Here is a 72,089-nt window from a genome sequence, read left to right as displayed (position 1 = left end):
ACCCGAACTACATATTATTTTTAATCTTTGTTGCATGACATAACCTTTATAAAATGAATGGAAGGACTTCACTAATTTACTGGGACTTTCATCCATTTAGAAGACTGATTAAAGAAAAAAGATATATTACACTGGCACTGGATAAACAGATTAAAGGAATACTAGGGCATTACATGTTATTCTTGCTTTCTTAACAAAAAAGCCCCATTATTTTCCTATATACCTATCTATATCTATATCCAATTTTCATATTTCTCCTCCTGAACAAATAAACCAAAAAAACCCATACTGCTATAAAACTCAACTGATTTGGTAGACCTCAAAATCCAGAATCCTTTCATACCTCAGCTATGCACAGTTTTGCCTGCACATTATAGTCACATATGTCTTTCTTCTCTGATATGATAATTTGCCACAAAATGAATGTCTGGAACAAGGATTTGAGGAGCCAACTTGAAATATCAGTAAGAAAAAAATCTTACTCTGTGATGTTAGGTGTGGCCACTTCCTGCTTTTCTTTCTCTCACACCTATTTGCTGTTCCTTTGTTAACTAATTCTCTGGACAAGACTAAAAAATAAGGAAAAAGTCAAAACAAAGTTACAGATTGCTTTCTGTGCCTGACACCATGGTCATGTGTCTTCTACCAAGTATTTCCATGTTCTTCAATTCCCTTATTTGCTGCAAAAATTAATGTAGGAAAATATTCTCCTGGAGAAATCCTGGCCTGTTTGGGAATTTTTCTGCGGAACATCCAGGGGCTCTAGAGAACCTCTTTGCCATCCTGAGATTCCTTTCACTCCAATGATGTGTATGCCCATGGATATCTAAAAAAAAGCAAACAAAAAAAGTGCAGGATGAACAGTAAATTCAGGAAGAGTCCCAGACATCTTCCAATTCTTGAGTTTTATTTTTTTTTCAGGTGTTTTAGCTTTCTCAGGTAAAAGTTTTGTGTTCTGGGAAAATACATTTCTCCCAGCACCACAGCCCCTTCTAGTGATTCTCCTAAACCCCAAATTGTCACTCAGCATGCAGCCGTGTCAAATTTGACAGTGCTGCAGCTGCTTTGATGGGAAGATCAAGAAGTTAATTCACAAGAGACAGAGGTAAGTTAACCTTTTCTAAACTGCCTAACAAGACTGAGGAAAAAGCACCTTTTTTCCCCAATCTCTATTTAGATTTCAAAAATGAATTTGTCTATTAACACCCACACAAAAGTAAATGCCATTTTGGTGACACCAGCATATCTGGGAAAACTCAGCTGGACAAAAACCCACAAAACCTGTAATTACAAATCAGTTGCTTTCATGCTAGAAATCTGTCATTTAGAGGGTTTCAAGATAATATTTTATGATGCTTTATTTGGCATTTTATTTTCCATTATTTTATTGAGCCTTGTTAAAAGCAGAAGAGCTCCTTTCCATTTTCAGAATCCCTAAAGATATCATCATCAAGTTCAGAGTTTTTACTGAAACACGTTTTACTTGCTTCTTAAGCCAAAAGACTTTGTGTTTGATAATAAAACAGCTGGACATATGGATATTGTATTTGCATAATGCATATTATGATTACTATATGTGAATAAAGCAAAAGTAAAAATTGCCGAAAAATTAATATAATATAATACAATAGAAGAATTTATGTTCATAATTTGCAATAAATTTTACAATACCTTCAATATCCTTTTTATCACAATGAAATTACAAGGAAGTATTTTGGTATAATCCAAAGCAACATTTTACTAAAAATATATTTTTCTACTCAGTTGCATAGGTAGTAGCCATTAAATAAGCTTAGCTATTAGTCCCAAAATTAGAAGACAGAAGCATCTACTTCTCCTTTTTATTTCTCTGGAAACATGATATTCAATTTATACTAATTCTTGTAAATTGACATTATTCATTTTTACTTCTTGCAAAATTGTATAAAATGATAAAATACATAAAAATCAAAAATATTGTAGCCAAAAAATGAAGGAGCTATTTCAACTTCATATAAGTTTTTTCCGAAATTATAAAATCTAGAATTTCGGGGCTTGTGAGACATACAGAAACACAGATTTTTAAATTGTTGTTGTTGTTGTTGTTGTTGCTGCTGTTAATTTTTTTCCCCTTCGGAAAATCTTTCAACTTGTTTGGAGTACAATGACAGCTCAAAATTCCATTCTGAGAATCCAAAATGCTGGAAAATTTTGCACTGCTGGAAGATTAAAGCTCTGAGTTTCATTTGATGGCACTTTGGACTCCACCCCACTGAGCTGCAGAGACCTCAGTGCTGTTTGCTCTGTGTCTCAAGTTACAGAGGTGTGATGAGACATTTATTTTTTGGTGCATTTCAGCTTAATGTACAAGTGTTCATGTATTAATGTGATCCTCTTTCCTTTTCCATGGCTGCAGAGAAACGTTTTATCTTTTTAAGGAGTGGACTGAATGCTTCTTTCACCCTGCTTTTTGATCTGGCCGCCTGTGATTCCATCTCAGTCTCTTGGTCTCACACCAAACCTTCCAGCACAACCCATCCCAGCAGCCAGCATGTTCTCCTGGCTGGACTGGCAGCTGCAGGACACAAAGCACTTCAAACTGGTTTTGAGTCAATGCCACCTTGTGACACATCCACAGCAAGAGGCATGAACTTTGAACTCCTCTGGAGTTACACTGTGGGCAATGCTTGAAAGGACATTCTGAGCTCCTTTTGACACGCAGCTCTCACCATTTCAGTGAGCCCGTGCTCCACACAAGCCCTGCTCAGGATTTTCCATGTAAAATACCTTATCCATGCAAAATGCATTGTTGGAGTCCTCCACCAACAAAGTCACAACAGCTGAATTGCTGTGGGTTTTACTCATACTCATCTCCTCCATGGTAAATCCGCGGTGTCCACATCCTTCCCATGGTGCTGACAAGAGGGCTGGGCTGTCCAGCAGCAGCAGCAATGGTCTGGGCTGCAGTCAGTCACCAACTACAAAGCTCCTTCTTGCACCTGGAGTTAAACTGGGAATAAAGCCACACCCAGGACTGTGTATATTTTCCCACCTGTTTTATCTCCAGTGCAGTTGTATCAATAAGCTTCTGTTTCCAATTTGAAATCAGTTTCCAAACACACAATTCCTATCCTATAGATCTCCTGGCTTATATCCTATCTTATGGATCTCACCATATGCTTAGGATTCTCCTAAACTCAGTAAGCTTTTGATGAGGTCAATTAGGCACGAGTCAGAAGTTCTTCATGCTCACCACAAAGCTGATTTCTACTGATTTCTGCTCTGCATTTTCCCAGAATATAAAAACAATTTTTGTAGACTCACAGGACATCTCCCAAAATCGAGCATTTGGAGGGTGTGGAGACAGCAGCATCCCAGTTCACCTGTCAACAAAACAGTGGAAAGAGAGACAGGAAAATGGCACCTGCTGGGAAAACAGAAATGCTACAATCTCACTTTGCTCGTTCTGGAAACACGGCAACACTTTTCCATCCTTGAAACACAAAAAGACAAATCAAAAACATTATTGTTTTTTCTGACAATTACAGTAACCATTAAAGCTGAAATTTGACCTGCTAAGGATTTCTGGCCTCACAGTTTCTTTTAAATTCCTATGCAATAAATGATTTCTGCGTGTGCATTTGGAGCAACTGGAAATATTCTACTGTGCAGCTGCAGCTAAACCCAATTTCCAACAAGTTGGTTCCAACATCTGGCTCCTGTTCTAACCTGATTTAAGGGAGTCAGTCTATTGGCTGGTGGCCTCTGTGCAGATCACAGGTTTTGCTTGCTTTGACAGTTCATCATGTGCAATATCCAGTTAAATTCCTTGGCAGGTTCAGAACCTTTGGAGAAGTCAGCCAGGAAAATCATCTTTGTGCCAGCAAGGCACTGCCTGCCCTGCACTGCAGTTAATGGCCTTTTGTTACGTTCAGCAGCTGTCTCAAGAGTTCAGAAGAGAAATAGGAGGCTGTGATTTAATGAAGCAATTTCATTACATAGAAATCAATCCCCTGCTAGGATTTGATAACTGCAACAAAAATGCCTACCAAATCTGACACAACTCCTACTTAAATCATTCTATAACTTTGTGCTTAAGCACTTTGTTAAACGAAGACTTAAGCAGAGGAAGACAGTGCCTTTGTACTCTCTTTGGGATAGCAATCTGAAATGTTTTAAATTGGGTTTGCAGCCTCTTACATCTTTTATATCGTTTCCTAAATCAGAAGAATCATCTGCAGAAGAAGAGGAATGATGGAAATTTCTGAAGCTGAAAAGTGTTTCAAAATTGGATTTTTCTTGAGCATTATCCTAAAGTTGTATATTACAACTAAATTAGGTTTAGATGTTTTAGGCTGTAAGGAATCAAACTTACCAGTGTCTCCAAATTCTTTGTTGCTTTTTAACCATATATATATTTTGGGAAAACCCTAGCATATTTTAAGTTCCACGTCTTCTTTAAGATGTCAAAGTTTTTGGTGGGGAAAAAGGATATTTTAAGAATGGGAGATAATATAAAAGCATAATTTCCTTTAATCAGACTTGTTTCTCTCAATGTCATGTTCCTAGCTCTGCATCTAAACCTTTGTATCTTGGAATAAATGTTTACAAGACACAATACTTGGATTTTTCTTGTGGATGTGCAGAGTCAGGCCGAGAGCTGAGATTTAATGATGCACATAGATTTAATGCAGAGATGGATGCATTTCACCAGAAATAAAAGGCAGGAGCAAACCTGGTTATCTGCGTATTCCTTTGTAGACCAATGGCTTGTCTCAGATGGAAGCACACATTTAGATTAACACCTGCAATATAGCATTGGATAGAAAACTTGTAGAATACCTTGAGAGTGTAACATTTTCTTCATGTCTTTTTTCATTCAAGCTAAAAAAGCCCTGTTCTATAATGTACTGCTGGGGGAAAGGTGTGTTTTGGGTGAGACGTGTTTCTGAGCAAGCTGCCACATTTTCTAGTGGTCTAAGCACAAAAGATTAATTTCCTTGTTGAGTCACAGGTTATCACACTTGGGCCCAGCTCCCTGAGGTGCAGTTCAGGTGCTTCCCCTCAGTCTTGCCAGGAAGAAGAGGCTTTGCCTGCAGACTGAGGCACCCTGAGAGGCTGAAGCACAGCAGCTCATCCTCACTGCAGAGCAGCTTGCAGCAGTGCAGCTGGAGAGCTGATCACACCTTCTTTTAAACATGGCAAGTAATAACGTTGTTTTCATGAAATGATGAACTATTAGATCTGTATGACATATAGATGAGAGAAGTGTTCACAGGCCCACTGTAATTTACCAACATGTGGTGCACAGATGTTACATGCGATTTTTATTCCCTTTGCTTGTCAAAATTTTGGATTACATTTTCTCTCCTTCTCTCTAGTGTTCAAACTCTGTGTTTGATGCTTTATTAGCTATCTCAGCAGGGTAATGGATGATTAATAATTGTTGATGACAGATATTTGGTTTCTATAAGCTGTGGAGTGAAAGATAAATATGATGGGAACAGTTTTACCTATGTATGACAACTAAGCCTTTTTAAGACTTTGTTAGGGTTACCCATGATTTATGGGGATATAATCACTGACCCTAGATTGGGAAAACCTCTTAAATATCTCTTATTGTAATCATCACTTTTTCTTCAGATATCAGGCAGGAATTATCCTCCAAGAAAAAAAACCAAAAAAACAAACCAAAGGAAAAATAAAAAGAAAATAGCAGACAAACAAAGAAAGAAAAACCTAATTTTTTCAGTGTTGGAAGATATTTTAAAGAACACCCGGTTCTTGATAGTACAATTAAAACTTTCTTCAGAGCAATATATGTTCTGTGTTGCCATCTCTCAATTAAGTCTTGAGAACAAGACCATGGTGTGTGTGTGCTGGCATCCAGGGCTGCACTAAACACTTACCTCCAAGTCTAGTCCCCACTTCACTGTTAAGAAGGAAAATCAAAAGGACAGCTCTGAATCCCTCCTGTGCCAAGATAAACCACACTGTCCTGATCTGGATCCTGAAGAATCATGTACAGGGGTAAGGTTTTGCTTCAAGACCATTTATTTTGTAATGAGAAGTGTCTGACCACAGCAACTTAAATTCAATTTCCAGTGTTTTAAATTCAAGGAAAAGATTGTAACGGATTAGGTAGGAGGATTGACAGGAGTGACTCAGAGCAGCTGGCAAGCTGAAAGCCTTACCTCATTTCTATGTCTATCATCTACAAAATCCTCATTTATAGAAATACATCACTTCTGTTTCTTTGGGTCGTATTTGTTGCAGAAACAAACAAACAACAACAACAACAAAAACAAAAACCTTAACAATTTTATTGGGAGCTCTTTCTAATTTCTTCAGGTCTTCTGAAAAACACATACATCTTGACAATGAAATAATATTTTGTTTCTAATATCAACTCCTGATAATTGCAGAACTCTGAACAGTACCGGAAATTCTATAGGCAAAAGCTATGCCAGACAGGAACATAGATGAAGAAGAGGAAAGGTTGAAACACAAGCAAGTGAAGGCAGCTTTTTCAGTTGGAAAAAAGGAAATTTGCCTCACAAGTATATACCTATAATAGTACTACATGTGCTAAAATAATGTCAATATATTACTCATTATTATATGATAAAAATAATTGTTGATATATAACCAAATACCTATGATATTTTCCTCATTTAAAACTTTTGCTCCACAATCCCCACCTCAGCCCCAAACCCAACTTCCTGGAAATTTAATTCCTCCTGAAGTTAAATAGTTTAAGGACTGCTACAAATTTATCTGACTCCTAATTACTGCAGAATGATGGAAACTCTACTTTTCTGCACCTTTCATCTCAGCTCCATGAAGTTTTCATGAGATTTGCATAAATTTGCATGTAGAAAGAGAAAGACTCCTTCCCATATCGGTAATTAGTCTGCTATAAGAGATGATCTGATTAAGGACCACACTATTCCTCCTAATTGATCATTATGCATGTTGATAAATGCCTCCTCTGAATTTTGGCCTGATAAAGTTTTTTTAAATGTTTAGGAAGTCTGGTTTCTGTTAGTGGAGAAAATAGAACTCATGTTAAGATTTAGCCCCTCTGCTGTTGCTTTGAGTCCCAAGCCCACCTACACCTGTAAACCTTAGGCAAGACTGGCAGGAAGCAAATTTAATTTGAAGAGACAGGGAAGGACTGTGTGCTGTGAGAGGCTCAAATACTCTGCACAGGCATACTGACCTCCTCCTTCACCAAGACTTCAGAAAAAATAGCAGATTTATATTGTCCTGATCTGAGCTGTTGGCAAAGCACTCCTCCGGAACAATATAAATTAACAAAATCAATAGAAAAGTCCCCTTAATTGTAATTGGGTTTGGAGCAACTTATGTTAAGTGGTGATTTTGATCACTACTTAATTGTGGACAAAAGGAGTTGAAAACCTATAAATAGTCTGACCCACCAGCTACCAGGGCTGGTTTCATTACAAAACCCCACTCTATCATGCTGAAGCAAAACAAAGCTTGCAATTGCTAAAGCAGGCAAAGGAGCCTGAGGTGCAGCTCCGCTCACAAGGCAGCTTCATGGCTGGCAGAAGGCACTGTGGGGACACCCAAAACTGCTGAGTTTCTATAGAAGCTCTGAGAGAAACAAGCAGAAAAATAATTTAGGCCAAAAAAAAATTAGCTAAAAAGCTCTTTTAACCTGTTCTCACTTGTTGCTGAGGACTGGGAGAAGCCCTAATGCCCTGACAGTGTGTTGCCCTTCTGCACAGAGGGTGCCTCCAATTGGCTGCAGCAGCTCCTTCCCAGCCTTTCTTGATGATGGCAGAGTCCTTGATATCAAGGATGTGCCATAGTCATTGTTATTATACCAGTTTTGAACCAATGTCTCCAGAGTTGAGATTGTTGCTTGTTTCAGCTATGCAGGCATTATTTTCAGCTCTGCTGCTAGCAGACTGTGTTTCATCTCTGCCCTCCACTTGGCACAAGGAAGGACTGACAGAGAATTACCCATGGGGATACAATAAGCTCCACTTGGGAAAAAAAAAATTATTTTGTACAGGTGGGAACAAATATGTTTTAATTCAGAAATATTTCCCTCTAGAGAAAAACTCTCACTTGACAGCTTGAAGGAGGATGTACCTCTGTGTGTTTCCAGGCCAAAGCAGAGGAGTGACCCAACCCTAAAGTCCTCCAGCTGTTTCCTAATACTGGATCATGTGTGTCAAGTTGAACAGCAGAGACAAAGAGATGAGACCTTTTGAGTTCCTCCATCTTCCAAAAAATGCTCAGACTGGCATGTTCTCAAGCATACAGAATAATAACCTCCTACTGTCTGAGATTACTGAGCAGACCTTATTTTAGGATTATCAGTAGTTTTCAAACCAGTGAAAAACTGATACAGCTGCCCTTGTATTTTGACGGTTCTTAAATTTTAATGCCACCCACAAGGCATTTATCTGGGCTTCTGTAAAGCCTTTGATACAGACCCCCTTGACATCCTTCTGTCTAAATTGGAGAGAGATGGATTTGATGAGTGAACTGTTAGATGAATAAGTTGTTGGACAGTCACGTCTGGAGGGCAGTGGTCAATGTCTTGGAGCCCCAATGGACTCAAGTGACAAATGATGTCCCTCAGGGTTCAGTATTAGAACAAGTGTTATTAAATATCTTCATTAATGACATAAAGGATTGAGTACACCCTCAGCAAATTTGCAGAAGACACCAAGCTGAGTTGTGTGAGTGACACACCTGGAAGATGGGATCTATCCAGAGGCACCTGGATAAGTTTGAGAAGTGGCCCATGGGAATCTCACAAGGTTTAACAAGACCAGGTGCTGGTGCTGCACCTGGGTTGGGGCAACCTCGGGTGTCAATCTGGGTGAGGGATGAAAGGAAAGAGACCAGCACTGCTGAGAAAGATCTGGAAGTGGGTGAGAGGCTGGACATGACCCAGCACCTGCACTTGCAGCCCAGAAAGCCAAACATAGCCTCTGCTGTTAGGCTGCATCAAAAGCTGTGTGGCCATCAGGGCAAGGGAGGAGATTCTGCTCCTCTACTCTGTCCTCCCACATGGAGAACCCACCTGTAGAGCTGCATCCAGTTCTGGTACATCAACATAAGAAAGATGTGGACCTGTCAAAGCAAGTCCAGAGGAGGCAACCAAATTGAGTAGAGGGATGGAGGAAATGAGGGAAGGCTGAGAGCATTGGGCTTGCTCAGCCTGGAAAAGTGAAGGCTTTGGGGTGACTTGCAGCCTTCCAGTACCTGAAGGGAGCCTACAAGAAGGTTGGAGAGAGAGTTTTTACAGGAGCATGTAGTGACAGACAAGGGGAATGGGTTCAAACTGAAAGCGAGTATGTTTAGATTAGATATGAAGAAAAAAGTTTCCACTGTGATGGTGATGAGGCACTGGAACAGGTTGCTTAGAGAAGCTGTACATGCCCCATCGGTGGAATCATTGAAGACCAGGCTGGATGAAGCTCTGAGAAATCTGGTCTAGTGAAAGATGTCCGTGCCCACAGAAGGGGGTGGAGCTAGAGGGTCTTGAAGATGCCTTCCAACCCAGGTGATTCCATGACTCTGTAAAGGCTGAGATGGATGTTCACATTAATTAGAAGATAGTGGTGTTGAAGTTAATGAATAAGTAGATTGGACAGGTTTGTAGTCTGACCAGGTGTGGTGGCTCCTGTAGTAGTCTGGAAATCACTTACAACCTCTGAACTACGTTATCTTACAGATTAATCATTAGTGTTACTTCATCACCAATAGTCCTATATTCTATCATTTAGACTACTTCTGTAGCACAAGGACAGCTGGAGAAATGTACTGGAAGGAATTAATTTTACTATGGATGCCCAAGTCAGCTATTCAATGTGCAATACAGGTGTGCACAGGAATATATTTCTGCCATTCCACACATCGCTGTAAATCCCATACCCAAGAGCCGACTGACTCTGGAAATGTGCATTTTTGCAACACACAGTAACAATATGCCAGCATTAAAAATATTGACAACTTGCCCCAAACCAAATCTAGTTTTCCAGTTTTCTCTCTTCACTGCTCAGGCAGTGTAGTTCTCTCAAGTGGATCAAGACAATGGATAGTGCATTTTTTTTCCATAGAGGCTGACAGATAGAAGGATGATGATTAGGATAAAGCTATAATAGATAAAAGAGTTCAAATATTCTTGCTTGGTCTGACACATTCCAAATATGCTGCCCTGTGCTAATAAGATGAAAAAGAGGACAAATATTCCCCTTTCCCTAGCTGATCTGATCTGGGAGTAAAAATGAAGCTGTTACAAAGTTTAGCTGGTTCCAGCTGGATCCTATGCAGCCTACAAAGGACTAGTTCCTCTTAGGCCAGTTACGGAGTGTAAATTCTCATGTCATGACAGTGGCAAGTACTCAGAATCTCTACCAGAGGGAAAAGCTGGGAAGGGCACTACAAGAGCATGTAACAGAGAAAAGAGGGATTCTCTTAGGAGGATTTATAGACTTACAAAAGACTATTGTAACTAGACATGCAAAAGAGTACACTTCATCATGGAGGACCATATCCTAGGGTTATTAAAAAGTGGACAGGGTGAAGTAACAGAAAATACACTGTATTGGAAAATTTTTCATTAGAAGCTGGAAGGACATAGTGAACTACTAAGTAATTTTTCTTATCATGCATGTCTTTTACTACTTTTGAAAATAGCCTAGGTTGCCAGCTAGATCCTTGCTGTGGGACAGCAGCCTCGCATTTATAATGGCCTCACATTTTATAATAGTTCAGAGAATATAATTTTCTGTCAATAAAGAAACAGTCCATGGAAATCCTTTAAAAATGCATCATTGACAACAACTTGCAGGTTGAAACGTGTTGCTTTTATTTTATCTTTCATAAGCCAGTATGAATCCAACATGTAACTTTTAATGGCAGGCGTGTTGTGCATACGTGGAGCAGTTTCATGTAAATATGTGAACAGATTTAAATAAACAATCTAAGGCAGGCTTACCACAATGAGTGAAAAAAAATGAAAAGCAATAAAATCCCAAGTTACATTGGTGTGTGCTCATGCAATATACACCTACTGGGACTTAGTTTCAAAGTGTTTTGAAATATTTATTTCTCTGATATTTATTTTAATGGAAACTTTCCCAACTGCTGATGGCAGATATCATATGCTTGTGGTGATAAGAAAAATGGCAAATTTTCTGTTCCCATGGAATGTCTTTTTTGGATGTATGCAAAGAAATACCATATTGTAAAGCTGGACTGGAAGCCTGTCACTGAAATGAAAATATGGAAGAAATTTAATTGTTTCCATAATACCTTATTTGAGTTAAACAAGTCTACTCAGACATGTAACCCCTGAAAACCTGACAAAGCTGCAGATGTTAAGAATTTAAACAGTTTGTGGTTCTCTTGATAGCAAATCTTATTAAATGGGAACTGATACGGTTTATGCAAACATACGAGATACAAAATAGTAGGATCGTTTAATTTAACTCTGATAGCAGCTTCCAAATGTAATCTGTAAATATTTAACCAGGGACAAAAGGTACTGGTTTTTACAGCATTTCATTAAAAACAAACCAAATAACCTAGTACACTCAATTATAGTATAGTGCTGGCAATGACTGCTGCTCCATCCAATACTTTTTCATAATGTCTGTTACTTTCTCCCATTTTGTGATTGCCCTGAATTTCTTCTCTTCTATTATCAAAACCAGGCCTGAATCAGTTTAGTTTATTTCTTTCTTCTGACCAAGGAAGAAAAGGTAGTATAATTCCTACTGAATCTTGGAATACTTTCTTTTGTACTAGCACGTATTTTCTTTTTCTAAAAATATAACATTTATCCAATGTTAAAGCTTGTTGTAAAATAGAAACTGAACTGGCAACACTGACTAAAACCACATATCCAAACCAATTCCTTTGCATCTGCTTTTTTTTCTTGGACTTCTTCAGCTTTCCTCAGATTTCAGCTCCATATACCAAGTAAGCAAGAATTTTGTGGAAGATGAAGCTACCAACCTGCAGGAACAGGCAGAGTTCATCGGGAAAGTTCCTAGCACAGCACCAACATGAAGCCCCTGTGTACAGACAGCTACAGCACACAAAGCACAGTTCACCTCCACAGTTATTGCTTGTCTGGTATTCCTAACTGGGAGCCAGTCTATTCCTAATACTGTCACACAGCGAGAGCAGCATGTTACAGGCTTTGTGTCTGGATGAGCTTTTTGTATGTGCCTGAGGAAAGAGCCATCTCTGACATGAGCTAAAACTGAACCCAGTAAGCTGAAGCCACAAGAAGGAGGTGTACCAGCTCCAGACTAACCATGACTGGCCCTGTGCACACAACTGGCTGAACAGGGGCAGCTCTGCCACTAGCACAGCAGTCCCAGAGCACTGGAACTTTGTTCCCAAGGGAAGATGGGTGATCACAGCAGACACATTCTGCAGACTGGTCTGTGAAGCAGAGAGAAGATTTAGACCTGAGACAGAATTCCTCCTTAAGTCAGCAGTGCATGTACTCATCACGCTCAACATACCACAACATAAATCCTTTAGCCACCTCATAGAATACCAGAAAAAGATCTTTCCAAGCAACTGCATTTCTGATATTAACTTTAGACTCTTGCTTTTCTGCTTTGTTCTCCTCCAGTCAGTTAAACAAAGAAATGTAGAAAAACCAAGGAGAGAAATACGAGCAGCTGAAAAAGAAAAGTGCTGTCATGATTGTACAATAGGTTGCTGGTATTTACAAAATTCTGTGTATTCAGATTCAATATTTTCCATATGAAGATCATCACTTAGTATTAATGCTGAAGCCATAAGGAGGATAGGGCCCCTCTTCCAATAAATAATTTGCAGATACAAGGAAAAGTACAATCCCTGCCCTGAGGACCTTGGAAATAATATCCTGCTTGTATAAGTTGAAATAGAAATGTGTTTATTTTTACTACAGTAAGTGCTTAACACACAATAACTAAACCAAAACTATTATTTCAAAAGGATTTAGAATAATATTTTAATTATCTCAATGTTTATAGAATTGAAAAAGCAGGAACTACTATTAATGACAGTCTCAAATACTTGTCTTTTTTCTTTGGAAAATTCAGAGACTGGTATAATGATATGCACTTGTGAAAAAAGAAAGCAGTTGGACAGATGAACTCTTCCATTACAGGATTTGGCCTAGAGGAGTGCAAACAAACCAGCATTCTCTTCAGGGCAATTTACACCTATTGGTATCCAGAAACATATATTGTTGAGGAAATTTGGGAGTTTTACTATGCCAAGTCAGAAAACACTGCAAGTTATTTATGAGACTAGCAAAGAAACAGTAACCACATAAAATAGTATATAATATTTTGTCCAGGTTATGTAGGAATACAGAATGTAAAAAGTAACACAGAAAAAGAGATCCAGAAAAAAAAGTATTGTGGAAACTCACATTCTCTTTTCAGATAATTTTTATCAATATGAATGCTGAGAAGCATCCATTCTTCATGGTCTGTCAAGAAAAACTATATATGACTTCCGAGAAATGTTATCACATTGTCTGGTTCTGTTATTCAAAGAGTATCTGTGACATTCACAGAATGAGGACCTACAGGTTTGTTCTTAAGTTACTCCCTCCCCCTCCCTGCCACCCCCCTTAACGCAGACCAGCATGAATAAAGCACACTGAGGAAGAGATTCAAGACAAGTGCACATTTGCTGAAAAAAAAAATAAAGATTTGTTATTTCATAGAATCATTTAGGCTGAAAAAGACCTTCTAGACTGTATGTACAGACTGAGGAATGAGACTGAAAAGCAGTTCCATGGAAAGGGTCCTGGGGATCCTGGTCCATGGAAAGCTGGATACAAGTCAGCAGTGCCCTGGCAGCCAGGAGGGCCAGCCCTGTCCTGGGGGCATCAGGCACAGCCAGGCAAGGCAGGGATTGTCCTGCTCTGCTCTGAGCTGGGGTGGACTCATCTTCAGTGCTGGGGGCAGCTTTGGGTGCCACAAGAAAACACAGAGAAAACTATTAGAGAGTGTCCAAGGGAGAGCAACAAAGACGCTGAAGGGCCTTGAGGGGAAGCTCAGTGAGGAGAGGCTGAGGTCACTTGGTCTGTTCAGCCTGGAGGAGACTGAGGGCAGAGCTCATTGCAGTTACAACTTTCTTGTGAGGAGGAGGGGCAGACACTGATCTTTTCTCCATGGTGATCCAAGACAGGACATTAAGGAATGGCCTGAAATTGTGTCAGGGGATGCCTAGGTTGAATATTAGAAAAAGATTCTTCACCTAGAGGATGGTTGGGCACTGGAACAGCTCCCCAGGAAGCAGTCACAGCACAAGCCTGACAGAGTTCAAGGAAAGCTTGGAGAGTACTCTTGGGCACAAGATGTGACTCTTGGGGATGGTGCTGTGCAGGGAGTCGGACTTGATGATCCTTGTGGCTCTCTTCCAACTCAGCTTATTCTGTGATTCTGTGATTCCAACCTTTGACCACTTTGTCAACTAGACCAGTGCCATGACCAGTTGTTTTTTGAACACCTCCAGGGATGGTGACTCCATCACATCCTTGTGCAGCCCGTTCTAATCCTTGACAGCCTTTTCTGTGAAAAAATTCTTCCTGACGTCCAACCAGAATTTTCCCTGGCATTGCTTGAGGTTGTTTCCTCTTGTCTTGTTGCTAGTTGCCTGGGAGAAGAGAAAAATATTTGGAAAATGCTGCAATATGGACAGCACAGAATAGCATTTGTGAGATGAGTATGGAGGCAGGACCATCCCCATGAAGGGAAGTACTGGCCTCTCCAGAAGTGGTCCTTGGGCTCCCTCTTCCTTGCTGTGCTCCTCTACTGCTGCAAGCAGTACAAGTCTTGCATGCATGGAATTTACTCCCATGCCTGTCATCCAAGGCCTTTGCTGGGATCATCCATCCCATGGAGGAGCTCCAGCACAGACACCATAAAACACCTGAAAGAAAAAGAGGAAAAGACCCAGAAGAAAAAGGAGTACAGAAAGGAGAGGAAATCACTGTTTTAATCTACACCACATGTACAACATGGCTGAGCTACAAGCTCTGGGGAGTTATAACTCTGAATGTCCTGACTTATGTGTGTTTAAAATCTGAACTGTTGCATTACAACATGGGGTGGGTTCTTACGCATTTAATTTAATTTTTTTCTTTGGGGAAAAATAAAGTAGGCTTTACCATTCAGTCAAAGAAACACCATGACAGACAGTCAAATAAATATCATCCTCATATTTATTTGTATGATTAAGCCATCAGACAGTCAAGTAAATGGAATGGAGAGCATTTATTTGAATAACTTCCAAGGTATTTTTGGGCACATAAATAAAATAGGGATGGTAAGTCATGGCCCTTAATTTTTTCCATTGTTAAAACAGCGCAACTCTAGAATAGCTCCTCTGAAACAAAGGTAAAATCAATGCAAAAACAAACTAATATACCTCTGAAAACTGCTCTGCTTTTCCCATCCTCTCCCTACTCAAAGAGACTTTTAATTAGGAGGACTTTAGTTAGACCCGAAGGGCAACATGCGACTTTGTGTCTAGACAGGGTTCAGTGCTGTACTGGTTAACTGGATACTAAACACAAGACAGTATATATAGTGCCCATCCATTCTTGCTCTGTAGGAATCAGGAAGCTCTTCTCATAACTCCAAGACATTCTCCTCTTCAAAAGCACATAACAACTGCATTGTGTGCCATGGTTTCCACATCCACAGAAGACCAAGAGGGCAGCATTGGTAGAGCAGAGCACTCAGTGTAAAATACTTGAAATCCACAGTACTCACATTTAAAGAATTTTTTCTTGCTTTTATCTTGGGGGTTGTTTTAGAGACTTCTAGACTAACTCTAGATTGGCCTCATAGAAAAAATGAGTTATTGTGGCTGGAGTCCATTAGATGAGCTCTCAGAGTCTATACTCCAATTTAGTTTCATCCAAAGGCATCTAGCACATATGTGCCAAAACCATCCCACAATGAGAAGCAAACAACAGTGAGTAGGGACAATTGGGACTGTCATTTTCAAATGCAATCCTTATTTGCACTGAAATATCAACATTGGCATGCACTATAAAGGAGAGGAAAGATAACTTAAACTCATAAATTATGCCTTCTGTATTATTCTCAAAGAAAAAGAATGAGCCCTAGAAAAAGCACCCAGTTTTCACAACTCCCACAGCGAGGACAGATTAATGCACCTACAGCTGAGAAAGCTTCAAAACACAGTTTTGGAAATGGTTCCAAGGCAGTGCATATGAATCCAGACATTACATATAGTCCTTTATGACTCAGACCCTGGTATGATGCTTAGTCATGAGTCCTGTGCTTGGAGATGACTGAAAACATTTTGTATCCAGAAGCATCCAAATACCAAATTAATCCAATTTGTACCACCCAAAAGAATAATTTTCATTCAACAATTGTGAGAAACATGAACTGAGTTTTGTTTTAAATCAATAGTGAAGACTCTTCTGTACAATATTATAAATTGCAAAATTGAAAGAAGTGTAAAATGACACAAAATGATGATTATAAAGAAAAGTAATATTATTTAAAAGTTTTATGAAGCAAAGGAAAATGTTCTTTAAGTTTCTTGTGCTGCCCTAAGCCTTATCCTCCTTGCGGGTAGGCTCATGATCAAGGCCATGAAAACAGGAAAGGTCATAATTTCCAAACCTGGTGAAACCTGGTGATTTACATTGGAAGCACTAACAACTCCAGAAAACTGCTGTAGGAGGAGGGAAGGGTATTCTGGTTTGTACCCTGCCATACCCCAGTATGATACCATCCCTTTCAGCAGATGAATTACAGTAATTTCACGATTACAAGCCGCACCATTTTGACCAAAATTTAGCTCACAACCCAGAAGTGCAGCATACACTCCGGAGTGGCTAATATATTAACAAGTTTAGGAAATTTCCAAACCCAGAAGTCAGAGCCTGCAAGCGCGGCCCTGCTGCCCGCCCCCGACAAGCGCAGCGGCGCTGCCCAGCCCCGATAAGCGCAGCAGCGTCGCTCGCCCCCCGCAAGTGCAGCGGTGCTGCCCAGCCCCAACAAGCGCGGTGGCAGTGGCGGCCGGGCACGCTGCTCTCCCGCTTCCTGGCAGCTGTGGCGAGCGGGGCCGGAGCCGCTCCCTGGCGGCCGCCCCGAGCAGGGCCGAACCAGTAAACCCTGCCTCCCGCGGTTCTGTTATTATTTGGCAACTTTGTTGCACGCGGGTCCTCGCTGCGAACGACAGAGCAGCTTATAATTGGGTGCAGCTTGTGTATGAACAAAGAACGAAATGTTTGCCAACACCTGGCGATGTGCCTTATAGTCAGTGCGGCTTGTAATCGTGAAATTACTGTACATCCCATCAGGACCTCAGTGGACATGTCTACATTGTGCTTAGCTCCTTGACAATCTCCCAGGCAGAGGTCATCTGGCTAACTTCCTCTCTAATTTTCCTTTGAAGGAAATTAGCTAGTTCTGTTCACATCAAAGCATGAGGGCAGCTCTTTGGATCACTCACTAGCAACTCTTCCTAAAAGACAGCATGAACCAGCCCACACGCTTTGGGTCCTGCTCATTGTAGTCCTCCAACACCATTGTAATAAACCCACATACCTTTCTGTCATACCCCACAAACTGCAGCACATACCTTAAGTTTCATGTAATAGAAGATTCATACATCTAGAAGACTGAAACACAACCCACACGTCACACTTAAACACATAAAAAACAGCAGCTTGTAAGGCCACCCTCTGAAGCTCAGAAAACTCACAGACTGTGAACGTGACCAGTCTGTTTCAGAGGACAGTAGGTTGTAAAACATAGATGTTACCATCCTGCACCAGACGGTCTGTGGGCCAGGCATCACAGTCTGCAGACACATTTAACAGCATGAATGTACTGGATGAATTTTAGTTTCTTTACAGGAAACTCCTGGATGCCTGAGAAGCTGAGGAGAGCTTGATAGACTATGCCCTTCTTGGAAAAGCATTTGGGGTTATATCACCAAGTGCACCAATGCAATGAACAGACAATGGAGTCACTTCCAAAAATGGTAGCACAGCTTCCCAGAGAAGTGAGAGAAATTGTCAATGGACTACCTCTGCAGCCCCTTGACCTGGAAGTCTATAAAGAGGAATTCCTATGTAGGTCTCCTACAGAGAGGTGATATGTCGAAGTCTCACAAGTCAAGCAAGATGGCAGGACAGTGATCCCGGTGCCAGGTGGCTATAAATTTTCACCTGTGGTACCAGGGTACCAGCCTGTGAATACAAGCTGAGAAATACTGCGTTTCCATGGCACATAAGAAGCTTGCACCCATCAACTTCAAGTGGCACCTTTTGTGTGACCTTTTCAATGTTTCAACTTCAACAGAATAAATGGTCTAGTAAAGAGACTAAATCAAATATTTATGTTCATATTCCCACTGAGGACTAATCTACATTAAAACCATTATAATTAACAATAAAATTTTAATCCTAAGTGAGTGTAACTTCGTTTAAACTTCCTTGAGTAAGGATCTACTCTAAGCTACACTGCCATGCACTTTTATGGATTACAAGTGGCAGATGCCGTGAAAATAAGAGTGATTTTTGGCAAGAAAGGAAATCAAACTATGTTTAAAATATATAAAGCAATACATTTTATCCTAGTAAGAAACCTTAATTACTCTATCATATTACCAGAAGGGATTTCATTAATGTCTCTGAAACAAATCATATCAGTCATCTGAAAAAAGTGTTCATGATCAATCTAAAATGGAAATGAACCAAGCCATAACTTCTCAGGATTCCTCATAACAACTCAAAGAATACGAGCTGTGAGTAACACGTGAACTGTGAGCTTGACATACAGCCTGTTACTTTGAAAGTGTCTGAAATTCAGTAGACATTGATTCAAGTGCACTTTTAAAAAGCTGTTTGCAGCTTCCTGCTGAAGAAGCAAAAATTCAGTTGCCAAGATGAAAAGTCAAGGGAGGGCCAAATGAAAAAAGCACAAGAAAAACTTTTGTTACAAAACCTTTAAAATCAAATATTGCTGTTCACTACAACATTAAGGCTTGATGTAGCCAATATATGTAGACTTGTTTAACTTTACCAGCATGAACTTGCAATCAGTTAAGCAGATTCCCTGTGGCAATCTGTGAGTGAGCTTTACTCGGTGGAGGACTAACTTGAGTCTCTCTCCTTTAGTATCAATTTTAATGAAGTGTGTAAGACCTTAATAGTTTTGGGACCTCTAATCCTCAGTCAAATTTGGTTAAAATTGGCTGGCAGTTCAGAAATTATTAGAGGAGTGTTAGATGAGCACATGAATGGACTAAGGAACAAAAGAGCACTAAAATCAAGTAATTTCTTTCCTTACAGAGTTTAAAAGAAAAAGGGCACATTGAAAATAGGCTGTGAATCAAGGAAAAAGTCCATACTGATGTTCCCCTTCGACTGGCAAGAGTTTTCCAAAGATGATGGTGATGTCATCCTCTGAAACTTTCAATCTTAATTTTTCAAAATTTTTGTGAATAAATAATAAATTACCCTGTAGTAACAGTGTATTTTTACAGTGAATAATTAAGTATTTTCAGTATAATTGATAAATTATATACAAAAATGATTCTTTGTCATACCTCTCTTCAGGTAAGCAAATATATACACATGTAACATACAGAAATTTACAAAGGTATGAAACTGTTTTTACATTTAAATCTTCTTCACTAAGTCTTCTTAAGATATGAAAAAAATATCACTAAATCAGAAAGGAAATCCATAAAGCATTAAAAATGACACTATGTATACTAGACTAAAAATCTGTCACAGTTGGGCTATATATTAAACCATCACTTCAGAGAAGGACAATGAAAATAATTGGATTTACTTGGTATTTGTGTCTGAATTACTCATCCTCAAATTTAGCCTGGGTGTCTGGTTCTATGCCCTTTGTCATTAATCATTCTGAGGAAAAACAATCTTAACTATCTCCTCGAAGTACATGAATAGTTTTATTGAAAAAAAAATGCACCCTGACAATTGTAGCAATCTCTTAACTTGTACAGCTATATTCCTGTATTTGTTGTATCCACATTTACAAAATAAACCTCAGGCAGTTTACTTAGTCTGTCTGTCAGTATTTAATAACCTAATTTTTCTTATGAAAAACCCAGTTCAAATAAGTTTCTCCTTGGCATCCATATTGTTAAACATAAACTCTGCAGAAATACCTCACCTAAGAATAGGAGCTGTATTTTACTTCACAGACCTACAGCAGTCTTCAACTGATCTGAGCCTCACAGCACTCACTGACATATGGTGATGAGATTTGGTAAAGTAAATGCAACATTCATTATAGGGTCACTGGCTGGAAGGTGGTGTTAAGATTCTGGGATCAAAAAAGCTAAAGTATGATCACGTAGTTTATTGCAAAAAGACTCAGAAACATGCACTGGTATGCACACCCATAGAGCTATACATACTGCTTACATTCAGCAAATATTATCTCTCTTTAAAAAGAAAGGCAAAAAAAAGCTCTTGAATGTCATATTCACACCTCAGTTCTGATTTTCATCATTTTATTTTTATATTAAGCTTTTTATTAACAGCAAGAGCAAAAAGAGAAAGCGGGGAATAATACAGTAAAATAAAGGAAATCCCAGCCAACAGCTCACTGGTAAACAAGTGAGAACATCTGCATTTTCAGCAAATTGCTAGATTGCAGCACAAGGAAGTGAGATTTCCATGTGCTCACCTTAGTAGTAGCTACAGGTAGGACAGGTACTATTGCTTTCCTCAAATTAATGGAGTAGCTAAAAGATCAAATTTAAAAGTCTAAAATAGCTTTCAAATTCTTATCAGAAGTTAGCAGATAAAAAAGTTTCTCTTTTGAAATGTGAGCATTCTATTGAGGTCCTACAGAAAGTCAATGGACATCATACGTTTTCAGCATCTTTAAAAAGAATTGGAAATTTAATTATAAGCCAAGCACAGACCCACAATGCAAGTCAAGTCAGTGGCAGCCTCCAGCCTTCAAACCTTCCCATTGATGGCAACGTGGTCAAGGTTTTGGCAGCAGTTTAAAAGAGGCTTCATGTGTTATTGGAGCCATATCTTTCTGGGTTGAGCCAGCTCTGAATTCCAAACAGTTGGTTTGATTTTAAGGCTTTTCAGAAAGCTGTGAGCAAACACAGAAACTGTCACTGAGAAGGTGACAGACAGGCTCCACCCAAGCCCCCTGTGCAGGTGCACTTCTGCCATGTCTGCCTGCCCAGGCCAGGCACCAGGGCCAACGTGCTCTTGTACAGACTGCAAGTGATTTCCTTCTCTCCTGGCAGCCCCTCACAAGAGCTATCAACTGATCAATGGACAGCAGAAGAAATCCTGCTTGTGAACCGTGCCAGACTTCTGATAACAATGTTTAACTAAAGAAAAGTTTAGGGAATATGGGGACTTAGTTACAGTATATTGTAATGAATCTTACAATCCATACTGCCTACAGGACCACTAAAAAGATTTCTTTTTCAGTGCAGATGACGAACATTCACTAGAGTTCACTATACACATTTGGCAGACTGAATTATGGGACTTGAAGTCTAAGACCCCAGAGAACTGCTTGGTTTTGCAACTCTTCCTTTAGGAACAACTCACAGCAGAATCACAGATTTTCCTCCTTCCAATTACAGTCAATAATCAACATCTGCAGTACCAAGCCATAAGGGATACATGGATGATTGCAGAAAAACTGGAATGATTATTGATGCCTCCTTTGAACAATACAATGTAAAATGAAATCTAGATGAAAAAATGGGGGAAATGAGATTATTTTACTTGCAAACAGAATTAAATGCTGCCATTTCAGCCACATATTCCACATGTCTTTAGAAACCCAGATATGATTAAAACAATTTTTACATACATTCTTTGCAGATCAGTGAATTAAATTATTCAACCTACTAATTATTTGGTTACCATTTGTGACATGAATAATTAAAAAACTAAGCTCCTAAGAACTACTTCCTCCAGTTTAAAGGCAAAATTCTGATTGGCATGCAGGAAGATCTGACAGATTAGTCAATGAGGGCAGCTAATCAGTCACTTGACTTTTTGTCCTACTGAAAAAAATCCCAAAGTTACAGCTAAAGTTGCTTTAACATGAATACACCTGTAGCGGATTTTTTCTCCTCCTTTCTCAATGGTGTTATCAGAAAAGGCATGTCTAAAAATCCCTCTCTCTTTTGAGAGAACTTAGACTTATGGTGTCAAACTCAGACAGCTGTGACACATTAAACAGGCTTTCAGAGATGGCACTACCTCCCAAGCTTGGGTCCTGAGGTTTCATTGAAATTCAGTCATTTGGTGTTCTTTTGCTGCTAAAACCCATCATCATGATTGTGCCAACTACCTTATTAATGGTCAAGGTGTTTAGAAAACTTAAAACTCAGAAAGAATGGATGAAACCTGATCCAACTGCCCTTCCATATTTCCACAGGTAAATTGTACCTACATTGTACTTGAAGCACACAAGAGAAATTTTACGATTTGCCCTGAGTTCAAAGTCACATTCCTACAATCACTGAGGAGAGAGTAGGTTTGAATTTGGCTTTAGAAAAGATTATTCCAGGATATATACTGGCCTGAAAAAAGAAATGTGCCACCTTTAAATATGTGTGACAAATGAAGACAAAGGGCTTTTAAAACTAGAGGAAAAAATAAATCTGAAAGATGCTTCTTTCTACTATTATGCTTCAGGATGGTTCTGTAAGATACCTGCTCTAAGCCTGGTGATAAACAGCTGGAATTCTCTAGAAGACAAGATTATAATCTCCCTGATGCTCCTACTATCTAGATCTGCTGCATTGCTCCTGAGCTCTAAAATGTTTTCTGCAATACTGGCAAGTGCTTCCTATACAAAATATTTCTTTTATTCTACAAGGACAACTGTGAATTTCTAAATCAGTAGTTTGGATTGTTATAATCCAATATTGTCTGTATTTGTCACACTGCATTTCTATTTGATATGTTTGCTTTCAGTGGCAAAATCAAATCTAAGGGACATTAAAGAAAAACTTCATCAATCAATCAAATGATGAAAAAAGTATGGTCAAAAAATTACACTTCTAGCATGATCAGAGCAAAAAGGTATTTCCTGTTTTAATTTCCTTTGGCACTCCTTTCTCTCAATTTAAGAGACAATTCCTTTTTTTACATGACTTGAAATACATCGGGATCATTTTAATCCTTAATTAACATATCCTGAAGTCAGCTATTCCTTGTTTGCAACAGATACAAAGATCTGCAGAAACAGGACTTTCCTTTGTATAATTTTCTTTGTCAATGAAAAGTATTACACTTGAGCCCATGGATTTAAATGTGCATTAATCTGTCTTGTTCACACTAGCTCAGTGAGTAGTTCCATTACAAATAATGAGGCAGATAATATATTGATCCTGATCCTACAATTCTCTTTTAATTTCAGCATAACTAATGCAAATAGGATGACATATGAGCTACGAGCAGTGAAATCAAAATACATATACACTGAATTGTATTCCAAGCTACTTTGATGATTAAAACCTGGAAAAGTGAATTTTATTTTAGTTAGTTGAGAAGACTTGTTGTTTATAAGGTAGTCTATTGAATCATCCCTTATTATGAAGGCTGCTTGCAAGTCTTAGAAGTACATTGACCTGTGGAGGGACAGAATAACTATTAACACACATGTAAATATGAAGATACTTTGTAAGACATCCTATGGGTTTTATAGGCTGCCAACTAAGGTGTATTGTAAACTCTGGAATCTCACTATCTGCAAAGTGTTCTGCTTTGGGCAGTTTCACATGAGTTTCTGTTCTCAAGCAGGCAGCCAGTCTATTGGCTTTTCTATGAAAATCAGATATTGCTTCCATTTATGTCAACATTTATGTCAATCAGCTCAAACATTTTCATGAAGAGATATAATTAAATATTGTACCTACATAAACAGTCCAATGTTTCAAAATCTATACTCTTTTATCCTTAGGCAGGACAAAGCAACATTTTGATGAAAAGAAATTTTAATGTCCAGAACAACAATAGCTATAGCCAGAGTTTTTATCCAAGCTCAGAGTTTACAGCCACTGAGTGCATTTTCATTTATTTGCAGTAACAGCTGTGATTTCTACACATATTTTGCCAATCGGAGGACAAGCATTTTCCTCTGAGTAACTAATCATGCCTCCAAGGGCCTGTGTTAGCAACAGACATACTTTTAAGGGAATAGAAAACCTTGACCTAAACCCAAAAGAGCAAGGCCCTTGGGGTCATGATTTCAAGCAGCACTGCCCATACCTTTCCCCTCAGTCATGTATTAGATCATTACTTCACCACTGTGGGAAAAGAAGTATGAACAAGTTCACTTCTACTTTCATATTTCTCATGAGTTCAGCAGTTCCTAAAGTCTGATACATAGAAAGGTCTTGTTGCAGACTGATTATAGGTTGGTTGCCAGAAAGACCAAGTAAGGTATTTTAAGCTTCAACCATATGGATGTGCCTTGTCTCTTCAAATGATGTATTTTTCCCCAAAGATTTTCAACATTTTAAAGTTCTACTATTTAGATTTTTTTAAATAATTTCAGATAAATTTAGGATGACTGAGACTCGGCACAGAAGTTCACAAAACTGACAGTAATTTTCCAACAGTGCTATGTTCTTGGATGTTACATTTCTTTACCTTGTGTGGCTATATATTCACAGAATGGATAAGGCTGGAAGGGAACCCAGCGAGTCATTTGGTACAACCTCCCTGCTCAAGCAGGTCATCTAACAGTGCATGGCACAGGATTATATCCAGATGGTTCTTGAGGGAGAATCCACAATATCTCTGTTGGAGAGACGAAAATCTATTTTAGTATGTAGTCACCTGGACAATAAAGTTCTTTCTCATGTTCAGGTGGAACTTCCTGTACATCATTTTCTACCCATTGCCTCTTGTCCTGTTGCTTGGCTCCACTAGGAAGAACCTGGATCTGTCCTTGGACATCCTCCCTTTAGATACTTGTAGACATCTATGATGTCCCCTCTCAGTCACCTCTTCTCAAAGCTGAATGGGCCCTATATTAAAGCCTTTCCTTGTAAGAGCTCCAGATTCTTAATCATCTTTGTAGCCCTCAGCTGGACCAGCTCCAGGAGTTCCATGTCTCTGCTGTAATAAGAAGCTCAGAACTGGACACAATATTCCAAATGTAGCCTCACTAGGGCTGAGTAGAGGAGCACATTTTCAACTGTAAATATATTAGATAATAATTATTAATAAGTGTTTAAGGTTTGTTGCACTTGATTAGCTGCAATCAAATATTTCTTGAGAAGGAAAAGCTGATTTTGTCTTAGTGTCTCAGCGTTGAACATCAACAGCCCCTCCTGCCCCTTAACACACACATTTTTTGCAATCATGTCTTCAAGTCCTGCCTATCTACTTGTCTTTGTTTTCGCTTAGACAAGAGACTCTTGTATTGCTCTAGATTTTTGCCATTTGTTACATACCTGATGATCTGATGCAGCTCTACTTGGCTACCAGGAAATCCTGCTGAAAATCAAGTCTCTCATTCTCTGGCAGATGAACAAGTAAGTTCACAGAGTGTCTCCAGTTCCTGGAATTACTGCAGAAGATTTTCCCTTCTGGTATCTCTACCCCTTTTAGACTGATTTGACCTGCAGGTTACAAAGGCATGAACAGGAGTCCCTGTGGCATGACAGCAGAAGCCTTGCTTCTTAGTGAGCCAGGTTAAAAACTGACTCACACGTGATCTCAGAAATTGCTGTAGTAATTGTAGTATCATCTAAAGGCTGTTTCATGCATGAAAAGCAGTCCATCTGGGCATTTTCACTACGATCATGCTCATAAGAGGCAAAAGAGGTAGTTCTAACAATCCTATCTTAGTATCTTACTGTTTCCACTTTTTCAAATTCTCTAAAGCTAGCAAAGCCCAACTCAAAAGATTCCACAATGGGCTGCCAGTTTCAAGCTCCATCAAGAAATAATCCTCTTTCAAGTCTCACCTATACATACCTGAAAGAAAAATGTGATTAATTATACAAGACCTTCAGCCCTTGTACAGTGCAACTGAAATTGGAAAATTGGGAATTTCTCCAAAAATAGAAAAATGTCCTGAAAACATTCTAAATTTTAGGTAGAAAAATTGAAATTTAAAATACTGTAATTAAACTTACAGCATAATTAAAAGCGGTCCTTAAAATAAAGTCCTAAATTTCTCTAAAGAAAAATATATATTAAGTGTATGATGGCATTCACCAAATGAATTTCTTCAAAATGTGTGACCTGAGTAAAATGTTAGGAAAAAACTGGAGTTTTTACTATCTCACAGCAACTTCAAGAGCACCCAAACAGCACAGGATCACTGCCACATCTGTACATTCTTTAGCAATGACATTGTTAAGGAGGTGCATGTCCAACTCCATTTCGGTCCCTGAGAAGTCTTCCAAAAGAGCTGAGCACTGTTTCATATGAATTCTATTTATTTCCCTTACAGGCTGATTTGCATTTTATTGCCCAAGTTAAATATCAAAACTCCTAAGAGGCACAAAATTTCCTAGAACCTATGCCCTGCCCTCCCTTCATTCCCCAAAAGCAATCCTGAGTAGAAGCATACAACTGTAATAAACTAGATTTTGGCAAGTTTTGACCAATTAAATTTTATCTATTAAAGTAAAACAAGTCTCTTTGATCAGAACTGAAGCTTGGAAATGTTGGGAATCTAGCTCCTAAAAAGTCTAGTACAGAAACACCAACAGAGATTTGTAATAACTGCTTATTTATTGCACATCACAAGTTTTTCTTGGAGGAACATAGAGGACAAGAATTTTCAAGTCAGTTATATTTTTACTCAAATATCACCAAGCCTCGGGGATAATCTCTACCTGATGAGCAATACATGATGCAACACATGCACTTCAGGAATGGCCATCGATTAACAGAGACCCTCCCATCCCACCTACTGCTGCATTTGGTATCAAGACAAAACAGGGTGTTGGCAAAGGCAGAAGTTCAATAGAAATCATTGCCCCTCTAGAGAGCAGAACAAGCTAGAAACAAATGCATAGGCACTGGTCATCCACAGCAGCGAATATATGTTATAGAGAACACCTGCATTTAGCAGATTTCTTCCCATGCATGAACACAAAAATCTTCCAAATCCTTCCCCTACTTGTTCTGTTTGTTCAGGGAGCTCACCATTCTCTTAGTATACAAAACATAAACCTAGAGCTCTGTTTACATACTATCACAAAGAAGTTTACCATTAAGACTAATACCTTAATGAATAAACCCTGCACAGTATAATTACAAAAAGAAAACAGTGAGCATCATTTGCTCTCCTATGTAACTACACATGCATGAAGCCTATTCTCCTACACGACGGCTGCTAGGACAATTATGCTTTCCTGAAAGCATATGCTGTTGCTTTCAGATGAAGATGTGCTCATATCATTTGAAGGGTAATGTAAAAGAATACTATTGCTGTGCTTCCTAACCAAATCTGCCTAAACTGTGATGCATCACTGACAAGATTTCCCTCCATTTCTCTAGGGATACATGTTCAATATCTTGGGAACACACTGCATAAGCAATGGTTCCTTTCAATATCCATATACAAGACTATATCTCACAGTTTTCACTATCTGGTTAGTTCCAAGAGTACAGTAATTTCACGATTATAAGCCGGACCATTTTGACCAAAATTTTGGTCTGAACCCAAAGTGCGGCTTATAATCAGGTGCGGCTTATATATGGACAAAGAACAAAAAGTTGCTGTTTTACTTTGGAGGACAGGTGTCTGCTGAGAAAGGCAGGAGCTTCTCTTTGAAATGGAGAATGTAAACCCCCTCCCTCCAAATTATTATAATTTGGAAATCAAGGGGCTTTCAGGCAAAAATATGGAGATTAGGAATAACAGTTCTTTTCTAGGGAAATCAAAATAGAAATGCAGTACTACAAAGAAACAAACTCCAAACCCTGAAAAAGTCAGAACACAACCTGACACCCCGTCAGGCAGGGTGTTGGTAGCAGTCCCATTAAATGGTGGTTGCAGTCCCCTTGCAGTGACAGATGTGGCTCAGTTGGAGCAGTGCTCCTGTAGAAGGTGCAGTTTCCCTCTGGAGGTCCAGTGGTGATGTGGAAAAATCCGGTTTTCCTCTGGAGTCCAGTGGAGAAAGGGGCTCCCTTAGTGTCCCAACACCTCTGTTTTTATCTTGGTAAGAAATGTTGGGCTCTTCCCCCTGGTTGGAGCAACTTCCAATGGGATGCAGTAATTTTATCAGTCCCACAGTGGGACTCAATGGGCCATTAGCAGAAAATGACTCTCTGGGGGAAGGATGGGTTGTGAAAAGATAAAGAACAATGCCCTGCCTGGTTTCTATGGATGGCCCATTAGCAGATTATCTGCCATTGAAATAAGGATCACTGTCCCCACCCTCAACAGATGGTGATAGAACAGATACCTTTTATTACTGTGTATTGTAATGTGCGGTTTATAATCAGGTGCGGCTTATGTATGGACAAAGAACCAAAAAGTTGCTGAAACCCAGAAGTGCGGCTTATACTCAGTGCGGCTTATAATCGTGAAATTACTGTAATTTCAGGAAATTTCTAGGCTGTTCCATACAAGTAAGCTTTTCTAAAATTCTCTTTGGGAATAAACTCTAGAAACAGATGGATCACTGGAGCCCAGAAGGAAACAGATTATTAACGAAGTCAGCATTTGCATACTTGTTCTTCCTTAGAACTTTTTGTTTAAAACTGGTGACTTGTTGGTAAAAAAATAACATCATCCATTTTGGTCTTCTGAGCAGCCTCTTAGTTATATCTGGGGTATCCAACTATGATTATCTAATACCTTTATTCTTACCTTCATGATGTTTCCAGAGCTTGTGGTACTGATACAATGCTCTGCCTTATTTGATTATATAAAGAATTAAATTTCACATCACCTTCCTGTCCATGTAAGAACACCAAAATTATTATTGAATAAAAATGTGTCACATCCTTTTTTTCTGGAAAAAAAAAAGCTGCCTTCAGAGATTCAGTGAGTAGGCTATTGAAGAAAATTGTGGCAAGACAGAGAAGCCAGTGATGTATCAAAAGACTTATTAATTCCAGTTCCCTTGGGAACTGTACCATGTTTTACTTGACATTACATAAGATTGATAGGTGTGAATTATACTCTGCTGGAGGTGAATACCAAAGCATATTAAAAAGTAGTACCATTTCAATTGGATTTCCCATGTCCTGCCCACTGAATCCAGTTTTCTACCATTTCACATATAACATTTATCAAAACTTTTCAGCACTGAAAAAAATAAGAATGAAAAATATTAACAGGAAACTGGACTGGCCAATATTTGGAGACCAGATCCTTCATTCTTGAATATTTCTAAAAGACTGAGACAAGAAGTGATTTTTTAAAATAGAAATATTTATTTATCTTATTTGACTTAAACTTATTCTTTCTATAACCACAGCAAATTCATATTTACATCTGATGTAACTATGGATCAAAATTTACACGCAAATATTTGCTTGAACATAATTGCACTTGCAAGCATTCTTTCCCACTAACAGACAAACTTTAATCTCAATCTATTCTGACACAAACCATTGATGTACAGCTAAACAACTTGGCAGGCAGGAAAAGAAATATTTCAACAATTCTTCAAGTTATTGTTGTCTCAGCACAAAAACGCCCATACTTTATGAAAAATACTACCAATCTCTAGGATATATAAAACAAATTGGTTTTAATGCAGCAGTTTTGGTTCATATTAAAAGCATGTGGAGATTAATTTCTTTCTTTTTGAAGGTAAAATGAGTTAACTCTGCCAACACTTACAGAAAAAGTTCTAATGCTCTTAAGCACTCCATAAAAACCCCCAGGCCACAAGTTCTCTTTTAGTGACAATATAGGTATCATGAAAAACACTAAACACATAATAATTAAAATTTATGTATTAGATTATTTTTTGCGAACTATAAGGTATAAGCAAGAAATTTAATTTCTACTCTCATTCTAAATATGTCATTTTCATAAACTGACATTATTTTTAGGATACAATCATCCAGTTTGATCTGATATTAGAAGCAAAGTGTCAATAAATAGATGTATTTTTATACTGTTTTGCAAATGAATATTGAATAGAATACTGCCACCTTTTGGCTATGATCTGGCCTTAAAAATGCAACTTCTTTGTAAAATTTCTAAAAACATTTGACATACAATGATTGTTCTGAAGAAATTAGTCTGTCAATAGGCTAATGTTATGCTTATCATTAACATATTGTTGATGTAAGAGTAAAACTTTTCATACTGAACTGCACAGCATTATCCTATTATTTCAGGATAATGAGCAAGCATTTTCACAAGGGCTTTTGTCTTTAGCAGAAAAGATGCATCCATAGCTTTGACAGCAAGCTAATGGAATTACTACTTTACAATCACAGCAATTCTTCTACTGCTTAGAGTTAAATAATAATACTTCAGTGCAATTCATATACTCAACTTCATACATATTGAATCACAGACTGATTCTCAGAAAATTCTTACTGATGAATTGAGTCTAATCATAACCTATAAGCATTTAAAAATGTTTATATGGTGAAAAGTTAAAGACTTGTAAGATTTCAGTAATCTCTGAAAGAAGGACTCACAAGTATCTTGCCATGAACAAATGCTGCTACTAGAACAGGCAGTGTAGAATTGGGATTTGGGGTTAATCCCTAGCAAGTGTTCCAAGTCATTGCAGAGAGATTCTCCCAACTGTGGGCTAATCAAGTTTCAATTTAATTCATTGATGCTGAATAAATTAAATAAGAGGATTTGATCCATCTTTAGGGAAGATTTTTCTGATTTAAAAAAATCAGGAAAATAAGTACTCTCTTTTTTGCTTCAGTATTTGTTTTATCAGTTGGGGTGTCTGGTTACCAAGGTGCACAGAAGGACTATCACTTCTCTACATGCTACTTTAAATCAGATCCTATAAGCCTACAACATGTTTGCTATGAATTCAGCTATCTCAACTCTCCAGTTTTGCACTGACAGAAAAAATAACTATTAATGATGAAAAATACAAAATCCCCACTAGACTGCTCTAATTAAAAGGCAAAAGGTTCTTACCCAGCTCCCTATAAAATGCCAATGCTATTGTTAAGTGTAATACAATTTTCATTTGCAAGCATTTTCATACCATTATGCTTTAGAGAACATGTTAAAAAGCAACAACTACAAATAATTTTGCTACTATAAAGGCAGAGTTCTTGTACCATTTTTCCTACTATTGTAAATACTTCGTATGTTGAAACTTTGTTAAATCCTATCAGAATTAAGAATTCACTAAACTGGAACCTTAATTTCCATCAACAAGCATAAACACTTGAAACTATCCTGACAACATATTGGAATTTCAAGGTACTATTCACACCTAGAGAATCAAAACCAGCAAGATTCCTATACTTTCAGCCAGTAATGCAGTAGCTTCCCCTTTTAAATCAATTCTATTTAAAAGACCTGCATTTTCCCAAGCATTGGCTATTGGCACAGAGAGTTTTAAAAGAGAGACCAAAACTGTGCAGGCTTAGCTGGAACTTTTTATACAGAAAATTTCTTCTTCAGAATCAAGCAAGTGTACAAGCAAGTGTTGAGACACTTTCTTCCCCACCTATCCTATTCCAAACTTTTTTTACTAAGATAATCTGAAAAGGACAACTAGGAATATTTAGAAAATGCCTGGTTTTTGGAAATGAAGTTTAAAGTTGCATTTAACTTTGACAAATAGCCCTCACTAACCTTTAAAAATTTGCCTGTAGGGATAAAATGACAAATTACTCTCACAATGGGACTTATTAGACTTTTAGAATATTGCTCTAACAGGGCCCTTCAGGAAATACTGTTTCAGATTGTATCAGCACTTCCATTTTTCAGGGCCTAATAACCCAGTTTGAAAAAAATAACCAACCAAAAGAAGCAAAACAAAAAACCACACACACACTTCCCTGGGGGAATGAAACTTAATACATGACGTCATGAATGAACATTGCTTCAAAATTTAAAACATGAGTTTCACAACATTCTGTGCCTGTATGCAGCTCATGATGCTCATGATATTTCGGAAATGAGAATATTGCAAAAGATTAGCATAAGCAACAGAAATGTTTTTCAGTATTTTGGGAGGGCAAGAAAAATTTGACCTCTTAAAACGTCTTAAGGTGATTTAACACAGTGGTGAAAATGCTGTGCTGCTGCAGGCAGTATTAGCTGTTACACTTGTGCTCTGGTCCAAATCCTGTATCTGTTTCAGATCCTTTAAAAAACACTGAAGTCGCAGACAAATCGTACTGCCTTCAAAAAGTTTGGATCAAACTCCTTAAGATTATATCATGCCACAGACAACCCGACTATGGGATATACCAGACATTTAGAAATACCAGTCTTGTTAGGTAAGGAGGGAGTAATTACTGAGATCTAAGACATTACAGTCTGTTGACTGCAAGCAGTAATAAACATTGTAGAGATCGACATTTGTATTAGAAGTTCAGTAGTGAGAAAGGAAAGTCAGCTTCTGCTTCACCTTCCTGGCTGAGGCTGCATTCAGAGTGGGGATTCTGAGCAAGCTCACAGAGGCAATCACAGTAGCTATTGTTCTCAGATGAAAGAGAAGCTCACAGCCACAGGGTCATCAGTTGAGAGAAGTGCCTAAACCATTTCTCCTTCCAATGCATTTTCCTGAAGCAGCTATGTTTATTACATATGCGCTAAAAATGTACGTGGTGGACTCAGTAAAGGGATGTTAATAGTAAGTTAGTATCTTTATTTCAGATACACCTTCAGTAGTAACAATTGCATCTTCCCTTTTTAAATTACTCTTTTATTATAAAAATTTTTGAGGTGCTCTTAAAACACTATTCACCGAGAGTTCAAACTGTCACGGCCATACAGTATGATTGATAAACAGTGAGAATAGAAGAGTTGGAAAATACAAGAGAGCCTGTCTCTCAAACACCATAACATGGAGCTGGCAACAAATTTACAAAGGATGCCTCAAAAAAGAATTTTAAGAAATAAAAAAAAATCCAAACCAAACTTTGCCTGCTCTTTGCTTTCTATATTTTACACCCTTCAGATAGGAATACCGATATGTGTTCTGCTTTGAAAGCACTGAGCTCACCTCACATTTTGTAATGCAGCAATCTCTTTACTATGGCCCCTTCTTGACTCTTTGAACATGTCCAGACTAATCTGCAAGCTTTGTGGTGACTTTCAGTCCCAACCTCCATATATCCAGACTCTATGGGTAAACCTGGATTTTCTACCAAGAATGAAGTGTACCTCCTGATATGGAAAAAAAAGATGACAGGGTGCATAAGCAGTACAGAGCTTTTCATGAGCACAATTTGCTTCCTTTTTTGCCCATGAGCTACTCACCTATCTTTAATACTTTAACTCATGTCCTGGTATATGACTTGTTCCAGCAAATGTTTTAGTTGCTGTTTCTCTCATTCATTTTTATCCCTATTTGGATCTGCTGTGCCGTCTCCCACATTGTACCCTACCAAAATTGTCCTTAGCTTATTTCTTTGAGCTGTCTTTGTGTAATTTATTATCTCCATATGATCGTCTAGTAATATTCTTACACAACTTTATCTCATGTATCAATCATCCATTCTGTGTATTGTCCCACAATTATCACAATGAATGTAGGCTACTGCAGCTGTGGAAGAACAATGCCTTCAAAGACAGCTCTTGAACAAAAGGAGAGAAATGAACATCTTCACCACAACCCCCGCCCCCGTGAGAAATTGTGCTTTCCACTGTCTTAGACTCATTACCGACTGGAGGCCCCTACAACAATTAAGTGCTCCAAGAGACCAGAGTGAGGTCAGATCTCTTCCTCTTTTCCTGGTCCTGCCACCAAGCTATTGTGCTAGCTCTCAGTAAGTCTTTATCATCTCCCTGCTTCAATTTTCCTCCTCAACAAATGCGCCTAAAATGTTATCCCTCCTGGAGAAGTTAATTTGAGATGAGTACAGGGAACACTGTAAGATTGGAATGTTTTTCTTGTGGTTAGCATGGTGACGCAGTCCACTTCCCATGGACAAAGCCCGAGAATAGGCAGGGTTTCTTTTTGTATTTTCAGGCATCTTTGGTGCATTACTGTTGCAGGACAGAAAAAAAAGATAATAAATAGCAAGGAGGTGATAAATGTGTCCATACCTGTGTGAATATCTGAAACTGAACTTTATAACCTCAGGAAGACTGTTAGTTTCCACTGGCAATGAGTACAGTCTGGATATAAATTTGGATAACATTGTGACTGAACAGCAGCACATCCCAATTCCTCCAATTAATAAAGAGACAGAACCCCCAATTAGGAGGTTGATCATGCATTGTTTCTACACAGACTACTTGAGAAAATGGAGACTAGGGGCCTCAAAGAAGGCTTTCCTGGAAAAAAAAAAAAGGCTATGGAAAAAAAAAGAGGCCTGGAAAGAAGGCAGTGAAAATCTCAGCTGGAGGAAAGATCTCAGGGTCAGGGGGAAACAACTGCCAGGGGGTGCTCAAGGACCTTGGTCTGTAATGACAGGCCAGTAGCCACAAGCAGTGGCACACAAAGATCCAACACGGCTTTGGCTCCAGCATTCCTGGACCAGCCTTGACCTTCCTGCTGGGAAGGGAATCCAAAACCTACTAAATATAATGCTGGTGGTGAGCAGGTCCATGTGAGATAATCTAATAGAGAGAAAACCACTAATCTTGTTGGCTCTTGAATGAACCCAAGTAACCAGATCCACTATGGGCTGTGGGTTCCTCTGCTTCGACCATCACAGGATAGTATTCAGCAGCCTGTAGCAGAGTTCCATCCTTTCTCAACAAAGGACACTGATGCACAAGGCTGTGGATGTATTAGACTATTGTGAATCCAGCTTTTTTGTAGAATTTGCCATGGTGACTGTGACCATTATCATGACCTCATGAAGACAGGTACAGTAAGGTACAATCCTCACCCATGTGTGAAATATACGGCCTGTATTTATACAGCAGGCTCATCTGACCTCTCCAGATTGCCCCATTTTATATAGCCCAGAGTCTCCCACAGCAAAGGCACCTAGCACCACCTGCAAATATTCAGCACCACCCCTTTTCAAGCTACTCACTCCTGTGAAACTACCACAGGCAGGCAGGACATGGCTTCACAGCCCCTGTCCTGCCCTACAACAGACTTGGAGAATGGACATGGGGCTGTGATTTCTGACACCCCATCCTCCATGCTACCAGGACCAGTTTAGACTCCAATTAATTGTGAAGGCTGGCAGCAGACAACAATCCTGACAATTTATTCCTTCAATAAATGCAGGTAAATACGCACCTGCCAGGAAACATAAAGACTGCCTCCGGTTTTAATTGTAAGCTCTTCCTAAGTTACCTGAAATGAATGTCCAGACCATATGCTCAACACCCGCCCTGTCCACTTGCCTGGACAACAACCCTAAGTCTCTCTTCTCTTAAAATTCAGCTGCATGAGAACACTACCCCTGCAGATGAAACTACGTATTGGGCAACCTAAGCCAGGGTGTAGGGTGGGCTGGGTTTTTTTAAAAAAAAAGTCACTATTATAAGCCACACCATTTTGACCAAAATTTTGGTCTGAACCTGAAGTGTGGCTTATAATCAGGTGCGGCTTATATATGGACAAAGAACAAAAAGTTGCTTTTTTAGTCTGAAGGACAGGTGTCTGCTAAGAAAGGCAGGAGCTTCTCTTTGAAATGGAGAATGTAAACCCCTCCTTCCAAATTATTATAATTTTGAAATCAAGCAGCTCTCAGGCAAAGATATGGGAATTAGGAATAACAGTTCTTTTCTAGAGAAATTAAAATAGAAATACAGTACTACAAAGAAACAAACTCCAAACCTTGACAAAGTCAGAGTACAACCTGACACCCCGTCAGGCAGGGAACTGTTGGTAGCAGTCCCATTAAATGGTGGCTGCAGTCCCCTTGCAGTGACAGATGTGATTCAGTTGGAGCAGTGCTCCTGTACAAGGTGCAGTTTCCCTCCAGAGGTTCGGTGGTGATGTGGAGAAATCCGGTTTTCCTCTGGAGTCCAGTGGAGAAAGGGCTCCCTTAGTGTCCCAAAACCTCTGGCTGGAGCAACTTCCAATGGGATGCAGTAATTTTATCAGTCCCACAGTGGGACTCAATGGGCCATTAGCAGAAAATGACTCTCTGGAGGAAGGATGGGTTGTGAAAAGATAAAGAACAATGCCCTGCCTGGTTTCAATGGATGGCTCATTAGCAGAATATCTGCCGTTGAGATAAGGATCACTGCCCCCACCCTCAACAGCTGGTGATAGAATAGATACCGTTTATCCCACTCTGTATTGTAATCCAAGACAGTTGCCGACACCGAGACGTGCGGCTTATAATCAGGTGCGGCTTATAATCGTGAAATTACTGTACATAGAAGAATAGCAAGCAGAAGAGATACAGCTCCCTTCCACCTTTTTCTGATTCTGAACTGTTTTCTGATGTGAAGTTTCTGGCCAGATCTACCACCTGATTACAGAACATGTATGAAGCATTATACATCTCTCCTTTCCTTTTCCTCCCTGTTTCTCCCCCTAAACTCTTTAGACAGCTTACTTGAACATTAATGTACTATGGGATTGATCTATCTATTTGTGTTCCAGTTAGCAGGGCTTCTAAGAAGGTTGTGTTGTGCTTATATAAAGAGCTGTGGACATAGAGGGCAAGCAGGGCATATAGGAGTTAAATTTGGGTATTACTTTTGCACAGGTACTTCAGAATCCTGTACTTAGGAGTCAGATTTAGGGTTGTGAATGTTACACATTTGCAACCCTTATTACAGCAATATAGTATCCATAAATTGTCATAATTACTGAAAGGAAGATGATCAATAAGACAGTAATAAAAACTAATGCAGTAGTAAATAAAGCAGTAATAAAAAGTTTACAAAACAATAAAAGATGAAAACATAATGAAAATTAATTCCACAGAAACTGGCAAACTTCTGCAGGTCCTATCTCACATACATGAATGTGACAAAAAATTATTTTACTCTCCCTTACTCAGAAAAAGCTGAGAATATCTTACATTTCAAATGTACCCACTTGCTACATAAAGCTTAAAATTTACAACCCTTTTACCAAAGTCCTCATAAAAAAAAAAATCCTCTCAATTTTCCATGAATCAAAAACACTGAAACTTGGAGGTAAATGCCTTAAGCTAGTTTCAAGCCGCATTTCCTAAACAATAAAAAGGGAAGCAAATATTTAAATCCAAAAGCAGAAACTTCATCTGAAACAGAGGTAACAAAACTCATGCCTATGACCAGATTTATATAAACTTCAGATGGCTTACAAATGATTATTTTAAAAAGTCTAGTGATATATGTATCACCTTCAACTTAGATTTTCATGTACAATCATTCCATAACTGCTTAATATTTCATAATTGAACCTAAACTGATCCAACAGTCAAGGATAGAAAAAGAATATACAGTAAGCACTGCTTTCTACATTGACATGTAGAGTCCTTTTCAGATGTAAAGTTATCAGGACTCAAGGGAATGGACTGAAGTTGTGTCAAGAGAGGTTTAGCCTTGATATTAAATGAAGATTCTTCACCCAGAGGGTGGTTGGGCACTGCGACACTCCCCAGGGAAGTGGTCACTGCACCAGCATGACAGAGTTCAAGCAGCATGTGGACCGTACTCTTGGCACATGGTGTGACTCTTGGGTATGGTCCTGTGCAGGGCCAAGAGTTGGACTTGATGATCCTTGAGGGTCCCTTCCAACTCAGCTTATTCTGTGATTCTTTGAAAACAATATTCACTACAAGTTGTTGCACATTCATTATATTGAAGCTTTTTCATAATAGCCCATTATTTTTCCCAAATATCCTGGGGATACAACATTTAAAGATATTTCCCACTGGGAAATTTCACTTTTTCTGCTCCTTTTTATTTCCCTTCTCTTCTTCCTTTTTTAATAAATCAAAAGAGGTAACAATTTCCAGTTACTTAATGCATGACTTATTGTACCTCTGAATGTATAAAGCTATTTTGAAATATAACTTTAGAACATGCTTATTTTGAAAAGCCCCGTTTTCCTTTCTGATCTCCAGCTCAAGTGTACTTGAATTGCAATGGTTTTTCTTCAAATCTCTCTTCTGTGAACAACTTGGGATTGGAAAGCAAAGCTGGTTTCTTTCATGCTCATCCATCATCACCAATAACAAGGATCTGAGATTAAATTATGGCCTTCCTCGTTGATTCCAATACTCTGGGATAAAAAGCTTTACTTACAATTTCCTTTGCCTTGTTTTGTATATTTGAAGTACACCATGTCATACTTACAGAACCAAATTCATTTATTCCTTAGCAATCCAGCTAAGCTCACTGAAGCATTCTGTAATTCCCAGGCATAGTTCTGTCTTACAACAAGCATTTTAAGTCTCTTTTGAAAGTACAGAATTGGACAAGCTGGTAACACTTGAGATGCATGTGTTATTTTCAAATAGAATTATACTTCCTTCTATATTTTCTAGTCAGTATGATGAACATAATGAAAATTTTACCATAGGGTGGAAAGGAAGAGACTATTCCTGTGTAAAAGTTCCCCTCTCCATTCCTTTCATATTACTATATCCTCTAAAAAATTCAAGGTAATAGACCAAGAGCAAGCCCATATGATACAGTTTTCTTAACAATTATAATTTTAACCCTATCATGTGTCAGTATATTACGTCTGATGTAACCTTTAAGAGGATATTAGTCAGCAGAGACATCTGCATTTGTAGGAGATTCATCTCTTAAAACTTATTCCAACAGGTACCTTAGAAATATAAACCAGGAGAAAGAGAATATTTTTCCTTTCAAGTGGAGTATAAACATAGACGCCCTTTCCCTATTAAATAACTATCTTTCTGCTTTGCCTTGTTCTTCCCAATCACCTTTGTGGAGGAAAGGGAAATATTTTATTTACCTGTTTTACAAAATCTAAGTTTGGTTGGAACCTTGACAGACAATATATTAGAACTGATGGACTGACTTCACTCGATTCAAATCATCAGTGAACCTTACAACACAACAGCTTCATAAATTGCTTGGGCCTTTTTAATAAGAGAAATAGTTCATAAAAGACAGAAAACATCACACTGAAAGTTGAGGATAGAGCCTAACAGTCTGGAGTCCACTGGTAAAGTACAATCAGGTAAGTATTTCTGCCCTTGGCTTTGAAGTATGTTCACAGTTTCAAGCCAAGAAAACCTTCTTACCCTAGTTCCACTAGGAAAATGCAGAGTAATTCCACTAATTTAATTATAATTACATTAGACATGTTCTTCAACATTCTTAACCCATAAAAATGTATCAAATAATTATGAAGTTATAATGTGGTACAGAATCACAGCATGAATGAGCTTTGAAGGGACTTTTGAAGAGATCGAGTCCAACCTGTGACTAAACACCACTGTGTCAACTACACCACGGCACTGAGTGTCACATCCAGTCTTTCCTTAAAGACCCCAGGGGACAGTGGTCACCACCTCCCTGGGCAGCCCATTCCAATGATGAATTACCCTTTCTCTGAAGAAATTCTTCCTAATGTTCAACCTAAACCACCCCAGACACAGCTTAAGACTGTGTCCTCTCATCCTGTCCCTTGTTACCTGGGAGAAGAGCCCAAACCCCAGCTGGCTACACTCTCCTTTCAGGGAGTTGCAGAGAGTGATAAGGTCCCCCCAGCTCTCTTGGCCTGTCCTCATAGCACTTGTGCTCCAGACCCTTCCCCATCTCCACTGCCCATCTCTGGACTCACTCCAGGGCCTCAATGTCCCTCCTGAACTGAGGGGCCCAGAACTGGACACAGCACTCGAGGTGTGGCCTCAGCAGTGCCCAGGGGGACAATCCCTGCCCTGGTCCTGCTGGCTGGGCTATTGCTGATACAGGCCAGGTGTCATTGTCTTCCTGGCCACCTGGGCACACCCTGGCTCATGTTCAACTGCTGTTGACCAGCACCCTCAGGCCCTTTTCCACTGGACCACGTTCCACTTTTTGTATTTTGGACTCTCGTGTTTCCTCTTTTATTTTTTTCCCCCAAATAGTTTAAATGGCAATTCAACATATCACGGTTTTGATGATGAACATATGATGATTCAGCTGAATTATAAGATATCCTTTTTGTAAATTTGAATGCTATCCAGAAATAGTTGACAGCACTGAATTCCTCTAGATGATACATTTTTGATTTTAAAAATATTTCTGTTTTAAGCAGTGTAAAAATATTTATGGAATTAAGGATTTAAAAAATGTTTTCAGATACAAAGTCAAAAGAAAAAAGACATAAATATAATTTCTGAACTACAAATATGAAAACAAAGGCCCAAAACAAGTTACATAAGGTTTGAATCATAACAAAGGATGTGGAAGAAGTTAATAGATTCAATTTCCCTTTGATAATGTGAGACAGAAAAATACTTTACTATGATTTCCTAGTGATTATTTACTTCTAACAATTTGAAGAATGTTGGATTCCACTGTCATGTTAACAATAAGATAAATGACAACCTATTATGTAAACAGAATCCTTCAGATAAAATTTCCTCACTATTTAGGAATTATGAAATCAAAAGACTTAGCCCAAGCAAGATACATTCCTGTTGATTTATTTAGGATAATCTTCTAGACAATTCTAGCCAAACGGCTTTTATTTCATTAACCAAACTAGCAATCTTAAGTACACTGGTGCTAAGAATCTTAAGTACAGTGGAATGAATTTCCAGAAGAGAAGTACTTCACTAGGTTAGAGGACTTCAGCCTTAAGCCTGTTCTATGTCAAAAATGAAATTTGGCCTAGAGGTACTACACTTTGTATAATTCCTCAGTCAGGTGTCCGTGCAAGAGTTCAAAATAAACTCACATTTCCTGTTATTCAGTTAAGACTGGCTCAGACTGTTTTGCAATGACAGCTTAAATGTATTTTATAAAAATTTTCACCAAGAGGGTGAGTATCTGTCTCACAAGATGATTCAGCTAAAGCAGTTAGACATCCTCTTCTTAGAACAGTAACCCTCTGTTATGTTTCACTTAGGGAATCTAAAACTGTTTTCCTGATACTTTACCTTGGCACAATATTGTTTTAATGATCTTTCTCTAAAAGGCTCTCCCCAGCTAGTTCTTGACACCTTTTCACTCATTACGGCACCTGTTTCTTGCAGACAGTCACTCATCAGCTAAAACCAAGCACTACTGCACAGGGCCTTGGATGCTTTAGCATTTTGTAGTGCTGAGGTCTCCCACTGGCAGCTCTGTAACCTGACTGCCATGAGGAGAAACCAGTGACAAGTTTGAACAGGCCTTGGTGAAACCCACATTGTTATCATGGCAAAAATTATACAGGAGGACACTTTTCCCCATTAGAGATTATGTATGTCATCAGTGATACATAGGTATCAAAATAAACAGTATCTATTACTACTATGAAAAATGTAAGTTTGTCTTGCAGAAAAAAGGGAATCCTCCTCACAGACGATGTTCTGAGAAGACTATTACTAATACAAAATTACATATACCACAGACTTATACGAAGGTGTTAACAATTCAGTGTCACATAAAGAATTACTTAATTCATGCTGCACACTTTAAGATGCAAGGAAGTCTTACTTCTAAAAGCCAGCCTGTCACATCCTTAATTCTATAGCCTTTACATCTTGCTGTTAAGGTGGGGAGAGCATCACTAGCTGCCTGAATAATGGCTCAGTAAATGTTATGATCTTCTTACTCCTCACCTCCCATTTACAATTAAAACAAACCATCCAAGCCTAAAATTAACCTGTACTACAACTGTATTAACTTGCTATTCCACATGGACAGCTATTGTAGCTACCATAGGCACAGTCTGTAGTTATGTGAATCACTAAACAAATTATTATGCTTTTGCTCATGAAAAGAAAAGTTTCCTTATGACAAAGATTTTAGTCATGCTTTATGAGAAGAGATGAGGCTTGACTTACTGAACTCAACCGTGCATCCTGACAAAAATCACTAGAAAACTTACAAAGTGTAGCAGGAAAAGAAACCTTTTATCTGGTCAGTTAACATGATGAATCACAAAATCATTCAGGTTAGAAAAGGCTTCTACGATCTAGTCCACCATTAAACCATATCCCCAAGTGTCCCATCCACATTTTCTAAGTACTTCCAGGGATGGGGACTCAAACCCTTCCCTGGGCAGCCAGCACCAGTGCTTCCTCACAATCACTACAAGTAACATGCGAGTTATCATCAACACTACTGATTTTTCCACTTCTGTTGCTAAACTCAGAAATACGTTTCTGCACTTGCTTGGATTTCCCTGCGTGAGCCATTGTCCAGCAGCTCCCCAGCCTTTTTCCCGTCTCGTCTGGCACAGCCTCACCATGGAGAGCCTGGAAATGCGGCCAACATGGACCAACCTTAACAAACTTCTCACTTGGTGCCAAGGGCAGCTTGGACCCCTTTTCAGATTGTCATTACCAGATTAGCCCTAGATCAAGTCAAGCTCACAGACGACGCACAAACTGTGGGGGTTGGACTCACACCTCACCCCCGCAGAAATCCCACTCCATCGAGTGGACTGACCAGGGCTCCACCGCCGCCTTCACCCCACGCAAGGCCCGAGCAGGGCCCTGCCCCAGCCCCCACACCGTGCACTCGGACCGGCCCTGCAGCCGCCTGGGGCGCAGCAGCGGGAAGGGAAGGGAAGGGAAGGGAAGGGAAGGGAAGGGAAGGGAAGGGAAGGGAAGGGAAGGGAAGGGAAGGGAAGGGAAGGGAAGGGAAGGCTCGGTATCGCCCCCATCTCTGGCTCCCAGCCCCCCCCGGCCCCAGTGCGCAGGCGCCGGGTCGCGCCGCTGGGGGCGGGGCCGCGCAGGCGCAGCGCCCACAAGAGCCGCGTCGCGCCGCTGCCTTTCCTCTCTCCCGGCGCCAAGATGGCGGAGTACGACCTGACCACCAGGATCGCGCACTTCTTGGACCGGCACTTGGTCTTTCCGCTGCTGGAATTCCTCTCTGTCAAGGAGGTGCGTGTCTCTCCTAAGGGTGGGAAAGGCTCCTGCGGCAGCGGGAAAGTGGCAGGCCGTGCTGCCAGCTGCCGGCGCTTCCCGTGGGCCTGGGCGCTGCGCGGGCCGGGCGCGGCCCGTGGGAGATGCGGAGCCTCCGTAGGGAGGAGCTCGAGGCTCTTGTGCCGCGTGAGCCGGGGGGCGAAGCGTGTGGGGCTGCCCGGGAAGGGACGGGAGCACAGCCGGGAGGAGGCCTGAGGGAGCCGCTCCTTGATCGCGCTCGCGGCTCCTCGGCCCCTCGCTTGGGAGGCTGCACAGAATTCCTGCGCGTTCTCCTTCCTCCGATTTGGTGTGGTGCATTTCCCTCGTGTATATTCGGAGGAAGGAGAAGTCGGAGCTCTCCCTTGCAGCCACGGTTCGCAGCTGTGGGACACCCTCGACAGCCCCGCGGCTCTTGGTGCTCGGGCCGTCCGGCGGCCGGAGCTCAGGGCGGTCGGTGTGCTTACGCCACTGTTACTAATTAGTTTTAATTTTAAACCCTTGTCGTCACAAATTTGTGTTGGAAAAAAATATAAGTCCCTTATTGAATTATTCCTTGTTGGTCTTTTGTGTCATTTTAATTTATATTGCTACAAAGAACCTAGTAATGCTGGAGATAACTCAGACGAGTGCTTTAGATACTTTAGACTAAACTTTCATCAGTCTAAAATATTTTAAAATGGAAGCAAAATGTGTGAAGTTCTATAAGTTTTGAATGTAAAGTAGGTCTTGTTTTAGCCTTCAGAAAGGAACTGATGGGCCATGTGTGCACTGAGACCTAACCAGCTGTCATGTCTCACCTGTGGAGCTTGCTTAATGCCTGCCGTATTGGGGGCACTTTTACATTTGCGTTTTTATGTCGGCTGAAGTTAATTGAACAATTAGTTGTGTGTTGTTAGTTTTGAACAGCACGATGTTCAGACCTGAATTAGATTTCTGTAGATTATATATCTGAGATGTCCACAAATGTGGTGGAGTGAGTTGTCATACTGCTCTTGTGCAAATATGTTTTTTGAGGCATACACTGGATTTGGCTGTTGCCTATATCTTCAACACCTAACAGCAGTTTGCAACTCACTGCTGAATGATGGACTATGAACTCAAAAAAAAAAATTAAAAGTTTAAAAGTACACCATCCAATTACATAGCTACTCTAAATTTGTTCTTATGGTATAGACCTAACAACATATTTTAGAGTAATCTGCAGTACAGTTAAATTGTAATTTTAATCTTGTGCATCTCTTCTGAAATCCACTTTAAATAATTTAACTGTTCCTCATTGTTCAGCATTTTATTTTGTGGAAAATATTCAGTTACTTGAAATAAAAGCATGATTAAGGTTTTTTTGTTTTTTAAAATATGCATGTATTTTTGCAATAGGAATTACTATTCCTGTTAAGAGACTAGTAATGTTACTTCTAATCAGGTTTTGAAGTACCTGTTTTCATAGATAGCAGGAAATAGTTGGTATTTTGCCAAGACTGAAAATGTAGAGAGGTTTTATACTAAGTACTCTTAATGATAGAGCTGTGAGATTTGATATTCAAAACAATTCAATTGTACAGAAGTCCATAAACTGTGCCATAAAAGTAACCACATAATGATTTGAAACTTTTCAACAGTATTCAAATGTGTCTTTTAATAATTCCTGTTTCAGATATACAATGAAAAAGAACTGCTCCAAGGAAAACTGGATCTCCTTAGTGATACCAACATGGTGGATTTTGCCATGGATGTGTACAAAAATCTTTACTCTGATGAAATTCCTCATGGTAAGCTGCTCATTTAGATGCAAAACTTGTTTTCTAACTTTGCTGTCTAAAGTAATAAATAACTAGTGGTAATTGCTTGTTGCATTCAAAAACTAGGGTACTGTTTGTGGTGTTACCAAAAGGATGTGCAGTACTGGGGCAAAGAGAATGCCCTAGTCCTGGGAAGTTTGGGTTTGTTGGTCTGTCAGGAACATAACCTTTGTGTGACCTCTTTAAGTATTTCTATACTGATTTGGTAATTTCAAGGTTTTTAGAGATGTGGCCTAGTGGAGTTGGATTAGCTTTTCATTTGTCAAACACTTGCACAGTGATTTGGTGTCATTTGGTGATTTTTTTCCTTTGGAAAGAGAAACAAGTTTCTAAAAATGTGTGTTTTCCTCGGTTTTGTCAATACAAAAATTGCTGCTTCTCTAGAAGAAAGTAAATTCAAGATTATAATGAATGTGATCTCTTACTATCTTATCCATGGTTTTGGTAGCTTTTCTGTTTACTACTTAAATTTCTGTCATCTGAAGGAGCCTTTGGGAATGGTGAGAAAAGTAGATTGTCTAGCCTTTGTCTAATCTCCATCCTTTCTGGGTGTTTTGATTTTAAGGAGTTTTTTTTTCCAGTTATTTTCATTTAATAGGTTGGGTGTTTAATTTTGTTTGTTTCTTCCTGACCTAGTCCTTCAATATCCACTGTGTTCCTGTTTCTCATCTTCTTTTCATGTTGGGGAATTCTTCACCTTTTTCTTAGCTATTGGGACTGCAGTCTATTCTGCCTGCATCTTAGGAGGAAGATACTTGGGTGCTGTTGCATTCTTCCTCTGGGTCTTGCTCTTTTCAGGCTCTTGAAGCTGCAGAGATGGCCGCTCACCTCTTTGGAGGAAGAGAATTGACAGGCTTATGGACATTGGAGTCGATGTCTTGACCAAGTCTGTGCTAGCTTTAGGTGTTATGGGCACGTGTACTGTGACACATGGGACTTGTAACATGTAATGAGAACCAGAGGGTTTCACTTGTGTAATCTAAGAAACAGTTGTAATAATAGCTTTAGGTTATTAACAGTTCTGCTGATTAAAAAAGTCAGGCTGTATCAAAGCTATAAAATAAACCTCAAAGCTGAATAGATAGTCCTCTTTCTTTCCCTGCTTTGGCCTTTTTGAGCTGTTGAAAATTACTGTTATCAGTAGTAATTAAGGAGTAAAATGTTAAAGCGGACAACACAAGAAATAGCAATTCTAGCAGATTTCCACAAAGTAACTACTCCAAGTGTCTTCAGAATTCTGATTTATAGCCAGTTACTTAAGCTGATTTCCTTAGAGTATAACTTCATAAGGTCACAGCTGCAAGAAATTTGAATGAATTTGCTCCCTTGGAGAGCTCTACCTTCATTAAAGACCAGCAATTTCCACACTTGTTTGAAAAGAGTATAAGAAAAATACTACATCTCTTAAGATTTTATATCATCAGTTTGGCAAGGCTTTGGTTTGTTGTGGGTCTTTTTTTGTATGACTTACTGTTTTTTGATCTGTAGCTTTACTCAGTTAACATAAGCAGAGCTAGTTCTTTCACACAGAGTCCATTGTTCAGAGTGCTTGCTTGCACAGCTTCCTATGCAAAGGCCTTAACTTCTGAGATCTTTCTGGTGTGTGTCTTCTTGTGTCAGTGCTTATCAGAATGTGTGCATAGACAGGAGGGTCTTACTTATGGAATCACTAGAAGTCATTAGAAGTTTACACTATATTTTTTTAAGACTTCACTGTTTAAAGTACTCAAAACTAAGTTCACTTACACGGCTAAAATTAGAAATGTCCCTGCACAATTTATAGTTGCTTTTGTCTTGTCTTCCATGAGATCAACTTACAATTACACACCCAGGAGATGTCGCAGGAAAACATTGTCGTGTTCTTAGTAAGTCATCTGAATATTTTTTCTTTCATCTGTTTCTTCTTCCTATTTTATAATCTCAAGAGTCAGCTGAAGGTGGAGATAATTTCTCCTTATTGGAACACTTCCTGTCAGGCAAGTTGTTCTTGTATTTAGGTTTGGTCACCATTATGGTGTTAGCCACCTTGGATGTCCTGTTTGAATATCTGTGTAGTCACATAATGAAATAAATGTCAACTCTGTTCACCATGGCATTGAGTGTTCTGGTGTGTGGCTCACTTTCACTGTTTCCTGCATTTATCTCCTGGGATTTAGTCTTGGCTTCTCGGATCCCACATGTTTCTTGGATCACATAGCCGATGTCAGGGTGATTTTTCCTATTTTTTTGTTTGGGTTTTTTTTTTTTAAGCATATAAGCTTTTTTGAATTTTGTTTAAGTCTTCATTGCATTGCTAGCACTTGGTGAGGGATTTGGGGTCTGTGTAAAATAATTACCCTACAACTTAGTTGAATTTTCTAACAATTTTTCATAAAGGGCCTAATGTTTGCATTGAGCACAGAGTATTCAAATCCAGGTTTTGCAGGTTGAGCTGCTTGAAATTTTTCCTGTCAATTTTTAGTTAAGTATGCTCTAAATGTTCTTTCAGAACCTGATCATCAGTCAGAAGAAAATCAGTCTTTGTGGTATCATTGGATTCTTTGCTTTTTTGCAAGTTTATTTGGAATAAGTGAACTTGAATAAAGGTTGTTTCTCCTTTAGTAGAAGCCTGAAGATACCTTGTCTAATACAGACTCTTCTCCAGCTGTACCTGTTCTCTGGTGGCCTCCACACAGGAGGGGAAGAACCAAATGTTACAAGTTTTTCTAAGTTACAGAATTGTTATGCCCCAACTGGGTTTTGAGACTTAACTGAGAGGACAGGTGAGGTAGGAATTGGGAAGATGTGTTCAAGTGTCAGCACCATGTAGTTACAGGTTGGTTCATGTAAAAATTTGAAGCATTTTATTAAAGTCTTTTTGTTTGTGTGCTCAGCTTTGCGTGAGAAAAGAACAACTGTTGTTGCGCAGCTGAAGCAGCTTCAAGCTGAAACGGAACCTATTGTCAAGATGTTTGAGGATCCAGAGACTACGAGGCAAATGCAGTCCACTAGGTAATTTCTAACCTCATTTGTCAGGATGGCTTGTTGGCACCTCAAGTGTTGATGCTAAGAGTGCTTTCTGTGTAGTAACTGCAAGCAGGACGTGTTTATTTTCATACAGTATTTAAGTAGTGCTTGTGCTCAGGTAATTGAAATTGCTTGACATAGTTTGCTCTTCTCAGTGCTTTTCCCTCATGTGCAGAAGACATCTATTGATTGCATGTTTGTGAATCAACTTGGTACAAGTGACAGTCATCATCCAGTGAAATCCAATAACAGGCACTTTTTTGTTTGGCTTTGATTTGATTTAGGGTTTTTTTGAGGAAAAATACAAGCTGGAACACTTCATATTTTCTTTTCTGCCTTCCAGAAAAGATTATGGAGTGTTGTATTAGTCTGTGAGACCTGGTGGATGAGCATCCTTTCAACCTCGGAGCACATTTCTTTAGGGTGTTCTGTCCTTTTCCCTCTTACTTACTCTACCCCCAAAATGTTCCAACTTGTTCGTAGAAGATTGTGCTCATAATTGGCTTTCTAAGATGCATCCAATTTCTTCTAATTTTCTTGTGGGAGTAATTAAAGTAGAATGAGTTTGTCTGCGCACTGTATCTAAGGTCTGTCAGGGTTTCACTGTGGTTAAGCTTGAAGTGGGCTCTGTAGGAAAGAGTTCAGCTGAAGTCACTGAGGAGTAACTGCACTTTCAGTAGAGAGGTGAGCTGATATTTGTTTGGCATAAATTGCTCCTTGCTTCCTTTACATAGGAATCATTTTACTGCTGTTGCAAATGTGTCTGGAAAAACTGGAATATTAATTGGATCCCTTCACCCTTACCTGCCCTAAAATTTTAACTAGAGCCTGCTGTATGTGTCGGAGAGAACCTGTGACTTAACTTGAAGGTGAAACCTGTACTTGGATTTACTGTTGGCAGGCTTTATACATCCAGTGATATGGAAGGCTGTAACATTACTTCTGGAATTTCTTAGAAAAATATTGAATGTACAAACTTCTTTCTAGCCTGCAGAAATCTTCTCTATGAATATACATTTGTTTGTGAACAAACTCCCTGAAGAATATGTATCCCTCAAGGGACAGGAGCTTGATTAGAATTTACTCTTTCAAATACACATTATCGTGCTTTTTTTCTTGCCTGTGTTTTTTTCCACTCTTCACATTGTTTTCAGAATTTGTTATAGATTAACTTAGATCTTGGTCGGTGTGCAGAAATGGCGAGGCGCAGTGTATTACGTCTCAATGCACACACAAAACAAGATGTCAGTAGGAGTTGTGAAAACTGTTAGCTTTGCAGCATGTCAGGAGAAGTTCATTTTCTATCCTGGTACCACCAGAATGTAGTTAAGCTTTTGCTGTAAAAACATTGTTAACTAACTAAACTCCCTTTGTATCTGATTTCAGAATGGATGTTCATGTCCGATAATCACATAAAGAAAAGAAATTGCATTTGTTTATGACTTGTGATTATGTAAAGCCAGGGGTCACTTGCTTTTGGAGGGATAACTTTAAAAGTCAAAGTTCCAGTTACTATGGCAATTGAGCCTACCTTAAAGAAAAGTCTTCCTCCACAACTATATAAATTTAATTGAACATGCAGAGGTCTTGTCCAATTCTTTGCCTTCAGCCAATTTTTTTACTAATAATTTGCCTAGAAAAATGTTACTAGATGGCTAGCATTTTGTAGGAAATGTGCTCTGTTACTTGGCTTTTGATTCACAGAAGTTGGACAATAGAATGTACTTCAAACTGGAAATGCCTTGATTGGGAGCAGGAGTCAATGAATGCATGAAATACAGCTTGCCTAATGCTAGAGAATATTAGTACTACTACTCATCTGCATCAAGCTTTGTTTTAGAACTGGTATATGATTTGTAAAGTGTCTGGAAACTTCACAGTTCAGAAATTCTGGGTTTGGTTATTGACTCAGCTGTAGTTCTAATCCAGATTGTTTGGGTTAGATAGTAATGGGTAGAATTGTGCTGAAATATGTCACATCTGTCTAGACTGAGTAGTGTGCTGTAGATAAAAGGAAAAAGTTTCGATTCTTTTGGGAATTTCTGCTGGTGGTTTTTAATCTGTGTCAAATTCAGATAACTGCATATTGTCAGGACTTTAGATCATGACTTTTGATCTATGATGGCACTGTTTGGAATATCCAACTCTGGGAAATAGTGTGTAAAGGAGATTTTGCAGGTAGAAGTTCTTTAAAGAATAAGCCAAAACACTTCACTTCTCTAAGCAACTGTTGGAGGATTTTGACTTTAAAACTAGAGAGTGATAGTCAGTATTGCTCATCCTTAAAGTATGTTTTACTGGAACAAATCCATGGGAGTATTTAATTGCTTTCAGACGTAAGACTGAGGATTGTCATTCTTGGTTCACTTGGCAAATTTACCATTTCCTTGTAGAATCTTGTACCATAAGTTCTAATTAAACAGACTCGTATCATTGCAGTCAGTTCATTTCAGAGTAAATGGGAAAATAGTTCTTGAGTACAGTTGTTACTGTATCTTTGTCTCTGGGAATTTACAGCTTGCCTCCTGGAGACTAAAAGAGCAGTCTTCAGAGATGGGATCACATGATCATAGATGTTTGGAACTTACTAGTATGATTATTTTTTGTGGTTCTGTATTCTGTACATATTTGCTGTGGTAAAGATATTCTTGTGACCCACTCTGTCTCAGTGCTGACAGTAGGATGTTTCCTTTCTACTTTTATTTGCTTTGGTCTTTGCCATTTTTTCCCAAAATCAAGGTTGTCCAGAGTAACTGCTCTGAAATTGGAACATGAGAGCGGGAAGAGCTCTAATTCAGAATTTAACTTTCATACTGAGAACTATGGGTGCTATCAAATTCAAAACAACCCTCCACTCTTTCTTAACTGTAGTTATTGTGGCAGGTGGCATTCATTACTTAAAATTAGAATAATTTTAAGATTTTTAAACTTCATGACACAGTAATAGATGACTCTGCAGCTGCTTTTGAACAAGTGGAGGAATGTTACTTTAAATTTATGCTCAGTTTTTTGTCCTTTACCTTTAAAATTGTGTTGCGTTGTGTAGTGTTGCACGGTGGTTATCAATTTATTTTGTAAAAACAGTGCTTTCTATCCTTTTATTGTAGAGATGGTCGGATGCTGTTTGACTATTTAGCTGAGAAGCATGGGGTAAGTGTTGTAGCTGCTGGAATTCAGTTCTCTGTCCACTGAACCTTCCTCACAGCTTACAGAATCTTGACCAAGTATGGTTTAGCATTTTTTCCTGTCCCCTATCAGTGTAACTAATAGGCAGAATTCCTAACACTAACATATTTAATCCTTTGAACTTTTATTTTTTATACAAACAAACAAAAAACTGGAACTTAGTGCTAGCACCTGTGTAACTTAGGTGTGCTTTACTTTGTAATGCAAGATTTCACCTTTTTCCTGTATTGGTATAATTTCATTCCATGGCATGGATTAAGAGTATAATAGTTTTCTATTGTTTTGTCCTATGTACAATGTCTTTTGAAAAGCTACAGATTTCAACTCTTACTCTATGATTAAAATTGGCTTGTGGCAGTGTGGTTTTTTCCTGGTGAATAAAAACTCTTATTGTATTCCTTTCCAGTTTAGGCAGGAGTACCTAGATACACTCTACAGGTATGCAAAATTCCAGTATGAGTGTGGCAACTACTCAGGAGCTGCAGAATATCTCTACTTCTTTAGGGTTCTGGTAAGTTTTGGTTCTTGATTTGGGGTTTAGTTTTTTGGATTGTTTATTTGGTGTTATTTTCAATGAAATACTTAAACCAGTAAGTGGTCCGTATTCATTCTTAGCATATAATACTTTATAGCTTTTTGAGGCAATTCTGTATGCCAGAGTTTACAGTAATGGTTAATAATCATCACTGTTGTTCAGAAATTCTGTTATTTTCAAGTAGAACTCAGAAGTGTTCTTCAAATTTGTATGTCTTGTAACATTTGATTATAGAGTACAATGAAATGAATACTTGTTTTTAAGAGTACTTGATTTTTGTGCACAGATGTAGTCAGCAGCAGCGAAAAGCTTGCAGGTGAATTGAATGTAATTGGTGGTAATAGTGAACTGCCAGCTTCTTATCTGAGCTCTCATCTGTCCTATGAATTCTGTGATGGATTTAAGAGTTTAAGTCCTCTCGCTGTGAAATGTAGACTGCTCAGATGATATATGTAGAACCAGATCCATAGTCCGTGAAGCAACTCTTTTCATCTTGTTGTAATTCAGATCATTTGTTCCTGGTGGGAGTGAATTTTGAGAATCAAGATTTGATGTCTTGTAGGAATCTGGGCACAGTAAATTTATTGTTGGTGGTCGGTGAACATACTGCCTTACTAACGAATGGAAATTTAAGGTAACTGCTTGAAAATCCAGATAGTGTAGCTGGAACAGCTGCAGTACCTAAAAGCAGTTATTGTGTATAGCTACCTCTAAGTGGCTTGGAACCAGCACAGAGCATGTGAACCTTCTCAGCTCAGTATCTACTAAACTGGCACCTGGCTTGCCTGGAAGATACACAGTTTGTAAGGCAGTATCTCATGGATTTGTGCAGTGATTGCTGAAAATGTAGTGATTTGTACCATGATGCTTTTTCCTTGCTAGTTTCTGTTCCCATCTAAAAGTAATCTCAACTCTGATATACTGCTAGAGTAAACCACAAAAAATACAGTAATTGACTGTAATTAAAGAAGAAAAATAGGAAAATGTATCTTTATTTAGAAGAGTAGGGCTTAAAATAGGAATGAGTGGAATTATTAATCTAAATTTTGATGCTAAAGCTGACTTTGAGTGTTACAAGTTCTTTTTATGTGCCAAGAGGGGACATGAAAGTTATATATGTAAGCTTGTGGGTGACTGTCCTTAATTCTTCATGCCTTTTTTCTGGGCATAGCATTATGTTCTTGTATGTCAAGTAACCTCAGAAAACGAAGTACTGATTTTGTGCTGATAGTGTAGTATAAGACTTCTGTTACTAGTTCTGATGGGAGAAGATTTGTTTAAAAGCCCTGTGTGATGAAATGTAGTCTGTGAAAGAACTATTGTAACCAGTCTGAGAACAGAATTTGACATCTTGAATGACATAGTGCAATTCATTCCTATGTAAAACTAACACAGCTTGACCTTAGGACTACCCTTCCAGGAAGCAGATTCCCTGCTGCAAAGTTGCAGTTCCGCTGGACATTTCTGTAACAAGTACACTCTGGGGCAAGGCATTAGCAGGAAAAGTTTGGAATACTAACTTTTTAAAGGTGGTTACCTACTATTATGAGTTCTTTAGGAGCCTGCCTTGTAATAACCTTGTTTTACTAGTTTAGAAGCATTCTTTTGTGTGGAACACAAAAATCAGAAAAACCCCAAAGTAAATTAGGGACTTGTGTATCATCTGGTGCTCAATTGTTTTTCTCTTTTTTTCAACTTTAGTTTCCCAGTTTCTGCTTAAGAAATTTTACTACTTTTTTTTTTTCTGTGTATGAACTGTGTATGAACAAACAAAAAATCCATGTAGTTTGGAGAGTTAGAGTTAGGACTATGCAAAATTGATATCTTGTAAATCAAAAATACTGCCAGAAAATACCCCTTAATTTTAAAAGGAAGTAATAATTTTTAGCAAAATGCTAAGAGTGTGACTTTTGCTATTGTTGAGCATAGGTTCCAGCAACAGACAGAAATGCTTTGAGTTCTCTTTGGGGAAAACTGGCATCTGAAATCCTGATGCAGAATTGGGATGCAGCCATGGAAGATCTTACAAGACTAAAGGAGACAATAGATAATAATGTAAGTAAAATCTTGGACATCTTAGCAAGGTGAGAGGTTAGAGGTGCTATTACTCAAGTTTTATTATGAATCACTTGCAATATTGTTTAGGAGTAAGTTACCACCTTTTCACTTGACACTTTCTTATTGGCAGTGGGATAGTTGAAGGATGCTCATGAAGAAATAATGAAACATTCTTTTTCAAATTGTTTGCTTCTTAACACCTTTGGTTCTCATCTATATTTTCAAATATATTTCCAGCAAAAAAATTTAAGGATGTGTTTGAGGGCAAGGTATCATTGTGTGAAATTGCTGCTTAAATTTCAGGTACTTGTGATATTGATTTCCTGGAAAGAATAAAATGCATGTAATTAAACCATGTTATCTCATTAAGACAGTGTTTTTGACAGCAAGTGCAGGACAGCTTGTATTTGGAAACAGTTTTCAGCTAATTCAGCTGTCTCCTGTGTTCAGATGAGTCCAAGAAGTTAAGGGGAGAATGGAGCTGCAGTACAAATTCAGAACAACTTGGTGCCATTAGGGACACATCAGTCATCTTTTCTGCTTGTGGAGCTTCACTGGCATAACAGAGATGTGAAAGTTTTACTCTCCTGAACCAGAGTCTTTTAAAAACAGGGCTTTTTTTCTGTACCCCACATATTCTTTGTCTGTGTGGCAGATAATTAGTTAACAAATTTTCTTCTGTAATTTTGTTGTCTTTATGATTCTCTGTAGGGTTATAATAGACCATTTGACTTGTTCATTAAGCTCCCAAAATTTGTTTTTAGGATAGAATCATAGCAGTTTATTGTCAGGCTCTTTGGAGTGAGGATTACTTGCCATGTCATCCTTGCTGTGTTTTGCACTCTGTTGGAAGTGCTATTGAAATCTGGAGCTCACACCAGTACTTGGAGCTGAACCCTTGTTTGTCCATTATCAGCAGGTTTAAATAAAGATAATGACTTTTTTTTTCCTGAAAGTGATTTTAGAGTTTCATCACTGTCTGAGGGTCTATAGCATGTAAAATCTTGTGAGGATTTAGGGAGGAAGTAAAACAGTAGAAGGTGAAAAAGTTACTCTGATCTGAAGAGGGAGTGCAAGGAATTCAGAATTAAGAAGGGGGGGAGTAACTTAGGTTAATATGGTGGTCTTGGAGAGCTAAGAAATCTAAAATTTCTGCTCTTGCCAATAAAAGAAATGCAAATTTCAGGACACAGTTTGGAATATATTACTGGAAAATTTATTTTGCTTATAACTTTTTTGTCATCTCAGTGATAAATCTACTAAAAGTTGGAGTTCAAACTCAGCATGAGAGTGATGACAGTTACAAAGAACTGATGCAAAATCACAAAATTTTGAGCAATTGCAGGTTTCCATGGATTAGTATTCAGGCAAACTTTGTGTTGTGTTTGACTTGAACCAATGCTACGTTTTTCTCTTAGTCTGTCAGCTCTCCGCTGCAGTCTCTTCAGCAAAGAACATGGCTCATCCACTGGTCTTTGTTCGTGTTTTTTAATCATCCTAAAGGGAGAGACAACATCATTGACCTTTTTCTCTATCAACCACAGTAAGTTGTGTTGTACTCTGTGGGGGTTCTTTAAATCAAATGAAAGGCAAGTGATGAATATGCAAGCTTACAGAGCTTAGGGCTGCAGGGTGAAGGTATTACTCTATTCTGATTTTGTAAAAAGCTATTTTAAAAGATTCTTGAGGGAAATCCCAAACTAAAAGTGGGAATCTAAACACTATATATTTGTGAGAAGATTGTCTTATATGTAGATCTAGCAGTCTTTGTTGCTCTCCTTAGGAGTCAAGCTATCAGAGAGCATCCATTCTTATGTTGTGGCACCCAAAACTGCACCCAGTACTGAGGTGAGACTGCTCCAGTGCGGAGCAGGACAGGACAATCCCCTCCCTTGTCTGTCTGGTGATTCTGTGCCTGATGTCCACCAAGACACAATTCTGTCCTGGCTCTCCTGCCTGCCAGGACACACTGTGACTCATATTCAGATCCCTTTCTGCTCTCCAGCATCTCATTCCCCAGTCTGTGCATAGATCCAGTGCTGCCCTGTTAGCGATGCAGAATCAGACACTTGCCCTTGTTATACTTAGTACAGTTGGTGATTGTCCAGCACTCTGATTTCTTTGTTAGGATCTCTCTGCAGGGGCTTTCTACCTTTGAGGAGTTAACAGCTCCTCCCATTTTAGTGTCATCAGCAAACTTCAGTGTACCTTTTGCATTCTGAATCTTACCTGTGTTTCTTTCTTTCTAGGTATCTCAATGCAATTCAGACAATGTGCCCACATATCCTCAGATATTTGACTACTGCAGTCATAACAAATAAGGATGTTCGTAAACGTAGACAAGTGCTGAAAGATCTAGTCAAGGTTATTCAGCAGGTAAGGGCTGCACTATCTGATATTTTTTGCCTCTTTTTTTTTTTTTTTTTAAGGAGACTTCATGATAACTTTCTTCTAGTAGTGTACCTGGGTTAGGATTTGAAGTATTTTGATACCTGTTTTTGTCAATGAAAGTTTTTAGTGAAGTAAAATGCATATCAGTCAGCGGGAGGAAGGAGTATCTTTTTTTTTCTCCTTTCACGTACATGAGCAGTGTATGTACACATATGTGCAGTAGACCATGCACCCAGTTCTTTCTATATTATTAAATGCTGAAAATTCAGTGAGATGTAAATGGCTTTGGATCTGATTCTTTTTCAGCTATCTGTCCAATAAACTGCTGTATGAATAAGGGTTCTTTCTTACATTTCAGAACCACTGAATTGTGTATGTTGATTTGGGCATTCTCTTGGTTCTGTTGTCACAGTCACATGAGGATGGAGATAGAGAAGAGCAATAAAAAAGGTGCTTGGTAGCAATCAACAGGGTTGTGGCCCAGATTTTTATCTCAAATCAGCAAGCCACTTGTATACAAACCAATACACTTCAAACACTTGATAATGTTGTGAGTTATAAACATTGTATCTCTGTGTATATATATATATATATATATAAATATATATAAAAATGACAGTGCAGTTACTGTAGGCTAGCAATCAATTATAACCACTGCAAGGATTTGGGAACCTACATGTGCAAAGCACAGTCCATGCAAAGATCAAATTGTAGTCACAACTTAATCTGTTTTTAAGCACTAGTGCTCACAAAAAGTGGCATCAGCAATCAAGCAGTGGTGTTATGACTCATCTTTTATCTTTATCTAAAATCTGTAACTTTGAACTTCTAATATGAATTTCTAATACTTGAAGTGTGTAACATTTGACAACTTCTTGCTTTTGTTTCATCTTGCACACCATTGCAGTATTCCTTTTGAAAATACTAAGTTCAGCTTTGGTTTTGAAATCACATATCAGATTTCATAGTACTCTTCTACTCTGTATGATTCATGATATTAAATGATGATGTGGTAGAAGTTTTATAGGTGTGAAATAAGTTATGTGATACTGCTCTAGTAGTAGTATAAGATTTTTATACTTGCGACATCTTTGCAAATATTGAGCTGATAGGTAAGCAGTTTGTTTGTTTGAAACTGAGAGATGCTTGTTTTAAGACCATTTTGCAAATAATGGTTAACAAGTGTAATTCTACTGTGAAAATCATGTATAAAACTGAATTTTAAACCTAAATAATGCGATTGTAAATGCAGTTCTTTGGGGAAGAAAAAAATAACTTTGATCCATAAAGAAAAATTTCTCTTGGAAATTCCCTTTATCTGTTGCTCTTACTGTATGCTAAAGCAGATATTGATACATATTGATTTAAGCTGTCTTAAAATATGCATTAGAAACACTTAAAGGGATTTTTTGTTACGTCGGAATTTACACAACTGTATGTAGATGTAGTGTCGTCTGTGCCTGTAACTGAGAAAGTCAAGTAACTTCTGTAATACCAAAGTAAATTAAAGTAGTTTGTATATAGAAAGTTTGTTGACCATGAAAATCAAACAATCCTTCAGTTTAAAGCATGAAGGATTTGGTGTTGGAGTCATCTTTGAAAACAGAATTTAAGAAGACTATTCTATCATGTTTTATGAAATTTGGAGGTTTGATACAGAGACTGCTCTGGTCTCTTGGCACTTTCCTAACCCAGAGTTTGCAGCATTAAATGCTGAAGGTGAAACTACACCTCTGGTTGTTTAACCAGACTATTTGGGAGGAAGCACATTTCTATAGCTTTTATAAAGAGCAATTGGGAAGTTCAGCTTTTTTTTAAGGTGATATACGGACTTATTTCCACTATCAATTTTTTAAAGACTATAAGGATTACTTGAGTGACCCCATGGTCTTAATTTCTGATATTGTTCCTAATTCTTTTTTTGACAGGAGTCCTACACATACAGGGATCCTATCACGGAGTTTGTGGAATGCTTGTATGTTAACTTTGATTTTGATGGAGCGCAGAAGAAGCTGAGAGAGTGTGAAACAGTAAGGCTTAAAATATTTATAAGACTCCTTTTCTTTTAAGTAAAGACCCCTAAAATTCACAATGGGCTACTAGTTTGTTTGAAGTGGTGTTTGATTCCATTGCCAGTGTTTTCTGATAAACTTTAGTTCCTGGTTGGGTGGTGTTGGGTTTTATGACAACTCATTTTGTAACACTTAAATGTGACTTACTGTTAAGAATATTGCTTTAATGTTATAATAGTGTTATATTTTAGATGTTCTAGAAGAAGCAGCAAATAGGTAATCATGCATTTGGCTGAGCTTCAGGTTTTCCATTAGAGAAATGCTTGAAGAAAAGCTCAGATTTGCCTTTTGTTGTGAAAGATGAGTGGGCAGTCAAATTTTGTGTTGAAAGGATCTTCAATAGTTCGAATGGCAGTAGAGTTTGACCTTCAGTCAAGCTATGACCTTACTCTCTTCTTGAGTCAGACCTCAGTGATCATGGTTGTATGCAATTTAAATTTAGTAAGATGTTGAACAATGAAACAATGAAAATATTGCTAATCTAGAGCTTTTTTGCCACACCTTCGAACATAGTAAAGTGTTGTTAGGTATATTGTATATGTATAGTGGTTTTAGGTATGCTGAGGGCTGCTCTTAGTTATTGGCAATGTTTACCAATAAACTTGTACTCAGATTTACTCCCATGTTCCTCTTCTGCTTACGCTTGCAGGTGCTTGTGAATGATTTCTTCTTAGTGGCGTGCCTTGAGGACTTCATTGAGAATGCCCGTCTCTTCATATTTGAGACTTTCTGTCGCATCCATCAGTGCATCAGCATTGGGTAAGAGAATGTCTTCATTCCTCAATTCAGAGAATCAGTCATGGAGGACAGTTTGAAAAACAGTGCAGGCTTCAGGAGTATTCAGTTGTCAGGTTAAATCCTAACTGAAATCTCATTTGGATAGTGTTCTTTCTAGTTTTATAACTCTGTGATGGACTTGAATTACAGTTATATTTCAGAGTTTAATTATTGTGTTTAACTTCAAAGTAACCTCGCTCCTCACACCCCTTCCCCCCTCCCCCCCAAACAAGCAGTACTTTGAAGCTAAAACTGCTATGGTTTTAAGTGGGATCTCTACTGGATTTATGGGAGCCTTCATACCCAGTGTCACCAAAGTCCTGGTGACCTCATACTGTATATATACTGTATGTTTGTTAAGAATACACTTTAGTTTTTAAAAAAAACACTTCTGATACAACTGAGCTGGTAGTAAAATGTTTATATTATAGGAGAACATAAAATTATTTGCTAGTAATAAATGCAAAATACTTCATAGTTTCTGGCTTGGAATGATTCTCAGTAGGCAGCTGGGGGATCCAGGGAGATCTGTTGGTCTGACCTGGAAAGCCACCAACCTTCCCAGAGAGAGGGTCCTGCCTTCTGAGGGGGTGTTCTGGAAGGTCTCCTAGCCACCAGATAAACCTCAGCAAGCTGTGGCCTGTGGCTGCAAGTGATCAGCTCTCAGTGAGATCAGCTCAGTGATTTCAGCTCTGCTTGTGAGGCTATCCCAGGCCAACACAGGGACAGAGAGACAGAAGTGTTGTATGGCAATTCCACAGAGATTCTATTACCCAGCAGTTCTGCGGAGGGGACCAGGGACAGCAACTCCCTGGAGAACTGGGGATAAAACTGGGGTTTTATGGGGGAAAGCAAGGGTAGTGGCAAGGGGGAAAGACGAATGGGTTACAAAGGATTAACATGGGTACTAAGGCATGGTGGGATCACTGAAGCCTCTGTGGATTGTTCACCTTGATAAGGGAGAATGTGCCCACTTAAGGGGCATCTCTCCAGGGGAGGGTGGAGATGAGCTAATTGCAGCCCATTCAAGGGACATCCCTCCAGGGCAGGGCCTTGGGCCTCCACAATTCTCTAGAAATCTGTGCCTTCTTCCCCTCCAATTTCATGAGGTCTTTGTTAAGGAAAAAGGAAAGTGTAGGTGCTGTAGATTGGAATTCATCTGGTTTAATCCTGTGAACCCAATTCCAGCTCTCAGCAGGTCCTACAGCAGTATTCAGTTATGCTGCCCAGTCAAGAATCCACAAGTAAGGGCCCTGTCTCCACAAATGGAGGTTCCATGCTGTAATCCCAAAGCTGGGTTGCTTAATCCCCAGTGTAGTGGCAGTAGGCTTTCTTTTCTGGAAGGGAATTTATCTAAATTTTACTGAGGTTTCTAAAAGAGAAATGTGAGAATTACACCCACTCCTGTATACTTTCAGTTTAAAATTTCTTGTTTCAAGTCAAATGCTTGACATCACTGATTGGGGTAATAAAGTGATTGTATTCCGCAGAAATTTCCATCCCTGATGTCTTTTGCTCTCTTCTGCTTTTATAATTTCTCATTCAAACTCAGATTAAAAGGTGTACTGGAACAGTAGCAATTGGGTTGGATTTTACTACTTCTTATTTTGCCAACTTCAAACACTTGTTACCCATTTATTGTCTTATTTTGATTGAGTCAGTGTAAATCCAGTATTTAAAGTTACTTTGGGGTTTTTTCCTATTCGCTTCGTGTTTATCTGTGGAAAAAAATAGAATTTGCTTTTATGGTTGGGAGAGAGAGATCAAGACCTTATAGGGAGAGACAGGTGTGTAAAGCAGTGTATATAGAAGTCCAGCCAGGTTGATCAGCTAGTGATTGATAGTTTATAAAGTATCGATGCAAATAATCATCAAGAAGAAAATAGCTTTTGCAGGTGGAGAAAAAGATGTTTAGGCAAGATTCTGTAAATGGTGAGAAATTGACCTCTTGTGCAACTCAGTGTATCCAGCTGGCTTTTTAGTCATGCTTGTAGCCCTTACCTCATGTTTGTTACCTTAGTCTGAAAGCTGATGGAAGAATGAGCGTTACAAATGCCCTGTATGAGCCAACTGCCAGCAGGAAGCTGAAGGAGTTAGCTGGAAAGCCACAGGAAACACTATTAGGAGGAATTATTCCTGGACAAGAGTGCTTGTTTGATTAAGAATTTTCCTTTCTCTGTTCTCCCTCACCTTTCTTCCTTGAAGTTGTAAGAAGTTTTAGCGTAGTGTATCTGTCATATCTTTTATACCAAGCCCTGTCTCATGGGTCTTGTAACTTTGGAGTGAAGTTTCTTTGCTAAAAATTTTTTGTGATTAATTAGTCTATACTTTCTTGACTGCTGGTTGGATTTTTTAAATAATGATGATGGTGGTTTTATGTTAATAGGGAAATTACTTAAATGACAATTTTTCTAAGAACGCTTGTGTAAACGTAGTTTAATAGGAACATAGGAAAATTGTGCAGGTCAAGATTTAAAAGCAATGTGGTGTAGCTCAGAATGAGTGCATTACACTTTGGAATATAAATTTCTTATTTGCAGTGGGGGTGGGAGATGTGCCAGGAGAGCATGTATGTAATTTTTAAGGTCATTTCAGTCAAATGAAAATAAAGCTTCCCAGCTTTGCGGTATTTATTGAATATTGGACTGTCATACTTAGTGTTGGTTTGACTTGTGTTCCATAGTCCCTTGTTATGTTTACCAGCATCAGAGATTCTATTTTGTCATTTAATAAGTTGGTTATCTTTTAGTATGTTGGCAGATAAACTGAATATGACTCCTGAAGAAGCGGAAAGATGGATTGTCAATCTAATTCGAAATGCACGATTAGATGCCAAATTGGATTCAAAACTGGTAAGACTGTGCCTGGAATCATGGAATGGTTTTTGTTGAAGTACCTTAAAGACCCATCTAGTTACAACCCCCCTGCAAGGACACCTCCCAGTACACCAGATTGCTTAGAGCCTCTCATCCAGCCTGGCCTTGAGCACTTTCAGGGATGCAGCACCCACAGTTTTTCAGGGCAACCTGTTCCACCCTCATAGTAATCTAATCTAAACCTGCTCTCTTTCAGTTTAAACCCAGATGGATCCAAGTGAATTTCTTGAGTTTTTCATTAAATTTTTCTTACTTCATGGGCAAAGAAAAACAGTAGAAATAAAAACTTTCTGTTCCTGGATAAACTGTAGTAGATTTCATTTATTGTGTTTTGCTCTTTAAGATCTGTGAAAGTTTTAAAAGCAGAGTATTATGTTAAAAATCCTGTCATGCTGTCAGCAATTGTTAAATTTGTTCTATCTTTGCTGGGTTTTAGGGCCATGTAGTCATGGGCAACAATGCAGTCTCACCTTATCAACAAGTGATTGAGAAGACCAAAAGCCTGTCTTTTCGTAGTCAAATGTTGGCTATGAACATTGAGAAGAAACTGAATCAGAGTGGTAGATCTGAGGTTGGTATAAGTTATGTTTTTCTGAATTCTTGCTGTGTTTTTTATGAGACAAATTTAAGTGTAACTCTTAAACTATGCCTTAATTCACCAGAGTACCTACTCCTAGTTCTAATGCTAGAAATTACATTGGGAAAGACTTAGTGAGAATTAGACAGTGGTTCTTGATTTCTTTCAGCCTTTCTCTTTATCATTAGATTTTACTCTGTTGTATAACTGTTTCTGTCATTTGCTGCTCTGCTTCCTTTAAATGGTCTCCTTCACCACCAGGGTGATTGTGAAGGGCAGCTTATGGAGTGTGACACAAAAGTAGTTAAATACTTTTTCCAAGTGAGTACTCAAAACTATTGTAGGTGCATATGTGGTATTGAAAGAAGAATGAATGGTGCTTAAGATTTGAACATGGAAGAAGAATTCTACAAAACCCTAACTGTTAAACCTGTTTAGTGAAATTCTAGAAAATATAATAAAGTCATTGAAAGGTTTGTAAAACCAGTGAAAATGAGTACGTTGGCAAGATCACTTGGTTTTGATTCCCTCCACATTGCAATATGGGAAGCTCTGTGAGGGAGAGCAGCACTGTAATGGGGATGGCTCTGAGACCCAGCCATGCATCTTTAAAGCAAACCAAAAAAATCAGAACAAACCGCACAGTAAAAGAGCTTAAGCATTAAAAGTTTTATTGTGCTTCCTCAGTGCTTGGCTGAAATACTGGTGGAAGTTGGACAGGCAGTGGTGCACTAGTTTATTCTGTTCATGGGAAGTTGTGTGAAACTTATGTACCATTACATTGTTTTAAAAATATAGCTGAAAAATTGTTCTTAGATTTATATTGGATCTTCTAGAACTTCTTTTTGAAACTACTAGCTTGGAGGACTCTAGCTGTACATCTCAATGACAGTATGTGTGTCTGTTATATCAACACTTGCTTTAATCATTTAAGTATCCTTCATTATTAGCCACATTCTCACTTCATATCCATGTACAGTATTAGAACTGCTTAAATTCATGTTATAAATTTCAGCAAGTATTAGTTAATATACTAATTTCTTCTAATCTTCTGTATTCATTTTTTAGGCACCTAACTGGGCTACTCAGGACTCTGGATTCTATTGAAACACTTCTACAATGGGGAAAAATCTGCTTGTTTGACTAAAAAGCACATAAATATGTAACCTTTTTGAGAAAAGTAATTATGTGTTAGAGCTAATGTTATTTGAATAAAATTGGCTACTTTTATCAGTGTGTGTGTGTTTGATTTAAATAGATTCTTATCTTATATAAGGACTTCTTAACATTATAGTATTCTACAGCATTTTTGATCACATTTTGCAAAATTTAGGATATTAGTTGTGTTAGGTTTGTTTGTACCAAAGGATGCTTTTGCTGTCAGGGCTGTCTGAATTTGGAAGCAGGGATTTATCGATTATTACCTATTGTGAACATTGCAATTTAAAGAAATTAGAAGTTTATGCTACAAAAAAATAAACCATGTTTGGATGTATGGTCAAGCTAAAATCTTTTTATGCACTTCTGTGTTTTTGTTTGTTACAGAAGCAGCTTGGAAGAGCAAAGGCATGTGTAACCAGTACCTTTTAGGAAACCTAACATACCCTACATGTAGAATAATATGAGTAGACCTCTTGTGTTCATGCTTCAGAATTTTTCCTCTTTGAAATCCTATTTTTAATCTTGCCCTGTGTTCGAAACTTTCTGGAGTATTTTTGTTGGGGAGGGAGGATTACAAAAAGGCCTGATGAGTGAGCTGCATATGGTTTAAAATTTGAAGTTCTGAAGATTAATAATGCAAACATAAAGGAACAAAACTCTTAACTGTTGGAATTTGGAGGGGGTTTGTAAGTTTCTGGGGTTTCATCTACTGTTTCACACTTGCCTGGATTTCCTTAGCTCCTTTGCGCTGCCTTAGTGTTTTTAAGAGAACATCACAGATTCTTTTTCTGATCTGTCAAGTGTAGTGAATAAGCATAGAGGTGAGTGTGGATGTTGGAAAGGAAGAGGCACTATTGCTGCATACGGTGTCCTGTTGAAGGTTGAGGGGAAACACCGATGACTCATCTTCAGCTTGTTCCAACTGTGTGTGCTTGTTTCCCTCTTAACTCCTTAAGTTCTGAGATTCATCTACAGGTGTAAAGTTGTTTTAGCTTACCAGCACTCCTGCTTATTGTCTGGAATTGCATGTTGCCTGGGAAAGGAGAAACAGTTTAGTGATGTTCAACCTTAAGGTTAAGACCAGTTTTTACTGTTGTGTTCAGTCCCTTCTGTGGGAAGATTCACATCAAGACAAGTCTTCAAGCTGCCTGCAGACAGGATCACTGGCAATGGACACAAATTAAAACATGGGAAAAATCCAGTTGGATTTAAGTGGGAATAACAATATTTTTAGTTCTATTACTTAGAAGAAATCAGGCACTAGAAAGTCACCCAGAAAGGATATGCAGTGTCCACCTTTGGATTTAGTAAGTACCTCAGCACCCTGACAGACCTAAACCTGCTTTGAGGAGGGAGTTGGACTCTGGCCTTCAAAGGTCTCTTCCTTGGCTGAGCAACTGGAATTTAAGAAGTGGTAGCAATAAGCAGCTAAAAGTGGGTTGTTGCTGCCCTATAACCGTGATGCAAGAAAGCTGGCCTACACAAGGGTTTCACTTCATGAATAGGATTGGTTCCTAGGATGGGGATGAAGAGTCTGAAATGCATGGAATTAACGAGTTGCTTTTGATGAGGAGTTTCCTAAGACTGAGCGTGCTCTAGGCCAAGTTCCTTATTCACAAAGTTTTCTGTCAAGGGGTTGACTAAATTGCAATCTGTAGATTCACTATATTGCAGCCCCAAAACAGTCACTTTAGAACAATCCAGATTGTGTAATAGCCGTGTTCTCTGTTAACACAATCATACAAGTGCAGTTGTGTAATAATTAAAGAATTTTTAAATGAGATAAAATAGGAATGTTGCTTTGTAAACAGCAGGGAAAGGGCCCACATACAGCTTTTCCTTTGACTGGAAGAATTTACTTAAAAGTCCAGATTTTAAATATCTCGTCCCAAGAGTGAGAGACTGTGATAGTTTTCTGTTCTCTGTGTTTTGGACCCTTCATATACCAGCTGTGTAGGCACAGAAAAGGTACATGCAGATTGTAGCACTACTGAAATGCTTGGTACCTTTGTGTCATGTCAGTCCCACAAAGTTTTTAGGCTTGAGAATGCTGTGTAAATGTGAAAACCTTAAAGCAAAACTTCCATTCAAAACACAAACTACCTTCTGCAAAAGTATTGAACAGCAATCATCATCTCAATATTTTAATTCTTGCACAACCAAGATGCTCTATGTGTCAAAGGGTCTCTCATTGAAGATTTGAAGTCCAGCTCACAAACCCCAGCACTTCTATAACCTTCACATTCTAATAAATAATTCCTTTATTTGGTCCTTCTTAGGAAGCTCAAAGGGTGAAGTTTATCCAACTTGTAGATGTAAAACTATTGCTTTATGTGTTGATTCTGATTTTTTTTTTTTTTTTTTGAGGAGGGTGGCAAGGTAGTTTCTTGGTTTTACCCTGTCATTTAAATCCTGGTGCTGTCATCACTGATGATTTTAGTATACAGGTGGGTTTCAAGACAGGATTTCAAAATAATTCATACTGATTTCCAGATGAGACATTTGCTAGTCAGTTTATTAAAATGAAATCATATAATGGATGTAAGATTCAGAGCAAACTATTCACTGCTGCTGTCTCAAATGCAATTGTATTGTGTGCAGTGCTTCCTGTTTTCTGAAATTGCAAATTTAGATGGAAAGGGGTTTTAAGCAAATTATTTACTTTTAGTACTTTTGCCAGTAGTCCTCATCTCTGCTTAGGAGAAGTTTAGAAAATGTTCTTGTCACTCTTTAAAACGAAAAATTTAATAGAAGAGTGGTTGTATAGCTGAAGAGTGATACATGTATTCTGAAACCCACCTGCTCTTACACACTTAAGGTAATATTTCTAAAAGTTATTCTTGTAAATTAATAGATCTCACCTGCTTTCAGTGGCTGAAAGGGAAATGTCTCATTCACAATGTGGCTATGAAGGCCTTTAGTTCCAGGTACCTCTTGAAGTAAATCTACTGTGCTTTCAGCAGCCCAGGAAGAATTCAGTCTCCTCATTTTTCTTCTGTATGTGCCAATACTGCTATTTAGAGAGGAAAGCTTGGCTGAACCTAAATCTCCAAGAACAAGCTCTGTCATGGGCTCTCCTGCTGGTGCTGCACCCGCCCTTGGCTCTGCCAGCAGTCCCCAGAGGGCTTTTCCATGTGCTAAACGTGTGCTTGGCTGGACTGTCACTCTGGTTATGGAGAATGTGCTGCCTTCCCTGCCAGGGAATCTGGGACACCTTCACAAGTAACTGAGTTATGATTGAATTACACAGGCAGGGGAGAGCAGAAGGGGAAGGCAAAGTTTGTTCTCAGGCAAAGGGTGAAGCTGGCCAGAGTGTGAGTTTGCAGTGGGTTGGCAATAGATTAAACTTTCTTCAAGCACGACAATTGCAAATTCTGTCATAACTTTCCATTGACTAAGCTTTAGCAATCTCATTAGTAGCAGTATTTTATAAACATCCAAGAATAGTTGTTCTCTAAATTACATGAAGACAAGGTCTACTTCATGCCTCTTGTTTTGGCTTAGGTTTTACAAAAAAACCCAAAAAACTTGTAGTAAATGCTAAAAGAAGACTTGGAAAGGGGAGAGGAAGACTCTTAAAACTTCCCTCTCTTTCCTTTAGTTTTTGGAAGGGAAAACGGATGAAGGGTGAAAGCGGGGGAGATCTTGTACTTCTGCTCCAAGGATCCTTCAAAATGAAGTTTGTTTATTTTTTCAGTAAATTTGTTGACCAGATACAATGTTATATTATCAAGTTTTCTTTCTTTTAGTGAAAATAAAGATTATTGTTTTCTCTTAAAGTGATTGTAACATATAAAGCTGTGATTGTCTTGGGGTTAAAATATTTAATCTATCCTATTTATAGAAGATGTGTTGCCATGTTTGTAGTTATTTTAATAGTTTCAATAAATGTCCCATTGTAGAAATGCCATCAGAAATTAAGCCTGCAAAATCCATTGAAGGATCTTTAATAGGAGGGTTGGGGTACGGCAGCAGTGCTGCCTCTGGTAAAAGGCTCCTTTTACAGTGTGTGAGAGTGGAAGAACTGTGAGGGAGGGACTTCTAATCTTCCTTGCAATTGTTTATGTAACCTGTAATATCCAGGAGGGAAGCGAAATCAGATGAGTGTAAGCTGTACATTAAAATAAAAGCTTAAACTAAATCCCACCTGCAGCTTGGAAAGGCAGACATATTTTCTACTCCGAGTCGTCACTAGGTTTTATAGCCTAAGACTCTGTTGTGCCAACAAAGAGCACTGACTGCTGTGAGTCAGAATGAGGAATAAGCAAACGTAGGAGATCAGCAGAAAACACTGAGAGCACAGAGGGACTAAACTTGGCTTTCCTTGACCATTTTGTAACTCAGCAGCAGATTTGGTGTATGAACTTTGAAAAATAAACAAGATGACAACAAGTAGATGCCTTCCACTGTAGGACAAGACTTCCAATGCTGTGGATGACAGCATGGTAAGGTGATTAGTACCAAGAACAGGCTACCCAGGAGCTATGGGAGGTGCATGTGAGCTCCCTGCAGCTGCATTCATGAATAGAAAGTACGGCAACCAGCAATAGAAGCCAAATTGTGAAACAAGTTCTTTGCCAGCTGACCAACTGTGAAATAATTTCCTTCTTTGCTTGTATCATGCAACCCTGCCTAAATAAAGTGTAATTTAAAGATGTGAAAATGCAAATCTGCAAGCTTCCTAATGAATATTTTCATTTTGTGTGAGAATGAGCAATGCTTTGCCAAGAGCAAAACCACCACTGATGTACAGCTCTCCAAAAATGCTCCATTAATTGCTCACACAGAGGGTGGCTGTAAATTCTTAGCAGCTTGGGGAAAGCAATAGGCCACATAACCACATCTTCCTTGACATCACACACATCTTCAGGAGCAATCTGTTTCTTGTTCAGTGCATCCCCAGTGATAGGAGGCTATTTTGAATTAAGGGAATGAATAATCCATATCTTCCCTTGTAAAAAAATAGGCTGCATGGTAGCAGACTAGACCAGGCATGGCAGGCCTCCCCATGTGGCCTGTGCCACTGGAAAAGCCTAAACTTCTCCATCCACTGTGTCCCAAAGTACCTTCTGAGTCAGGGTCTGTGTTCCTATGTGCACTATGGCCACTGGACAAAACTGGACTTTATCAACAAGTGAAATTATAATGCAGCATACACATTCCCCAGCTTAAGACATTTAAAGGGTGTATGAATTAGATTATTGTCATGTTGGAGCTCATCTTCCTGGAGCTAACCAACCCTGAATATGTTAAGCTGGCCATGAAGAGAAATTTTAACTCAAAGAACATAAAAGTTTAGGCTTGTTTCAGTAGGTTAAACTTCTTGTTACAGTGGACATCTACTGTAAATGTAAGAATTTGCCTTAAAAAAAAGAAATGTTTGTGAGAGCTTTTTGGAAAGGTGCTGACCATGCTGCTCAGCTCCAGCTGCTTTGGCTGAAGTGGCCACAGGCTGGAAACTGCACTAGGTGAGTTTGTTAGAGTTGGGAACATGCAGATGATACTTCTCTAATAATGACCCTGGGCAGGGCATGTGGAAACAATTGTTTAAGACAATTATCTGTTTATACCATGTTGAGAAGACTGAATTGTGTTCCTGCAGAGACCAGAAGTGCTGTGCCAAAGAGCCATTCACTGAATGTGTAGAAATATTCACCTTGTGACTGCATAGTGAGGCTGCCTGTAGAAGGATCAAGATTCTACACAGGGCTTGGACAGAGATTTCATGTTTAATCTCACAGCAAAGAAATGTGTGCTTTATGTCCCCTCTTAGGAATTAGAAGTCAAAGTACCTCTGAAGTTTTGGGGTATTATTTCTGTATGTTTTCATATTTTACAGTAGGGCCCACAGAAATGCATTGTGTTATTTGATAATAATTGTTTGCATAATGCATAACTTAGGCATTTTTTCTTTGTTTCTACTGCCTTAAGGTGTATTTTTCCTCCCACGATGCCAGATTGATGTATTTTTGAGGAGACAAAAGGTGATGGCATTTAGATAGTAATAGTTTATCCTACATCAAACTGCAATTCCTCCTTCTCACTTACACAAACCTTGTATTATATGATTTCCTTGATGTAAAAACCCTTTTCCTAATGAATTTAAACAATGAAATTTTGTTTGTAATACAGGAAAATTTTAAGTTTGACCACTGTATAGAACAGAGAGCAACCTGTTTGTTTCTTTTCCATGGGCTTATTTTTGACCTAACTAGTACTATTTGCTCAGTGCTCTGCCTTCCTTATTGCATATGTAGAGAGAAGCTTATTTCAACTTCTTTTCTTCCCTGTTCCACACTTCATATTGCCTTATAAATCTCCCGTAAGGATCTGAAACTCACTCAGGGCAGGCAGCTTCCAAGGCTTTGAAAACACATACTGGAAATTATTAGTATAAAAATATAATCCAATATTTTGTATGATTTGAATATAAAGCAAATGTTATCCAGAATTGGAAATGTCAGATAATTTCTGTGAGTCTCCAGGAGGTTCAAATTAGGTTAAAAGTAACAAGAACACTCATCTATTTTGGCTTTCAACAAGGTTAGATATTAGTTTCCTGGACAAATTCAATGAGTGTTTTCAACAAATATGGAGTTGAAACTATAATTACACATCTTAAAGGTACTAATAATTTGCAGTGTTCCTGCCAAATAAACAGAATTTATGAGAGGTCAAACACTTGTGATTATTGAGTTGTTACTGGTATAGCCAACTATAGATTAAGGAACTTAATTTAGACAGCCACATCATTTCAGATTTTGGCTGCAGTTAGTGGAGTGCTACAAGAGCCTTTTGGATCAAAGGTGCCTTGTGTCAATAGCACAGTGAAGGAATATCCCTAATGTGAAATGATCTTTCCATTTTGACTCCACTCAATCCTCATGCCCCCAAAAACTATCCAACTGCATCTTGTGTATATAATTTATCTGTCAATTCTCTCAAAAAGGAGAGCTTATGTTACTTGGAGGGCCTTCATGCCAATTCCAAAATGAAAAGCAATACACAGTGCCAATGCAGCAATTGCCTGCAGGCTTATTGAATTTCTTTCTTCACTCCTACTCACCACCAAAACCCACTCAATGAAAAAAAAAATCCCCCTAAAAGGCTTGTTAGAAGTCAACAGAACTGAAAGTTGATAAAATACTAAGTGTTTTCCTGGGGGAGAAAAGAGGAAAAATTAGATATTAAGCATTATTAATGAGCTATCGTGTACGTGCTTTGCTCCTGAATAGAGCCAGACCCAGCAGGACTGTTGAATGTCTAGGCAGAGGGAGCCACAAAGAGATATATGTGGTGTTAGTTTAAGGCCACATATTCCAGTGCCCCAGCATGTTATCTTTATCTTCACTTCCCCTGCAGCTTCTGAGTTGGTCCCATGGAGAGAGCCAACACAGCCCTCCCCTCCCCTCTCTCTGCTGGTGCCACACTTGTGAGAAAAGTGAATAGGATATAAGGGGATATCCATCAGTGGGCAGGTAACAAATGGCATCAATCCATTTGTTAAATATCTGTGATGCAGGAACCATCAACTCGGCATCATCACTTCTGGAGCAGCAGGGAATTTGAGATGCAGTATTTTCCCCCTGTGGGTTTTTCCATCTGTATTGTTCTCAAACTGAGGAATTATTATGGACCCATATAAGGGAGTAAAGATAAAGGATGTGAAGGGAAGTCATGGGAGAGGCCTCTACTCCAGAAGAGTGTTTGAAAAGGATGTCTAAAGAAACAGGAAAAGGCCAAGGGAGGAGGAGGCTGGGGAAAGTGCAAGGGCAGTGTGAAACAACATGGAGCACGTTATGAAAAAGAGAAAAGAAGCCGTCAGATAAGAAGAAACAAAAAGTACTAGGCAAAGTTAGGAAGAAATTAGAACAGAGATACAAGATTAAAACTCCAGATAGCAACAAATAGTGGGGAGAAGTATTAAATTTGCATCAGTGCATGGGGCACATCAGCCAATGACATTGGTTGAAATGTAATTTCTAAATATTTGTTGGTGTTAGTGGTAATAATTGGGACATAAAACCTGGATGAAACATGACAGGAAAAGAAAGAGGATGAAACATGCTCTGCTGTTTGTCTTTTAATTTTATCTGTTTTCTGTGTATTGGCTCATTAGGTATCCTGCCTGCCTGCCAAGAGAGAAACCATTTTGGGTTTGCATAGTTGTAGCCATATGGGGAAAAGATACGTGTTCTCCCAGAAAAAAATTGTTTTCTTTCTAATGTAAGATAAGATATTTTGGACACACCATACTGTTTGCATGGAAATATTACAGTTGAGGAGTTACATGGCAGAAACAGAAATGGAATAATAAACTTGAGGGAAGTAGTCTGGTTGGCAGCTTATTGGAGGTTTTGGTTAGTATTTATGACAATCCAAAGGCTTCTAGTACCACAAGTATCTTTCTTTTCTTTTTGGTTTATTTGTGATGAGAGAAGAATGACAGAAGAGATCCAATTTAAAATTTCCAACGTATTTATTTTTTTTTTTCTTGAGTTTGGAAGGGTGATTTATTAAGTGACAGGGAAGAAGACTTGCCACTGGGGGAATGGCAC

At 38.7% G+C, this 72,089-nt stretch overlaps 1 protein-coding gene across 1 annotated transcript; it reads left to right on the top strand.

Moving 5' to 3' along the window:
* Positions 1 to 42,930: 42,930 nt before the first annotated feature.
* Positions 42,931 to 63,600, top strand: EIF3E (eukaryotic translation initiation factor 3 subunit E). The gene is made up of 13 exons (XM_033061758.2): positions 42,931 to 43,072; positions 44,748 to 44,862; positions 47,766 to 47,883; positions 51,006 to 51,048; positions 51,491 to 51,595; positions 53,549 to 53,674; positions 55,096 to 55,220; positions 55,927 to 56,053; positions 57,997 to 58,098; positions 58,790 to 58,899; positions 61,667 to 61,769; positions 62,230 to 62,364; positions 63,439 to 63,600. The coding sequence occupies exons 1-13, from the start codon at positions 42,983 to 42,985 to the stop codon at positions 63,475 to 63,477; spliced, it is 1,338 nt and encodes a 445-aa protein (XP_032917649.1). The 5' UTR covers positions 42,931 to 42,982; the 3' UTR covers positions 63,478 to 63,600.
* The last annotated feature ends 8,489 nt before the right edge of the window (positions 63,601 to 72,089 follow it).

The sequence above is a fragment of the Catharus ustulatus genome, chromosome 1 (genome assembly GCF_009819885.2).
Source record: "Catharus ustulatus isolate bCatUst1 chromosome 1, bCatUst1.pri.v2, whole genome shotgun sequence".
Lineage (NCBI taxonomy): Eukaryota > Metazoa > Chordata > Aves > Passeriformes > Turdidae > Catharus > Catharus ustulatus.
This window is presented reverse-complemented; position numbering and strand designations above follow the sequence as displayed.

Coding starts and splice junctions, on each gene's coding strand:
- EIF3E (XM_033061758.2), top strand. CDS start 42,983: ATGGCGGAGTACGACCTGACCACCAGGATCGCGCACTTCTTGGACCGG. Junction 43,073..44,747: donor AATTCCTCTCTGTCAAGGAG/GTGCGTGTCTCT, acceptor TTCCTGTTTCAG/ATATACAATGAAAAAGAACT. Junction 62,365..63,438: donor ATCAGAGTGGTAGATCTGAG/GTTGGTATAAGT, acceptor TTCATTTTTTAG/GCACCTAACTGGGCTACTCA.